Below are 72089 nucleotides of genomic sequence, written 5' to 3'. Positions count from 1 at the left end.
AACCCCTATTACCAGCCTGTTCAACCTCTCTTTCATATCGTCTGAGATCCCAAGGACTGGAAAGCTGCCGCAGTCATCCCCCTCTTTAAAGGGGGTGACACCCTGGACCCAAAACTGTTACAGACCTATATCCATCCTGCCCTGCCTATCTAAGGTCTTCGAAAGCCAAGTCAACAAACAGGTGACTGACCATCTCGAATCCCACCGTACCTTCTCCGCTATGCAATCCGGTTTCCGAGCCGGTCACGGGTGCACCTCAGCCACACTCAAGGTACTAAACGACATCATAACCGCCATCGATAAAAGACAGTACTGTGCAGCCGTCTTCATCGACCTTGCCAAGGCTTTCGACTCTGTCAATCACCATATTCTTATCGGCAGACTCAGTAGCCTCGGTTTTTCGGATGACTGCCTTGTCTGGTTCACCAATTACTTTGCAGACAGAGTTCAGTGTGTCAAATCGGAGGGCATGTTGTCCGGTCCTCTGGCAGTCTCTATGGCGGTGCCACAGGGTTCAATTCTCGGGCCGACTCTTTTCTCTGTATATATCAATGATGTTGCTCTTGCTGCGGGCGATTCCCTGATCCACCTCTACGCAGACGACACCATTGTATACACTTTCTGTTATGCAGGTGAATGAGGACCCAAAAGCGACTTGGCGAAAACAGAGTCTTTAATCCAGTTTAAGGAAATAGCAATACTCCTAGACAAATCGGAGCGGTAAATAAAGCATAAAAACAATTTCACTCGTAATCACGAGAACTGACTGGAGACTCGATAATAAACTGCAGGTTGCCTCGGGAAGGCACTTGACCGTAGCAGACTCAGACACCTGCTCACCACGCAGCATCTGAGGGAAACACGACACGACAGGGCGATACAAAGACACAGCACGGTGAACAATATACAAGGATCCGACAGGGCAGAAACGGAAAACAAGGGGAGAAATAGGGACTCTAATCAGGGGAAAAGATAGGGAACAGGTGTGGGAAGACTAAATGATTGATTAGGGGAATAGGAAAAGCTGGGAGCAGGAACGGAACGACAGAGAGAAGAGAGAGAGGGAGGGAGAGAGAAAAAGGGGAACGAACCTAAAAAGACCAGCAGGGGGAAAACGAACAGAAGGAAAAGCAAAATGACAAGACAATATAAGACAAAACATGACACTTTCGGCCCGTCATTGGACACTGTGCTATCTAACCTCCAATCGAGCTTCAATTCCATACAACACTCCTTCCGTGGCCTCCAACTGCTCTTAAACGCTAGTAAAACCAAATGCATGCTTTTCAACCGATCGCTGCCTGCACCCGTATGCCCGACTAGCATCACCACACTGGATGGCTCCGACCTTGAATATGTGGACACCTATAAGTACGTAGGTGTCTGGCTAGACTGCAAACTCTCCTTCCAGACCCATATCAAACATCTCCAATCGAAAATCAAATAAAGAATCGGCTTTCTATTCCGCAACAAAGCCTCCTTCAGTCACGCTGCCAAGCTTACCCTAGTAAAACTGACTATCCTACCGATCCTCGACTTCGATGACGTCATCTACAAAATTGCTTCCAACACTCTACTCAGCAAACTGGATGCAGTTTATCACAGTGCCATCCGTTTTGTCACTAAAGCACCTTATACTACCCACCACTGCGACTTGTATGCTCTAGTCGGCTGGCCCTCGCTACATATTCGTCGCCAGACCCACTGGCTTCAGGTCATCTACAAGGCCATGCTAGGCAAAGCTCCGCCTTATCTCAGCTCACTGGTCACGATGGCAACACCCATCCGTAGCACGCACTCCAGCAGGTGTATCTCATTGATCATCCCTAAAGCCAACACCTCATTCGGCCGCCTTTCGTTCCAGTACTCTGCTGCCTGTGACTGGAACGATTTGCAAAAATCGCTGAAGTTGGAGACTTTTATCTCCCTCACCAACTTCAAACATCAGCTAGCTGAGCAGCTAACCGATCGCTGCAGCTGTACATAATCTATTGGTAAATAGCACACCCATTTTCACCTACCTCATCCCCACAGTTTTTATTTATTTACTTTTCTGCTCTTTTGCACACCAATATCTCTACCTGTACATGATCATTTATCACTCCAGTGTTAATCTGCAATATTGTAATTATTCGCCTACCTCCTCATGCCTTTTGCACACATTGTATATAGACTCCCCTTTTTTTCTCTGTGTTATTGACTTGTTAATTGTTTACTCCATGTGTAACTCTGTGTTGTCTGTTCACACTGCTATGCTTTATCTTGGCCAGGTCGCAGTTGCAAATGAGAACCTGTTCTCAACTAGCCTACCTGGTTAAATAAAGGTGAAATAAATAAAAAATAATAATAATAATAATGGTACAATAGTACACATATTTTTCACTTATTAGCAAATGATTAGTGTATTGGTGTACAACATTTATAAAATGTAATGAGTCTTTTGAAAATATGAACATGTACATTTTGTACAATGTATTTTTTGTTGATACTCTTACTAAGCGTTTGCTCAGAGCGTGATGAGAAGAGGCAAATATACTTGTATGGAGTCCAGACTGCAGCAGTAACTTTTGCCTTGTATTTGTATCCATTCCATGCAGTCATTAACCTCTCTGGGATCGTTCGGGATGCTAGCTCAAAACAACAGAAATCTCATAATTACAATTCCTCAACTATACAAGTATTTTACACCATTTTAAAGATACACTTCTCGTTAATCCAACCGCGTGTCCGATTTAAAAAAGATTTACGGCGAAAGCAGAACATATCATTTTGTTAGGTCAGCAACTAGTTACAGAAAGCATTCAGCCATTTTCCAACCAAAGAGAGGTGTCACAAAAAGCAGAAATATACATAGAATGAATCACTAACCTTTGACGATCTTCATCAGATGACACTCCCGGGACTCAATGTTACACAATACATGTATGTTTTGTTCAATCAAGTTCATATTTATATACAAAAACCTCAGTTTACATTGGCGCCATGTTCAGAAATGCCTCCAAAACATCCGGAGAAATTGCAGAGAGCCACATCAAATAACATAAAAATTAATCATAAACTTTGATGAAAGATACATGTTTTTACATAGAATTAAAGATAAACTTGTTCTTAATGCAACTGCTGTGTCAGATTTTTAAAAAGCTTTACGGCAAAAGCACAATATTCAATCATCTGAGAACAGCGTTCAGCCACAAAAGCAAGCCATACAGTTACCCACCAAATTGTGGAGTCAACAAAAGTCATAAATAGCATTATAAATCTTCACTTACCTTTGCTGATCTTCGTCCGAATGCACTCCCAGGACTCCCACTTCCAAACGAAATGTTTGTTTTGTTTGATTACGTCCATAATCATGTCCAAATACCTCCGTTTTGTTCGCTCTTTTAGTTCACTATTCCAAAGGCACAATGCGCGAGCTCAAAATCCAGACGAAAAGTTCCATTACAGTTTGTAGAAAAAGAAGGCACCGCGTGAACGTGCAGTAAACAACTGATTGGCCACAGCCTAGTCCACTTGTTGAAACAGCTCTTATTCGACCACCTTCCACAATAGAAGCCTCAAACAACTTTCTAAAGACTGTTGACATCTGCTGGAAGCCTTGGGAAGTGCAATCCGGCCCCATAGACACAGCATATTGGATAGGCAATCACTTAAATGAAACTACAAACCTCAGATTTCCCACTTCCTGGTTGGATTTGTCTCAGGGTTTCACCTGCCATATGAGTTATGTTATACTCACAGACATCATTCCGTTTTAGAAACTTCAAATACTACTAATAATATTAATATATTAGCATCTGTGACAGAGTAGTAGGCAGTTTACTCTGGGAACCTTATTCATCCAAGCTACTCAATACTGCCCCCCTGTCACTAAGAAGTTAAAAGAGAGACAACTGGCTGAATTGTGTCCCCAGCCTTATCTTCCAGCTAGTGAATTTTTGCCATATTAGCATTGACATGACATCAGTCAAAACACCTCCAAACAAGACATGCTATTAGGAACAAAATAAAACTTGTTGAAATGAGCCACCTATAATTCCCCACATGGCAACCTCTTGTCATTGTTGCTAGCTATCTGACCATTCAGAATCATTACAAAGCATGGCTTAAATTAGCTTTAAAACATCCACATGTTGTCACTGCGGCCAACAGGAGGGCCTCTAAAATGTTCAGTCAGCGACCACTCTATTGGCCACGCCCATGGCCACGCTCTTGTCACACCCACCACCTTAGCCCCCATTTAGATCCAGATAAAAACCTGAATCTACTGTAAGCATTTAGTTATGGCTGGCTTTGATTTAGACCAGCGAAACGTCATAATGGAATGATATCAAACTACAGGCCAAATCTGAGAACATTCTGTACACATTAACAACCAAGCTCTGTGGGGGGTGACATCGTAATTGAGATCTGGGGTGACATCCTAATTCATACAAAGGTGAACCTGATGAAAACACTACTGCACTTTTGCATCATGAGTTGATTATAGTACCATAAAATCTGCGTTACTGGGTGCATGTGTAAAATGTGTGTGTGTGTATGTGTGTGTGCATGAGCAACATCTGTTCAACACCATATTGCCCACGAACCTCATCATTAAGCTAACGACTCCGAGACTCAACACCTCACTCTGCAACTGGATCTTGGACTTCCTGACGGGCCGCCCCCAGGTGGTAAGAGTAGGCAACAACACGTCTGCCACGCTGATCCTTAACACTGGAGCCCCTCAGGGGTGTGTACTTTGTCCCCTCCTGTATTCCCTGTTCACCCACGACTGCGTGGCCAAACACGACTCCTGTATTCCATGTTCACCCACGACCACATGGCCAAACACGACTCCGACACCATCATTAGGTTTGCTGATGACACAACAGTGGTAGGCCTGATCACCGACAACGATGAGACGGCCTCTATAGGGAGGTGGTCAGAGAACTGGCAGTGTGGTGCCAGGACAACAATCTCTCCCTCAATGTGAGCAAGAGGAGCTGATCGTGAACAACAGGAAAAGGCTGGCCGAACAGGTGGCTTCTACCTCGGGTTCAGATCCTTGGAGCTCCCAGCCTCACCAGAACGTGAGGCTGCCTGAGAGACTGGCCCATTCAACATCACCAGCTGTCATCATAGGCAGCTCTATGGTGAGAAACATCTCGGGTCCCCAAGGCAAAAACCCTGTGCTACCCAGGAGTCCAAGTACAGGACATAACAAGGCTGCTTCTGACTGTTCTATCACAGATACCGAGAGCTGACACTGTCCCAGTCGATGTGGGGTCAAATGACATTAGGAGGGCTAGCTCGGAACATTTGAAAATTGATTTTAAAGAACTGATTTTAGCATTAAAAGAATCAAAAAAACTGCCAATAATTTCAGGTTCGGTACCATTGTTGGGCCGCGGGTATGAAAGATTTAGCAGACTGCTGGCATACACATCTGGCTAAAAGACTACTGTAGCTCTGCTGGAGTCAGTTTTATTGATGACTTTGTTATGTCCTGGAAACAGAAGATACTCTACAGGAATGACAAATCCATCTAAATCATCTTGGCTCCTGGACTCTGTCCATGATTTTCAAGGCTGCGTTGAAACAATGACTGGTAAATGATCCAAGACCAGCTCAGTTAATCCCTACCATTGTGACAATGACTTGTCATAATGCTGCATCAAAGGTACATGATCTTGGGGTCATTGGCAAACACAATGTAAGTCATTTAATTTATGTACCCCTAATTGCACCGAATACATCTGTTTATCCTACAGCTATTGTAAGCAGTAATCATGAGCCTATAAACCAGAGTTACACTGTTAGCACTGAGGCGGTGTGCAACAGTAGGAAGACCACTTTATGCAGCTCACCCTGCACTATCAGCTCCAATGTAAAAAATATGACTAAGTCTACCTCTGATAATCTTCCCAGTAAAGCATGAAAAACAATCAAGCAACCCGGAAAAGTGCTAAAAATAGCCCATATTAACATATGTAGCCTAAGAAACAAGGTCCAGGAAGTCAATAACTTGCTTGTAACCGATGACATTCATATTCTGACTGTCTCTGAAACTCACTTAGATAATACCTTTGATGATACAGTGGTAGCAATACATGGTTAAAAAAATGTACTGAAAAGAAAGAACTGCCAACGGAGGTGATGTTCAGAACCACATTCCTGTAAAGCTTAGAGATGATCTAATGTTAAATACTGTTGAAGTAATATGGCTACAGGTTCATCTACATAACCTAAAGCCCATTGTTATGGGAAGCTGCTATAGACCACCAAGTGCTAACAGTCACTATTTGGATAATATGTCTGAAATTCTTGATAATCTATGTGATATCAACAGAGAAGTATATTTTCTGGGTGATTTAAATATTGACTGGCTATCATCAAGCTGCCTACTCAGGAGAAAACGTCAAACTGTAACCAGTGCCTGTTACCTGGTTCAGGTTGTCAGTCAATCTACCAGGGTAGATACAAACAGCACAGGAATTAAATCATCAACATGTATAGATCACATCTTTACTAACACTGCTGATATTTGCTTTAAAGCAGTATTCAAATCCATAGGATGTAGTGATCACAATATAATAGCCATACTGTATCTAGGAAAACCAAAGTTCCACAGGCTAGGCCTAATATAGTGCATAAGAGGTCATACAATAAGTTTTGTAGTGATGTCACGGTCTTCCTCTTCTTCATCTGAAGAGGAGAGGCGAGAAGGATCAGAGGACCAAAATGCGGTGTGGTATGTGTTCATCATGAATTTTAATAAAGAGAACATGACCACTGCAACACTATACAAAAACAATAAACGACCATGACGCTACAAATGAGACCTGTGCTGACACAAGCCACTAACATAGACAATCACCCACAAACAGTGCAACCCAGGCTACCTAAGTATGATTATCAATCAGAGACAACTAATGACACCTGCCTCTGATTGAGAACCATACTAGGCCGAAACATAGAAATACCCAAATCATAGAAAAACAAACATAGACTGCCCACCCCAACTCACGCCCTGACCATACTAAATAATGACAAAACAAAGGAAATAAAGGTCAGAACGTGACAAGTGATTCATATGTTGATGATGTAAAGAATATTTGCTGGTCTGGTGTGTAATGAGGAACAACCAGACGCTGTACTTGACGCATTTATGAAAGTACTTATTCCAGTTACTAATAAGCACGCCCCCATTAATAAGAAAATGACTGTAAAAACTGTTGAATCCCCTTGGATTGATGAGTAATTGTATGGTTGAGAGGGATGAGGCAAAAAGTATGGCAAAAAATCTGTCAGCCCAACTGACTGGCAAACATACTGCAAATTAAGAAATCAGGTGACTAAACTAAATAAAAAATAAACTACACTATGAAACAAAGATAAATTATATAAAGAATGATAGTAAAAAGCTTTGGGGCACCTTAAATTACATTTTGGGGAAAAAGCCAACTCAGCTCCTTTACTCATTGAATCAGATGGCTCATTCATCACAAAGCCCACTGATAATGCAACCTACTTTAATGACTTTTTCATTGGCAAGATAAGCAAACTTAGGGATGACATGCCAGCATCAAACACTGACACTACACATCCAACTATATTGGACCAAATTATGAAAGACAAGAAGAATAATTTTGAATTCCGTAAAGTCCGTGTGGAAGAGGTTAAAAAATGATTGTTGTCTCAACAGTGACAAGCCACTGGGGTCTGACAATCTGGATGGAAAATTACTGAGGATAATAGCAGACGATATTGCCACTCCTATCTGCCACATCTTCAATTTAAGAATACTAGAGAGCACGTGCCCTCAGGCCTGGAAGGAAGCTAAAGTCATTCCGCTTCCCAAGAATAGTAAAGCCCCCTTTACTGGCTCAAATAGCCGACCAATCAGCCTGTTACCAACCCATAGTAACCCTCCGGAAAAAAATATGTTTGACCAGATACAATTCTATTTCACAGTAAACAAATTGACAGAATTTCAGCATGGTTATAGGGGAGGACACTCAACAAGCACAGCACTTACACAAACGACTGATGATTGGCTGAGAGAAATTGCTGATTTCGGGGGCTGTCTTGTTAGACTTCAGTGCAGCTTTTGACATTATCGATCATAGTCTGCTGCTGGAGAAAGGTATGTGTTGTGGCTTTACACCCCCTGCTATAATGTGGATAAAGAGTTACTTGTCTAACAGAACACATAGGGTGTTTTTTAATGGAAGCCTCTGAAATATATTCCAGTTAGAATCAGGAGTTCCCCAGGGTAGCTGTTTAGGCCCCTTGCTTTTTTCAATTTCTACTCTTGACATGCCATTGACTTTGAGTAAAGCCAATGTCTATACACATCAGCTACTACAGCGACTGAAATGACTTCAACACTCAACAAAGAGCTGCAGTTAGTTTCAGAGTGGGTGGCAAGGAATAAGTTAGCCCTAAATATTTCTAAAACTTAAAGCATTGTATTTGGAACAAAACAATCACTAAACCTCAACTAAATCTTGTAATAAATCATGTGGAAATTGAGCAAGTTGAGATGACTATACTGCTTGGAGTAACCCTAGATTGTAAACTGTCATGGTCAAAACATATTGATGCAGTAGTAGCTAAGATGGGGAGAAGTCTGTTTATAATAAAGCGATGCTCTGCCTTCTTAACAACACTATCAACAAGGCAGGTCCTACAGGCCCTAGTTTTTTCAGTCGCGTGGTCAGGTGCCACAAAAATATACAATTGGCTCAGAACAGGACAGCATGGCTGGCCCTTGGATGTACACAGAGAGCTAATAATAATATGCATGTCAATCTCTCCTGGCTAAAAGTGGGGGAGAGATTGACTTCAAAACTACTTTTATTTGTGAGAGGTATTGACATGTTGAATGCACCGAGCTGTCTCTCTAACTACTATCACACAGCTCGGACACCCATGCATACCCCACAAGACATTCTACAAGAGGTCTATTCACAGTCCCCAAGTCCAGAGCAGACTATGGGAGGCACACAGTACTACATATAGCCATGACTACATGGAACTCCATTCCACATTAAGTAACTGACGTAAGCAGTAAAATAAGATTAAAAAAAAATAGACAAAATATCTCCTTATGGAACAGCGGGGACTGTGAAGCATACACACACACACACGATAACATACGCACTATACATACACATGGATTTAGTACTGTAGATACAGTTGAAGTTGGAAGTTTACATACACCTTAGCCAAATACATTTAAACTCAGTTTTTCAGAATTCCTGACATTTAATCCTAGTAAAAAGTCCCTGTTTTATGTCAGTTAGGATCACCACTTTATTTTAAGAATGTGAAATGCCAGAATAATAGTACAGAGAATGATTTATTTAATATTTTATTTCTTTCATCACATTCCCAGTGAGTCAGAAGTTTACATACAGTCAATTAGAATCTGGTAGCATTGCCTTCAAATTGTTTAACTTTGGTCAAATGTTTCAGGTAGCCTTCCAGAAGTTTCCCACAATAAGCTGGGTGAATTTTGGCCCATTCCTCCTGACAGAGCTGGTGTAACTGAGTCAGGATTTTAAGGCCTCCATGCTCGCACACACTTTTTTTTCAGTTCTGCGAAAACAGAGTCTTTAATCCAGTAAAGTAAAATACAATTTTCTATAGGATTGAGTTCAGGGCTTTGTAATGGTCACTCCAATGAGAGAGGGAGGGGGAGAGAGAGGGATAGAAAGAGGGAACGAACCTAATAAGACCAGCAGGGGAAACCTGACAAGACAATATATGACAAAACATGACACTTTTTCAGTTCTGCCCACACATTTTCTATAGGATTGAGTTCAGGGCTTTGTAATGGTCACTCCAATACCTTGACTTGTCCGCCTTAAGCCATTTTGCCACAACTTTGGATGTATGCTTGGGGTCATTGTCCATTTGGAAGACCCATTTGTGACCAAGCTTTAACTTCCTGACTGATGTCTTGAGATGTTGCTTCAATATATCCACATAATTTTCCCGCCTCATGATGCCATCTATTTTGCTAAGTGCACCTGTCCCTCCTGCAGCAAAGCTCCCCCACAACATCATGCTGCCACCCCCGTGCTTCACGGTTGGCATAGTATACTTCGGCTTGCAAGCCTCCCCCTTTTTCCTCCAAACATAACGATGGTCATTATGGCCAAACAGTTCTATTTTTTCTTTCATCAGACTGTTCTGGGATTGATTTGCACTTTTCGACACCAAAGTATGCCTTGAAATACATACACATGTACACTTCCAATTGACTCAAATTATTTCAATTAGCCTATCAGAAGCTTCTAAAGTCATGACATCATTTTCTGGAATTTCCCAAGCTGTTTGAAGACAGGGTCAACTTTCTGAACCACTGGAATTGTTATACAGTGAATTATAAGTGAAATAATGTGCCAGGAGAGGAGCTGGGGGAGAATGGGGAGTAGCCGTTTGTTGTGTTGCTTTCCCTTTTTGGCCATGGCCTTTTGGTCAACAGCTTAGTTTATGCTTATTTTTGTTATGCTTGTGTTTCAGTTTTACCTCTACTGGAGCTATTTTGTCGGGTGAAAGAAGACCTGTTTAGTAAAAGATATTAAAAGAAGAGGAAACACAACCAATGCATCTGGCCCTTTAATTGTATGCCTCCCGCCTGTGTTAGGGTGCTTTTGACAAGATGATCCATTCACAATTCATATCTTATATTGTGAGAACATGGCAACCATGTCCTGTGCATGTTTGGTGGGACGGTGGTGGAACATTCAGAAAAATGGACGCGTGAATGTTCTTGCAATGTCCCATAATAAGCTTTTAGACCATTGTTGTATAGTCTGAGAACATTGTAACCACGTTCTGCATAAGCTATGTTTGACATTAAGGTAATGGTCTCCTAACTTTAACACCTAAACACGCTAAAAATGTTACCAGAAAGTTTTTGCTAACATAGATAGTTAGGGGAACATTCTAACGAAAAACTAGACACAAACATTAGGAGAACATTAGGGTTACAAAAAACATGACTTGACTCACTGACTGACTTCGTGACTGATTGAGTTCATTTGAATCAAAGTTTGTTCTTTTCTCTCAGAGGTTGTAAATTACTGTAACTGGTTTGTGTAGTTAAGGACCTGCTGACTGTTAGGATTAAATGGGTTTTGAAGCCATGTGTGTTCCTTTGTGTTGTTGGACAGGGTTGAAGAGCCTAAAGGGCACACTGGACATTCCACACCGCTCTCCTTTCTGAGGCTCTTTGTGGTTCTCATGGTAACATTAATTTGAGCTCTCTCCTCTCTCTCTCCATCTCTTCTGGTCCTTGTAAATATGTGTAATAGGTTCGTTCCATGAAATGAGTGCCTTTTGAGTCCCTTTGATATTTTAAGTAGAAATTGTGCACCAATACTGCATTTTAAAAACCTGTTATATTAAATGAAGTGCCCTTTAATATAGACCACATGGAGAATTCAATCAATCTGATTTTTAATATGAATACAAACTTGCTAAAGTGCCAAAATTCAGCATTCTAGGATGTCCCTCTGTGCACCCTCTGTGCACCCTCTGTGACTTATAGAAGGATTTTAACCCACTTAACCCCACTATTTCTCCAAATTGTCACCATCATTGTAAATCCCTAGTTATTGTGTTGCAATGACAGTCATTTCTGAAGATTATAATTAATTTAATGTGATTAGTCAGTCTGTCACGAGTCCGACCGAGGGTGTTTCCCCTTCCCGGGCAGGTGGAGCTCGGCGGGCGTCGTCACCGGCCTATTAGCTGCCACTGATTGTTTTTCCTCCGCCTCCTTGTATGTTTAGTGGTAGCACCTGTTCATGTTAATTAGTTTGTCTTTATTAGACAGCCGGCCCGCCTGGTTGTTGTGCGGGATTATTTCAATGTAACCTTAGGCTCTGTTGTAGAGGTACGTGTTAGTGCCTGGTCGTGATTTTTTTCCATTGTATTTTTTGATTCCCTGTGTTTGGGAACGTAACTTTTGTGAGCACCCTGTGGTGCGTTGGTGCTATTAAAAGACGCACAGCATTGAACTCTGTCTCCTGCATTTGACTCCACACCCACGACACCCGGAGCATTACAGAATCCCGCACCACCAAATTGAATGGAGTCAGCAGGAGCAGCAGCTAACCCTCTCCCATCGATGGAGGAACGGGTTCTCCACCACACCACCGTCCTCCATCGGATCCACGATGGATCAAGTGATGGAGAGAATGGACAGATGGGAGAGGAGTGGTCTCCTCTCTCCACCTTCGGCACCCACGGTTCCGGACTCCCCATCTCCCGATTCCAGCACCCTCTGTCTGACGCTACCGAGGGCTTATGATGGAGCGGCGGCGGGTTGCCAGGGGTTTCTGCTTCAGCTGGAGCTATACCTGGCCACCATCAGACCCACTCCCTCAGGAGCAGAGAGGGTGAGTGGCCTCATCTCCTGCCTCACGGGTCATGCTCTGGAGTGGGCGAACGCAGTCTGGAATGGCCCAGACTCAGCGTGGGAGCACTATACAGAGTTTTCCTGCCGCTTCCGTGCCGTGTTTGATCACCCTCTAGACGGCCGAGCGGTGGGAGAACGACTATTTCATCTCAGGCAGGAGAGGTGGAGCGTCCAGGATTACGCGCTGGAGTTCCGGACCTTGGCAGCCGGATCTGGGTGGAACGACAGAGCCCTTATGGACCACTACAGGTGTAGTCTCCGAGAGGACGTCCGCCAGGACTTAGCATGTCGGGACACCACTCTGTCACTGGATCAGCTGATTGACATGTCCATTCGACTGGATAATCTGCTGGCTGCACGCGGGCGTTCAGAGGGTTTTGTGCGTTCCACCACCCAGCCCCTCCGCTCCCATTCCAATGGAGTTGGGAGGGGCTGCGCCGAGGGGTACCGGAGGAGGAGGCCTTCCCTGCACCAACTGTGGTCGGAGAGGACACACGTCTGATCGGTGGTGGGGGGGTCCGTCTGGGAGTAGAGATGGCAGGCGGAACGCTTCTCGGTCACCCCAGGTGAGTCAGCATCAAACTCACCCAGAACCCCTTGTTGGCCACATGTTTGTCTTAACCTTTTTCCTTCATTTTTTCTCCTCTTCCCAGCATAGGGCGCTAGTCGATTCAGGCGCAGCTGGGAACTTTATGGATCGCGGACTCGCCCTTAAGTTAGGGGTTCCGCTGGTGCCGATTGATTCTCCTTTCCCCGTGTACTCCCTAGATAGCCGGCCATTAGGGTCAGGGATGGTCAGGGAGACCACGGTCCCACTGGACATGGTTACGCAGGGGAATCATAGGGAGCGTATCAGTTTCTTTATTATTGATTCGCCTGCATTTCCAGTGGTGCTGGGGACTCCCTGGCTGGCCCGGCACAATCCTAAAATTTCGTGGAGACAGGGGGTTCTCCAGGGGTGGTCAGAGGAGTGTTCTGGAAGGTGTTTGGGAGTTTCCATCGGTGCCACGTCGGTGGAGAGTCCAGACCAGGGTTCCACGGTGTGCATTCCCCCCGAGTATGCCGATTTGGCAATTGCTTTCAGTAAAGTGAAAGCGACTAAATTACCACCTTATCGACCGGGAAGGGATTGTAAGATAGATCTCCAGGTAGACGCTGCGCTTCCCAAGAGTCACGTGTACCCGCTGTCCCAGGAGGAGACGTTGGCAATGGAGACATATGTCACGGAGTCGCTGGGACAGGGCTACATTCGGCCCTCCAATTCACCCGTCTCCTCAAGTATCTTTTTTGTGAGGAAAAAGGAGGGAGGTTTGCGTCCGTGTATCGATTATAGAGGTCTAAACGCCATCACAGTGGGGTATAGTTACCCTCTACCTCTCATCGCTACGGTGGTGGAATCGTTCCACGGAGCGCAGTTCTTCACAAAACTGGATCTCAGGAGCATGTATAGTCTGGTGCATTCGGAAGGGAGATGAGTGGAAAACTGCATTTAGTACTACATCCGGCCACTATGCGTACCTCGTCATGCCATATGGGTTAAAAAAATGCTCCAGCCGTTTTTCAATCTTTTGTAGACAAGATTCTCAGGGACCTGTGCGGGCAGGGAGTGGTTGTTTATATCAATGACATTCTGATCTACTTGCCCACTCACACCGCGCATGTGTCTCTGGTGCTCAAGGTGCTTGGTAGACTGCTGGAGCATGACCTATACGTCAAGGCTTATTTCAATGTAACCTTCGGCTCTGTTGTAGAGGTACGTGTTAGTGCCTGGTCGTGATTTTTTCCATTGTATTTTTTGATTCCCTGTGTTTGGGAACGTAACTTTTGTGAGCACCCTGTGGTGCGTTGGTGCTATTAAAAGACGCACAGCATTGAACTCTGTCTCCTGCATTTGACTCCACACCCCCGACACCCGGAGCATTACACAGTCATTTACATCTGTCCCTCATTTTAAGGACAAACCTGTTACGTGAAACTTTTCCTTTAAAACTTTTTTTTTCTCAGAAGAATGCTTTGAACATATAATAGTCAAATCAAAGTGGAAAAGCTGGTTGAACTGGCTCCACTCCATTTAGCCATTTGCCCGTGTTTTGTGGTGGAAAACTGAGCGGGTCGAGCATAACACGTCAACCCTGTTACGCACAGATAGGCAGGCTAGAAATAATTTAACAATTTATTTAAAATTGACATGCAAGGACAGTTTCCAAGAGACCATTCCCTTCATGTCAAATAGAACTTACCCAGAACGTGATTACCATGTTCTGAGAATATTCAATATTAATGTTCTCGACATGTTTCATGGGAACGTTGCAAGAAAATTAATGTGTCCAGTTTTCTAAGGGTTATGAGAGAATTCCATCAATGTTCCACCAAAATACACAAAACATGGGTGCCATGTTCTCAGAATATAATATATAAATGTTCTAGACACGTTTTATGGGAACATTGCATGAACATTCCTGTGTTGCCTGATGGTTCCAAAGAAACTTTCTTGTTTCATCATTACACATGTTGCTGTGGCCGAGCCCATCAATTGTCTGATTGGTGAACCACTGATCCATTCACTGCCCTATGTTTACACAAATAATGCATTTAATGTAAAGTGTTTCTAAATGTCCATATTTGACACACTTTGACATACTGTCACACCCTGGTCTTAGTATTTTGTGTTTTCTTTATTATTTAGGTTAGGCCAGGGTGTGACATGGGTTTATTATGTGGTGTGTTTTGTCTTGGGGTTTTTGTAGGCATTGGGATTGTGGCTGAGTGGGGTTATCTAGTATAGTCTATGGCTGTCTGGAGTGCTTCTCAATCAGAGGCTGGTGTTTATCGTTGTCTCTGATTGGGAACCATATTTAGGCAGCCATATTGTTTGAGTGTTTCGTGGGTGATTGTTCCTGTCTTTGTGACACCAGATAGGACTGTTTTTTTATTTTTTTTAACAGTTCTTGTTTTGTAGATTGTTTGTACATCTTTATTAAAGATGTACAAAACTAACCACGCTGCATTTTGGTCCGCCTCTCTTTCCCCAGAAGAAAACCATTACAGAATCACCCACCAACCAAGGACCAAGCGGCGTGGTAAACATAGGCAGCAGGAGGAACAACAGGTGCAGCAGGAGCAAAGGCAGCAGGAGAAGCAACAGGTGCAGCAGGAGCAAATGCAGCAGCAAAAGCAGCAGCAGGAGGAGCTAGCACGGCAGAGCGGCTAGAAGCCCGAGAGGCAGCCCCAAAAATTTATTGGGGAGGAGGCACAGGGAGAGTGTGGCAGAGTCAGGAGTCAGACCTGAGCCAAGTCCCCCTGTTTACCGTAAGGAGCCATGGATGGAATTGGAGCTGTCGGCAAAGCTGAGTCTGACAGTGTTGAGGATGTATTGGACAGAATAGAGAGAAGGCTGTTGGTTTGGCATATTATGCAAGGCATTTGCCCTGAGGTGCGTGTCCCCAGCCCGGTACAACCAGTGCCGGCACCCCGCACCAGGCTGTCTCTCCGTCCCATCAACACAGGTGCTCCCGCCTGTCAGGCGCAACCAGAGTTTCTGCCCCTCAGTCCAGAGGCGCCAGAGCCCCTCAGTCCAGAGGCGCCAGAGCCCCTCAGTCCAGAGGCACCAGAGCCGGAGCTTCCCGTCTGCCCAGCGCCGTCAGTGCCGCCAGTCTGCAAGGAGCCACCAATCTGCCCAGCGCCGCCAGTGCTGCCAGTCTGCAAGGAGCCACCAGTCTGCCAGGAGACGCCAGTGCCGCCAGTCTGGCAGGAGCCGCCAGTCTGCCAGGAGCGGCCAGTGCCGCCAGTCAGCCAGGAGCCGCCAGTCAGCCAGGAGCCGTCAGATCCGTCAGTCAGCCAGGATCCACCAGAGCCGCCAGTCTGCCAGGATCCGTTAGATCCGCCAGTCAGCCAGGAGACGCCAGTCAGCCAGGATCTGCCAGTGCCGCCAGTCAGCCAGGTGCCGCCAGTCTGCCAGGATCCGCCAGTCAGCCAGGATCCGCCAGAGCCGCCAGTCAGCCAGGATCTTCCAGTCAGCCAGGATCTGCCAGAACTGCCAGTCAGCCAGGATCTGCCAGAACTGCCAGTCAGCCAGGATCTGCCAGAACTGCCAGTCAGCCAGTATCTGCCAGTCAGCCAGGATCTGTCGGAACCGCCAGTCAGCCAGGATCTGCCAGAACTGCCAGTCAGACAGGATCTGCCAGTCAGCCAGGATCTGTCGGAACCGCCAGTCAGCCAGGATCTGCCAGAACTGCCAGTCAGACAGGATCTGCCAGTCAGCCAGGATCTGTCGGAACCGCCAGTCAGCCAGGATCTGCCAGTCAGCCAGGATCTGTCGGAACCGCCAGTCAGCCAGGATCTGCCAGTCAGCCAGGATCTGTCGGAACCGCCAGTCAGCCAGGATCTGCCAGGATCTGCCAGAAAAACCAGCCAGCCAGGATCTGCCAGATCCATCAACCTGCCCGAGCTACCCCTCAGTCCCGAGCTACCCCTCAGTCCCGAGCTACCCCTCAGTCCCGAGCTACCCCTCAGACCCGAGCTACCCCTCAATCCAGTGGGGCTCTTGGTGAGGGTTACTAGGCCAAGGTCGGTGGCGACGGTCGCCAATCAAAGGACGCGATGCATGCGGACCAAGACTTTGTTAGAGTGGGGTCCACGTCCCGCCACCACCGTGGACAGACGCCCACCCGGACCCTCCCCTATGGGTTTTGGTGTGTGGCTGGGAGTCCACACCTTGGGTGGGGGTTCTGTCATGCCCTGGTCTTAGTATTTTGTGTTTTGTCTTGAGGTTTTTGTAGGTATCGGGATTGTGGCTTAGTGGGGTTATCTAGTATAGTCTATGGCTGTCTAGAGTGGTTCTCAATCAGAGGCAGTTGTTTATCGTTGTCTCTGATTGGGAAACATATTTTAGGCATCCATATTCTTTGAGTGTTTCGTGGGTGATTGTTCCTGTTTTTGTGGCACCAGATATGACTGTTTTGTTTTTTTCTTGTTTTGTAGATGTTGTATTTTCATCTTTATTAAAGATGTACAAAACTAACCATGCTGCATTTTGGTCCACCTCTCTTTCCCCAGAAGAAAACCATTACACATACAGTGCCTTCAGAAAGTATTAATATCCCTTGACTTATTCCACATTTTGTTGTGTTACAGCCTGAATTCAAAATGGATTAAATAGATATTTTTCTCACCCATCTACACACAATACCTTATAATGACAAAGTGAAAACATGTTTTTAAACAGTTTTGCAAATGTATTAAATAAAATGCAGAAATATCTCTTACATAAGTATTCACACCCCTGAGTCAATATAGCTGTGAGTCTTTCTGGGTGAGTCTCTAAGAGCTTTCCACACCTGGATTGTCCAACATTTACCCATTATTATTTTCAAAATTCAGGAAGCTCTCTCAAATTGGTTGTTGATTATTGCTAGACAGCCATTTTCAGGTCTTTCCATAGATTTTCACTCTGCCACTAGTCTTTTTGGAGAGCAACTCCAGTGTAGATTTGGCCTTGAGTTTTAGGTTATTGTCCTGCTGAAAGGGGATTTCATCTCCCAGTGTTTGGTGGAAAGCAGACTGAACCAGGTTTTCCTCTATGATTTTGTCTGTACTTAGCTCCATTCCGTTTCTCTTTTATCCTGAAAAACTCCCCAGACCTTAATGATTACAAACATACCCATAACATGATGCAGCCACCACTATGCTTGAAAATATGGAGTGCTACTCAGTAATGTGTTGTATTGGATTTGCCTCAAACATAACACTTTGTTCAGGACAAAAAGTTATTTGGCACATTTTTTGCAGTATTCATTTAGTGCCTTGTTGCAAACAGGATGCATGTTTTGGAATATTTGGGGTATTGTGTAAGCCAGTGACACAATCTACATTTAATCCATTTTAAATTCAGGCTGAAACAACAAAATGTGGAAGGGGTGTGAATACTTTCTGAAGAGACTGTATGCAGAATGTTCCCATAATTAACGAAAAACTGGACACTCATCTGGGGAATATTACTAAAACTTTCTCTATCCCTAGAATTGTTAGCTTGGATTCCCCCTTTCACAAGGAGTTTTATGGCTGATTTAAGATGTTACGGTCAATCCGCAGTGTTTTCTTTATTTACCTCGTGAAATGGGAAAAACATTTATTGAAGTTGATCATGTGCTCTTTATAACAGAGTGATAAAATTAGGGGAAATCAAAAATATGGTTTGGGACCATGTCACACTTTTTAAAAGTCACCGAATTGGTGGAACGACCCAATAAACTGTTTAATCTGCCTCTTAGTGATGATAGCTGTGTTTAAGTGTACCTCAATTACTGTATATAGTTCCAGAAATGGTGTATTAACCCCCTAAATGCACCTGGATTCAGTATGTATTGATTTAGCATACAATGTGTGAGAAGTGTGAGTAAGAGTATAAGGTCAAAGACATTTGTTTCAAAACTTTATTTCTCTCTCTTTGAGCATATATTTACAATATAACTTGGCAAAAACAAAGCAAAGTACAGTGGTTGTATTTTGAACTTTAGTTTCACACACCAAATAAATCTGTACAAGGCTCCATTAGACCAAATAAAATGACTGTTGTTGATTCTATCATTTGTGCAGTGGTTGCATATGCAATCTTAGCTGTACATCTGGACTGTATCCTTGATGACTGATGCTGATATGCACAAAGTGCATATAATTTTCACCCATTATTTACAGAGCCAGAAAATTAACAAAGATAGTACGTGAATGGTTTCAGATTTAGTTGCAATCTCAGAATGGGTAGGCCTTAACACCAGCAGCATGCTTTTGGGGTATTTTTCATATCAAAACTTGTCTCAAAAGTGTTTTCACCAGTTGGTGGTTCTTTGTGTCCTGTCTAAGCTGTTTCGTTCTGCTCTATGTTGTCCACCAGGCCCTTGGTGTCCACAGCGGCTGTTGGGCGGATGGGGTTGTTGAAGTACAAGGTGTTGTCGAAAGTACACTCTCCCAGGACGGGGGTAGGTATCCGCTTGCGGAGTAGGAAGGCTCCGAGTCCTACCACTGTTATTATCACCAAGACGACTGCCACAACGATGCCGGCATAACCATGGGGAGCTTCCTCCACTAGGGGAGCTAGAAGAAAGGAAGTCACAGTGTTATTGGCAAAATTATTGGTGGGATTGGTTTTAGTCCCTGTATAATGTTCAGACATGTGGAGTAGAGTGAAGTTGCCCCTAGAAGCTGATCTTGGATCAGTTTTGCATTTTCTCCACTAATGGTTACGGATTGGGTGAGGGGAAACTGATCCCAGGACTATGCCCTGGAGCAAGAAAAGCATTGATTTGACTGTCAAAACTGATCAAAGGTATCATTCTTTACGCTAACCAATTATATCTGCTGTGAGACACTCACCAGCAACTGGTTGCTTCTCTGTTGGTGTGATGACTGCAAAAGAAAGAGATAAAGTTGTTCACAAAACATAATTGCAAGACAATTCTAAGCTGATTACAACAAACACAGGATTTCTTGAATAATGACTCTGATATCATCCCATCTTAAATACTTGAATCTATCAGCTGAGTCCAACTCACCTTTGGCTGTTTTGCAGATGTACGACTTGTACCGGTTGCAGCTGTTAGTGCTCCACAGACCACTATCAGACTGGATCTCCACACATTGTTCTCCACTCTTTGGCATCCCTTGTTTCCAGTTGGTATAGTCCACCACACTGTTGTCAATCCACATCCAGTCACCTGGAACAAGAACAATGGGTCAAACCTATATCCTTTGACATGGGTGATTCATTGCCATTGAACAACTATATATCGATAAACATGGTTGTGAAGAAACGCAAGACGTGGGTTTCCTTCAGGGGTTACTGCTATGCCTTCCTCAACTCTGTGGTGGACAACTGGGCCCACGCCACCTTGGAGATCACCAGGTCAGACAAGGCATTTACTCCAATGGTTGTGAAATTGGGACATAATCTTAGAATTGCAAGGTACTGTACTTGCCAAATTACGGTAATTACGGTAATTTTCCGGTAATTTTTCCTGAATTCCTTGGTTTTCCAGAAATCCTGTTTGGGAATTTGGGTAAATGTCGTTGAATTTTGTAACTATAGGGACTGACCTTCGTGGCTCTTGTGCATGCCAATCCAGAATGACTTTGATCCGTCCTGCAGTAGCTCAAGGTTCTTCTGGATGAAGCTGGCCTCCAAGGGATCCTCGACACTCACCAGGGATGCTCCTGTTGTCAGAGAAACTTACTACCCGTATTCATCATCACCATCAATCACTTTGAATTTCTTGCATTCATTTAATGAATATGTTCATATGCTCTACATTCAATTAAGACATTGGGTATGTCTCAAATAGCACCCCATTTCCTATGTAGTGTACTACATGCCGTTTGGGACGCTATTCCATTGTGGTCTGAATGACAGTTGGTGTAAAGGAGGTGAAGTGTGTACCCATTCGAAGACATTCCACAGTGGCGTGGGCCCAGTTGTCCACCACAGAGTTGAGGAAGGCGTAGCAGTAACCCCTGAAGGGAACCCACGTCTTGCGTTTCTTGGGCTCGGGGCAGTTGCCAGGGAGCTGAGGGGGCTGGCTGGGGGCTATGTCTTTAAAAGAGGCCAGAGAAGTTCACATACTGAAGTTTTACATTTTACATTTAAGTCATTTAGCAGACGCTCTTATCCAGAGCGACTTGATGTACATGAGATGTATATGGTCAATGTCGGCACAACTGATACATTACTGCATACAACACTTTTAAAAGACACACTTTTGGATTGATCAAGCATTAAACACAGGCATTGTGGGTAAATGGAGTAAAGGCCTTGTCTGACCTGGTGATCTCTTGCACAGTGAGGAGTAGGTGTTACTACAGTCGCCTGTCTTCCACTTGGCGTCCGTATCCATGTAAACACAGGCCATATTGTTCTTTGGCTCATCTTCGCCCCATTTGGTGTAAGATAGAGGCCAGTTATCCACCCACTTAAAATGCCCTTCAGTCTGAGAGACAGAGACAAAGACAACAAAACACAATGGGGGCAAGGTCCAGCTGAAAGCTTATAGGTTTAAAAATACAAAACCGCTTTGGTTTCTTAAATGAACACGTCAGAGTAGGAGATCCAATGGATAACAGTGGGAGATCATATCAATGCTAAGTCCTCTTTGGAGCTGCACTAGCTCTTAAACCAAAGCCAGAGTCCTAAAAATTAGGTCATTTTTTACATGCTGTGCCTTGTAGAAATGAATTTTAAGATTTTACATTTATTTAATTATGCAAGTCAGTTAAGAACAAATTCTTATCTTCATTGATGTTCTAGGAATAGTGAGTTAACTGCCTTGTTCAGGGGCAGATAACAGATTTATACCTTGTCATCTCAGGGAGTTGATCTTGCAACCTTTCGGTTATGAGTCCAACGCTCTAACCACTAGGCTACACTGCCACCCCAAGATCACAAAGCTCCATAATTATAATTAGTCTGATCAACATATTGTTTAGAATATTTAGTCTCTGTACCATTGCAGGTTAGCGGTTAGAGCGTTGGACCAGTAACCGGAAGGTTACTGACAAGGTACAAATCTGTTGCTCTGTGCCCGAGCAAGGCAGTTAACTCCCAGGTTCCGTGGATGTCGATTAAGGCACCTCTCTGATTCAGAGGGGTTGGTTTAAATGCGGAAGACACATTTCAGTTGAATACATTCAGCTGGACAACTGACTAGGTGTCCCACTTTCCTCCTCTTTTACCAAATTGTTGTTGAGGCCAATCCACACGGGCCCATTGTATTTTTGGATCTGCATTGTGATGAAGGCCTGGGTGATGGGGTTCAGGATGCTAGCCATCTCTGCATCGTCTGCTTTACATTGCCTCCGGGCCTCGTCCCAGTTCATCTTCTGGACCACCAGTTTGAAGGAGTCATTTCCCAGCTTGTAGAACGTCTTCGTTGACTCTGTGGTGGCAGGGACCACAATCTGAGCATCTGAAACCCAAGGAGACTTGTTGGAGGGGAACCTAAAGAGGGATACTCTATTGGACCACATACCAAAGAATTGGATTTGAACAGCCTCACTAGGGTTGTCGATAACTTGCCAAAAACTGTGAGGTTCTCCAGAAATGCTGCTTGGAGGATTCACGGATTTCTGAAAAACCTGGGGATTTTGAGAAAGTTACTGGAATTTTGCAAACCTAGAGCAGCCTCACTGAACTATGGCTTCTTCTCACCAATATTCCTTTTGCAGATGAAACCACGGGATACTAAGCAGTCCTCCACCTTCCACATTCCTGCCTGTTTTTGAGAGCTGCCCACCAGAACCACACAGTCAAACACCTGGAAGAGAGATTGGGAAGGAGATGAAAAGGTTAGATCCCCTCTTCATAATTCTCATTTGACTGATTAAGGCTGTTTTGCATTTGGATTTATTGACAATAAGTCCATCAAAATCCCAAAGCCTAACATGTAAAGGTTCCCAAACCCAGATTGAAGGCGCAGTTCTGGATTAAAAATAATTCTCAATAAAGAATCTTCCTTGAAAGTAGATTTTAGTCTACCTACTTTCAAGGGGGATTCACTATTCAGAACAATTTTTTATCTGTTTCCAGGAAGTCACTTAATCTGTGTTCAGCAAACAGTTATTTTTACTGTAAGTCTTGTACCTCTTCCATAAATGAATATCGTCCGTCTGGCACTGACGTTGGATGCCCTTTTGCCCAGTTGGTATAGGAAACCCCTCTCCCCTCCGTCCATAGGAAGCGCATCTCCCAGTTGATGTCGTTCAGACCTATCCAAATGTCCTGAGGATTCCCAAGCATCTGGGTGGTAAGGAATGCTGGGAGGAAGACCAGTCAGAACAATGAAGAGTCAACAGGTGAATCCATATCTACTGTTTACATAAAAATATTTATCAACCCCTGTTCCATTGGTTAGCATTTCAATTATTTTGCACTCGTTAACCAATGTCTATAAGATTTCTTGTTGCATGCTTATAATTGCACAAATCCTCAATATAATTGAACACGCAAAATTTGACAGAATTTTAATAGCATGGTTATATGCTAAATTACTTTTAGAGAATTTCTATGTTCATTCTATTTCATTCTACCTTGGGCAATGGCAATGTCTCAGGTAGCTTTAGCAGTGAGGTGTAAAGGGATAGACTTCTCACCCACCTTGCTCTTTCTCGCTGAGGACAGAGGCCAGGTTCCCTCCCTGGTCAATGCAGTAGGTCCTGGCCTCCTGCCACGGCTTCTTATCACTGTCTCCAATGAATTTGTAGCACTGTGGAAACATGATGCATCATAGTAGTGCACTATGAGGGGAATAAGGTGCCATTTGGGATGCAGGCAATGACAACTCTCCACACACAGGTCAGCATCACATTGGGTCATCACTTGGGACTTGATTTTTTTCCTTGACACATGATAAGGAAAGTAGTTTGTGTGAGGTTCTCTCCTGGTGTACCATACAGTTATACAGTATGTAGCCTACGGTATGATTTTATAGTATGTGGTGGTGGTACTGTAGTAGTGTAGCAGTTACCTTCCCCTGGAAAGCAATCCATTCTGGGACACAACCTCCCTTGGGTACAGTGGTGGGGGCCATGGTCGTGTTAGTGAAACTGGTGGTTCTTTTACAAATGGAGGCCAGCTCTACTCCACAGTTGATGTCATTCCAGTACCCTAGAGATGCAGAGAAACAAAGAGACACAACCCGATATAGACCCAGCTTACAAAATGACATCCTGGGAGCGTCCCCTGAATGTTAGAGAAAGTCCCATGGACGTTGCAGTATAACAACACTGTAACGAGAGCATAACTGCTAAATCCCTCTGGAATTAGACGTACCCATACTCTTGTATATCGTCACACAGTTCTCATCATTGTTGGCGAAGTTGGGTTCGTTTTGATCCCACGCGGTAAACACAACAGGAGACCCATCCAACCAGCTGAAACATACAGTACACAAACCCAGTCTGAACTGTGAGCATCTATTCAATCAACTACACACCTTGAAAGCACACGTTTCTCCACTCGGCAGAGAAGCACAGATTTCAGTCATGTTCACTGGACTGTGACAAACAAAACATGCTCATGCACAAATATCTCTGAAAAGAGGTGGTAGGACTTCAGGTTGTTTTAAATGTCCAGGGAACAGTCAACAGTCATTTTACATACCTAAAAGACTTATCCAAACCAACGGTCATTCCAATGTAATATTGTCCCTCGGATCCTCTAGATATCTGGAAAAAAGTTGCAACTCTTTGAGGAAACAACCATTTCTAGATTGAACATTGAACATTTCAGTGACACTTGTTGTCATCCTGTAAAAAAAATCCTCTCTTTATCAGATCCCAAGAACCAAAGCTTTTCGGACGTCACAGGACTGCATATACACAAATATAAACACAACATGTAAAGTTTTGGTCTCATGTTTCATGAGCTGAAATAAAAGATCCCAGAAATGTTCAGCAACGCACAAAAAAAGCGTATTTCTCTCAATTTTAGTGCACACGTTGGTTAAGACAATCCGTCCACCAGGTAGGTGTGGCATATCAAGAAGCTGATTAAACAGTGTGATCATTATACAGGTGCACCTTGTGGTGGGGACAAGGAAAGGCCACTCTAAAATGTGCAGTTTTGTCATACAAACCAATGCCACAGATGTCTCAAGTTTTGAGGGAATGTGCAATTAGCATGCTGACTCCAGGAATGTTTACCAGAGCTGTTGCCAGATCATTGAATATTCAGTTCTCTACAATATGCCGCCTCCAATGTCATTTTAGAGAATAACGTCCAAACGGCCTCACAACTGCAGACTACGTGTATGGCGTGTTGTGGGTGAGACAACAATGTGAAGAGAGTGCACCATGGTGGCGGCGGGGTTATTATGGTATGGTCAGGCATAAGCTACAGACAATGAACACAATTGCATTTTATAGACCATGACGATATCCTGAGTTCCATTGTCGTGACATTCATTCACCACCATCACCTCATGTTTCAGCATGATAATGCAAGGCCCAATGTTGCAAGGATCTGTACACAATTCCTGGAAGCTGAAAATGTCCCAGTTCTTCCATGGCCTGCATACTCACCAGTTATGTCAACATTTGAGCCAGTTTGGGATGCTCTGGATCAACTTGTTCAACAGCCAGTTCCAGTTCTTGCCAATATCCAGCAACTTCGCACAGCCATTGAAGAGGAATGGAACAACATTCCACAGGCCACAATCATCAGCCTGATCACCTCTATGCGAAGGAAATGCGTCATGCTGCATGAGGCAAATGGTGGGCACACCAGATACCGACTGGTTTTCTGGTCCACGCCCCTACATTCTTTCAAGGTATCTGTGACCAATAGATTCAAATCAGTATTCCCAGTGATGTGAAATCCATAGATTAGGGCCTAATTTATGTATTTAATTGACAGATTTAATTACAGTACCAGTCAAGTTTGGACACATACTCATTCAAGGGTTATTCTTTATTTTTACTGTTTTCTACTTTTTGAATAATAGTGAAGACATCAACACATATGAAATAACACATATGGAATCATGTAGTAACCAAAAAAGTGTTAAACAAATCCAAATATATTTTATATTTGAGATTCTTCAAAGTAGCCACCCTTTGCCTTGATGACAGCTTTGCACACTGTTGTCATTCTCTCAACCAGCTTCATGAGGTAGTCACCTGGGATGCATTTCAATTAACAGGTGTGCCTTAATTAATACATTTGTGCTAATCAGTTGTGTTGTGACAAGGTAGGTGTGGTATACAGAAGATAGCCTTATTTGGTTAAAAAAATGATGGCAAGAACAGCTCAAATAACCAAAGAGAAATGACAGTCCATCATTACTTTAAGACATGATAGTCAGTCAATTCGGAAAATAAATTTCAGGCCAAATAAATGCTTCACAGAGTTCAAGTAACAGACACATCTCAACATCAACTGTTCAGAGGAGACTGCGTGAATCAGGCCTTCATGGTATAATTACTACAAAGAAACCACTACTAAAGGACAATAATAATAATAAGAGATTCTCTTGGGCCAAGAAACACGAGCAATGGTCATTAGACCGGTGGAAATCTGTCCTTTGGTCTGATGAGACCAACCGCCGTATCTTTGTGAGACGCAGAGTATGTGAACGGATGATCCTCATATGTGTGGTTCAACCAGCATGTCTACCACAGCATTCTGCAGCGATACGTCATCTAATCTGGTTTGCGCTTAGTGGGACTCTCATTTGTTTTTCAACAGAACAATGACCCAAAATACACCTCCAGGTTGTGTAAGGGCTATTTGAACAAGAAGGAGAGGGATGGAGTGCTGCATCAGATGACCTGGCCTCCACAATCACCCGACCTCAACCCAATTGAAATGGTTTGGGATGAGTTGGACCACAGAGTGAAGGAAACACAGCCAATAAGTTCTCAGCATATCTGGGACCTCCTTCAAGACTTGGAAAAGCGTTCCAGGTGAAGCTGGTTGAGAGAATTCCAAGAGTGTGCAAAGCTGTCATCAAGGCAAAAGGTGGCTACTTTAAAGAATCTCAAATATAAAATATATTTGGATTTGTTTAACACTTTTTTGGTTACTACATGATTCCATATGTGTTATTTCATAGTAGTGATGTGTATACTATTATTCTGTTATGTAGAAAATAGTAAAAATAAAGAAAAAGTGTCCAAACATTTGACTGGTACTGTATATGAACTGACATTTTTTCATGTTGCATTTATATTTTTGTTCAGTATAGAAGTGTCTACCTGTTTCCATATAAACTTCCTCTCGCTCTCTGCAGTAATGACCACCAGGTCACCAAAGTTCTTTTTACAGAATTCTCTCGCCACGTCCATGGGGAGATTCTCAGTGTTGAAGAAATACTGAGTGTCGTTGTACTCAATCCAGCCGTCCTTTGTAGTGTTGTACACTGAAAAGGCATGTAAAAAAGGAGTACATTTCCTGTTAGACATTTTTAATAGTACATTTTCACAGAGTACATTTTCTCTTAGTGTTTGTGTTGAACTATGCTTCGCAAACTAAATGATAGAAGGTGTGCAGTGATTCATTTAACTTAAGGGAAAGGCCAAGAGCTTGAAGGAGAGCAGGGATAGTGAGAAGGAGGAAGTGGAGACAGGAAGTGGAGGAATGAGAAACAGGAAACTGGACATATTCCCAAGATCCTATGCATTACCTGGCTCAACTTGAGTGGGATGGGGCTTTGGGGTAACCCCTGTGGATACCAAAAAAAGTTTGGGTGAGCACATCTGCAAGGTTGAAGGTCAAAATTCTATGTTCATCAATAGTTTCATGACTGACATGAACTGCATGCCCATTGGGCACACACACTGGTTGAATCAATGTTGTTTAAACCAACGTGGAATAGATGTTGAATTGACGGCTGTGCCCAGTGGCCGGTGAAGTCGGTGCTCCAGCAGATATGGTCTACTGTACCTTTGCGAATCTCGCAAATCCAGTCATTGTAGGCATCACAATGTCGATCATTCCAGTGGCGTCCGTAGTAAAACTGGACCTCTGCGCATTTTTCGTTATCGTTGTAGTTGTTTGGTTCTCCAAATCCCCAATTCTCATAACTGAACTGGAGAACAAAATCGGAATAATGTTACACAGTAGCATTGTATGGTGTCCATATTAGCCTCAGGCTGAGGCTCTCCTTATATGGACACCATAGTACTGTATGAACTTTCATTCCCTTTAAAGACAATGACTGCAAATGAATGACTGAAACAAGAGTAGTGTGTAATAAACTACTTGTAAGGAGAAGGAATATCACAGTAAAGATGAGGTGGCAGGCTACTCACTGCTGATCCGTCAGCCCAGACGAACCCTGCAGAGGGATCCAGATTGCTGAGGCCGATCCAGGCTGCATCAGAGGAATGATACCTGAACAGAGAGAATGGAAACCACAGACAGTGGTTTTTATGACTGTATGGTTTTCAACCACAGACAGTGGTTATTATGACCGTGTTGATTTTGATTTCAACCATAGACAGTGGTTTTTATGACTGTGTGGTTTTCAACCACAGACAGTGGTTATTATGACCGTGTTGATTTTGATTTCAACCACAAACAGTGGTTATTATGACCGTGTTGATTTTGATTTCAACCACAGACAGTGGTTATTATGACCGTGTTGATTTTGATTTCAACCACAGACAGTGGTTATTATGACTTTGTGGTTTTCAACCATAGACAGTGGTTATTATGACCGTGTGGATTTCAACCATAAATAGTGGTTATTACGACCGTGCTGATTTTGACTTCAACCACAGACAGTGGTTAATAGGACCACACTGGTTTTGACTGATACTCATGGCAACAGAGACAGTTATGAGGATAACTTACGGAGAGCCGTTCAGGTCTGTGGCACTGTGAATGCTCATCAGATCACCACCAATGGCCTTGCAGAATTCCCGCGCCTCTGACCATGACTTCTTCTTTTCAGTCTCTTTTCTGTAAAGCTTATTGAGGGGAGAGAAAATTATTATTGATGAATTATTAATTAATTATTATAATTAAGGATTATCAATGATTTTATGCTCATTGATTAAATTATTGATAAAAACAATAACTATTCACTTAAATTCACTGATCAAAGTGTTTGTTTCACATACAGAACATGTACAGCATGTTCCCCAACTGTACCTTGTAACAGACATTCCTTTTAGCAGCAGGTGACCACCCAGAAGGACAGCTCAGTGCCGGGGTGGTGGGAGGGGCCATTGTTGATGTGACGCCCTCCGCCATTTTCTTACAGATGTACTTCTCCTTGTTGCTGCAGCTGACCACATCCCACAGTCCCGCAAACATTCCAGTTATCATAGCTATGCAGCCTTGTTTTCTGTCTTTTTTCAAACACACAGAAAGATGAGAATAATTGAGTAGTTTAATTTGGTTCCAACATTTGCCATGCAGTTAAGGTGTGGGAGAAAGTAGTCCTCTAATACCGCCGTCGTCATACCAATGACAGTTCCTGCTACAATCTGTCACGCCCTGGCCGTAGAGAGGCTTTTATTCTCTATTTTGGTTAGGCCAGGGTGTGACTAGGTTGGGCATTCTAGTTTCTTTATTTCTGGGCAAAGGCTGGAGAGTATCGGCGTCCAAGGGAGGAGATAGAGGCGGCGAAAGCAGAGCAGCGACAATACGAGGAGTTGGCACAGCGGAGCAGGCACGAGAGGCAGCCCCCCCCAAAATGGGGGGAGCACACGAGGAGATTGGCTGAGTCAGGTTGGAGACCTGAGCCAACTCCCCGTGCTTACCGTGGGGAGAGTGTGACTGGTCAGGCACCGTGTTATGCAGTGATGCGTACGGTGTCTCCAGTGCGCACTCATAGCCCGGTGTGCTATATTCCAGCTCCCCGCATCGGCCAGGCTAGAGTGGGAATACAGCCAGGACGGATGGTGCCGGCTCTGCGCACTGTGTCTCCGGTGCGTCTGCACAGCCCAGTGTGTACTGTGCTAGCACCCCGCAGTTGGCGAGCGAAAGTAACCATCCAGCCAGGACGGGTTGTGTCGGCTCTACGCTCGAGACCTCCAGTGCGCCTCCACGGCCCAGTGTATCCTGTGCCTGCTCCCAGAACCAGGCCTCCTGTACATTCCCCAGCCTGGTGAGTCCAGCCTGCTGAGCTCCACACACCAGGCTGCCTGTACGTCTCCTCACTCCGGTGATGATCCATGGCACAAAGCCTCCAGTGATGATCCGTGGCACGAAGCCTCCAGTGGTGATCCATGGTATGAAGCTTCCAGTGATGATCCATGGCACGAAGCCTCCAGTGACGATTCATGTAACGAAGCCTCCAGCGACTGTCTCCAGTCCGGAGCCTCTAGTGACGGCCTCCAGTCCGGGGCCTGCAGCGAGGGTCCCCAGTCCAGAGGCGCCACCAAAGTGGGGGAAGACAGAGGTGGAGCGGGGTCTGCACCAAAGTAGATGCCCACCCGGACCCTCTCCTATAGAGTCAGGTTTTGCGGCCGGAGTCCGCACCTTTGGGGGTACTGTCACGCCCTGGCCATAGAGAGGCTTCTATTCTCTAATTTGGTTAGGCCAGGGTGTGACTAGGGTGGGCATTCTAGTTTCTTTATTTCTATGTTTTCTGTTCTATGTTTTGGCTGGGTTTGGTTCTCAATCAGGGACAGCTGTCTATCGTTGTCTCTGATTGGAAATTATACTTAGGCAGCCTGTTTTGCCACCTTAGTTGTGGGTAGTTGACTTTGGTAGTGGCCTGTATAGCCCTAGTAAGTTTCACGTTCGTATTGTTGTTTCTTGTTTTGTTGGTGACATTCATAATAAAAAGAAATGTACGCTCACCACGCTGCACCTTGGTCCGGTCATTTCCCTGGCGACGTTTGTGACACAATCGATCATCAGTTGCTACAATCAATCACCATTGTGGGAAAAGAACACTGTACCTGGCATGCCCACGTTGAAGTGGGTGAACTTGACCTCCGAACTGGTCGTCCACTTGAACGTGTCTATATCCGCCATGTTGGAAAGTCCAGTCCAGAAGTACTTCTCCGGCCTCAAACCCACCAAACTGACCAGGAAGGCATTTTCATACCTACAACCCAACCAACAAACACACACACGTTCAATCTGTTATCTGACAACTTATCTTGTCGAGGATATGACTCAAATAAGTGAGTCAAATATATCTTATCCTTATAAAATGGTCATGATGTGATACCGTACCTGTCAGCCACTTCCACCAGGATTGAGTCACTCCGCTGGCAGGTCTGCTTGGCCTCATCAAATGTTTTGGTTTCTGATCCAACGTTGTAGCAGTAAGAACCATACCGGATCCAGCCCTTGATGACAAAAATACAGAAACAATTATCCTCCTACTGGTGGATCTTTGTCAGTCAAGATGACATCATTCTAGTCCTTATCTAGAATCATTTTCAAGCTTCCATTTCACGTGATATAATTTTGTATTCATTAGTTACTGTACTCTCCCTTTCAACAAACAGGAAATGACCTCACTCACCAGCTTACATCCTGGACTATCTTCCTCTGGGGCACCTGCCACCGGTTTGGTGGAGGCCTTTTTCTTACACATGTATCCGTAGGTCTTCTCACACAAATTATCAGCCCACTTCCCATCCTGTGAGAGAATATGGAGTCCACATTGTCACAATACCACATTTATTACTGCGTTGACACCAATGTTAAACGTTGTCATCATTGCCATTGTTAGCCGTAGCATTCAGCTAGTGTTCGCATTTATCTAGTGTCAGCATTTACCTAGCACTAGCATATAGCGAGTGTTAGGGTTAGTTATATAAAATCTGTGGTGTAAGCATTTTGTTAGCATTAGTGTTAGCATGAACCTCAAATCAAATCAAATTTTATTTGTCACATACACATGGTTAGCAGATGTTAATGCGAGTGTAGCAAAATGCTTGTGCTTCTAGTTCCGACAATGCAGTAATAACCAACAAGTAATCTAACTAACAATTCCAAATCTACTGTCTTATACACAGTGTAAGGGGATAAAGAATATGTAAATAAGGATATATGAATGAGTGATGGTACAGGGCAGCATAGGCAAGATACAGTAGATGGTATTGAGTACAGTATATACATATGAGATGAGTATGTTAACAAAGTGGCATAGTTAAAGTGGCTAGTGATACATGTATTACATAAGGATATGTACATAAGGATGGTATAGAGTACAGTATATATATACGTATGCATATGAGATGAATAATGTAGGGTAAGTAACATTATATAAGGTAGCATTGTTTAAAGTGGCTAGTGATATATTTACATCATTTCCCGTCAATTCCCATTATTAAAGTGGCTGGAGTTGAATCAGTGTCAATATAAAAGTGTGTTGGCAGCAGCCACTCAATGTTAGTGGTGGCTGTTTAACAGCCTGATGGCCTTGAGAAGCTGTTTTTCAGTCTCTCGGTCCCAGCTTTGATGCACCTGTACTGACCTCGCCTTCTGGATGATAGCGGGGTGAACAGGCAGTGGCTCGGGTGGTTGATGTCCTTGATGATCTTTATGGCCTTCCTGTAACGTCGGGTGGTGTAGGTGTCCTGGAGGGCAGGTAGTTTGCCCCCGGTGATGCGTTGTGCAGACCTCACTACCCTCTGGAGAGCCTTACGGTTGAGGGCGGAGCAGTTGCCGTACCAGGCGGTGATACAGCCCGCCAGAATGCTCTCGATTGTGCATCTGTAGAAGTTTGTGAGTGCTTTTGGTGACAAGCCGAATTTCTTCAGCCTCCTGAGGTTGAAGAGGCGCTGCTGCGCCTTCTTCACGATGCTGTCTGTGTGAGTGGACCAATTCAGTTTGTCTGTGATGTGTATGCCGAGGAACTTAAAACTTGCTACCCTCTCAACTACTGTTCCATCGATGTGGATAGGGGGGTGTTCCCTCTGCTGTTTCCTGAAGTCCACAATCATCTCCTTAGTTTTGTTGACGTTGAGTGTGAGGTTATTTTCCTGACACCACACTCCGAGGGCCCTCACCTCCTCCCTGTAGGCAGTCTCGTCGTTGTTGGTAATCAAGCCTACCACTGTTGTGTCGTCCGCAAACCTGATGATTGAGTTGGGGGCGTGCGTGGCCATGCAGTCGTGGGTGAACAGGGAGTACAGCAGAGGGCTCAGAACGCACCCTTATGGGGCCCCCGTGTTGAGGATCAGCGGGGAGGAGATGTTGTTGCCTAATCTCACCACCTGGGGGAGGCCCATCAGGAAGTCCAGTACCCAGTTGCAAAGGGCGGGGTCGAGACCCGGGTCTCGAGCTTGATGACGAGCTTGGAGGGTACTATGGTGTTGAATGCCGAGCTGTAGTTGATGAACAGCATTCTCACATAGGTATTCCTCTTGTCCAGATGGGTTAGGGCAGTGTGCAGTGTGGTTGAGATTGCATCGTCTGTGGACCTATTTGGGCAGTAAGCAAATTGGAGTGGGTCTAGGGTGTCAGGTAGGGTGGAGGTGATATGGTCCTTGACTAGTCTCTCAAAGCACTTCATGATGACGGAAGTGAGTGCTACGGGGCGGTAGTCGTTTAGCTCAGTTACCTTAGCTTTCTTGGGAACAGGAACAATGGTTGCCCTCTTGAAGCATGTGGGAGCAGCAGACTGGTATAGGGATTGATTGAATATGTCCGTAAACACATCGGCCAGCTGGTCTGCGCATGCTCTGAGGGCGCGGCTGGGGATGCCGTCTGGGCCTGCAGCCTTGCGAGGGTTAACACGTTTAAATGTCTTACTCACCTCGGCTGCAGTGAAGGAGAGACTGCATGTTTTCGTTGCAGGCCGTGTCAGTGGCACTGTATTGTCCTCAAAGCGGGCAAAAAAAGTTATTTAGTCTGCCTGGGAGCAAGACATCCTGGTCCGTGACTGGGCTGGATTTCTTCTTGTAGTCCGTGATTGACTGTAGACCCTGCCACATGCCTCTTGTGTCTGAGCCGTTGAATTGAGATTCTACTTTGTCTCTGTACTGACGCTTAGCTTGTTTGATAGCCTTGCGGAGGGAATAGCTGCACTGTTTGTATTCGGTCATGTTACCAGACACCTTGTCCTGATTAAAAGCAGTGGTTTCGCTTTCAGTTTCACGCGAATGCTGCCATCAATCCAAGGTTTCTGGTTAGGGAATGTTTTAATCGTTGCTATGGGAACGACATCTTCAACGCACGTTCTAATGAACTCGCACACCGAATCAGCGTATTCGTCAATATTGTTATCTGACGCAATACGAAACATATCCCAGTCCACGTGATGGAAGCAGTCTTGGAGTGTGGAGTCAGCTTGGTCGGACCAGCGTTGGACAGACCTCAGCGTGGGAGCCTCTGGTTTTAGTTTCTGTCTGTAGGCAGGGATCAACAAAATGGAGTCGTGGTCAGCTTTTCCGAAAGGGGGGCGGGGCAGGGCCTTATATGCGTCACGGAAGTTAGAGTAACAATGATCCAAGGTTTTACCACCCCTGGTTGCGCAATCAATATGCTGATAAAATTTAGGGAGTCTTGTTTTCAGATTAGCCTTGTTAAAATCCCCAGCTACAATGAATGCAGCCTCCGGATAAATCGTTTCCAGTTTGCAAAGAGTTAAATAAAGTTCGTTCAGAGCCATCGATGTGTCTGCTTCGGGGGGAATATATACGGCTGTGATTATAATCGAAGAGAATTCTCTTGGTAGATAATGCGGTCTACATTTGATTGTGAGGAATTCTAAATCAGGTGAACAGAAGGATTTGAGTTCCTGTATGTTTCTTTCATCACACCATGTCTCGTTAGTCATGAGGCATACGCCCCCGCCACTCTTCTGTCCATTGAGGGACCAATGTGAATGTTACCTTTCCTCTGATCAGGACACAGTCCTCCTGGAGGTTGGCACCATGGGAGGGCTCCCCTGTCTGCCAGTGGCTGAATGTCACATGGGATCGGTCGGTCCACTCAAAGAGCAGCGCGTTCCTTTGGTCGTTCAGGCCGATCCACAGCTCATCTGTGGCCGCTGAAGTCAAGCAGAAGGACATTAAGAGTCAAAGCCAGGAAGACAGTGATAAACACCTGATATACTTATCGTTGCCTTTGGTTGATCAAAGTGACTGAGGTGACATTATTATTATTTATTCATGGAAGCCCAATTTAGACCAGGGTCTCATTCACAATCATGCCCTGAGTACAAACATTTTCACAATGAAGAAAATGAACATTCCAAAGAAAACAAGACGAATAAAATAACGACAAGGTACAGTTACAATACTACCATTTCAACAAATGAACCATTACATCAATAAAAACAACTGCAATTCACAATGAATGAATTTAACACCAGCATCCTAAACTGCTTTAACGGCACCAGGAAATCAAGATGCAAGGAATTTTGCAGGTTATTCCAACAATGGGGGGCACTAAAGCTAAAGGATGATTTACCAAAACAGGTAGAGATCTTAGGGGCCTCAAGATTTCAACAAAACTGTGATGGGTTTGGTCGCCTATTCTTTTATACCTTAGCGACAAAGTTAGGTAAATTAGAAGCTTGTGTAGAGGAACGTTGTAAATAAAAAGGGAGTAATAAAGTGATCTACAGGACTTCAATGAGGACCAGCCAACGTTTTGATACTGGATGCAGTGGTGAGTATTAAAATTGTCACCTGTGATGAAGTGAAGGAAATTATGGTAGACGGCATCCAAACGTTTAAGACTAGTGGCTTCTGGAATCTGGTAAATGGTGTCACCATAGTCAAGAGCGGGCAGGAATATTGACGGTACAATCTGCTGCCTGCTATTTAGGGAGAAGCCAGAAATATTTAAAAAAAATACCTTTTTAACGCGCTTTCTCATGCTTTTTAAACATCAACTCTTTGTCAATCCAAATACCCAGACTTTTATTGGGACACATCTCAGAATGGTTTTCTAAACTGATAGAAATGACAACCCATGAGAAAGATCATTGAAGTGCATAACAGATCTATCAGATATAGAGGTAACTGTAGCTACAACAAGGATAGTGTACTCACTATATCCTGACTGAGAGATGATGAAGCTTTGTTCTTCTATGTTGTGGATGCTGGCCAGGTCCCCTCCATCTTTGTGGCAGGCGGCCAGGGCATCCCTCCACATCTTCTTGGTACGTTGTAGGTAGTAGCAGTGGCCTGCATAGGGAATCCAGTGACTGGTGCAGAAGGTGGGCTGATCTTTTCCTACTGAGGGGGGTCAAAGTTCAATAGTCAGAGAGAAGGTAGAATGTCCAGAAAGTGGTAGACTGTAATGTTTTATCTGTTTGACCCAAACAACCTATTCATAATCTATCTCGGGGTGAGAGTGCTGATCTAGTATCAGCCCGCCCTGTCCATGTAACCTTATTCATTATAATCTAAAAAGCTAAACTGACATTAGTTCAGCACTCCTACTCTGAGACACTTAGTGAAATTTGGCACTAATATATAAATGTTCAGTTTACCCTACCCTACACAACCTGATCTGGTGTTGTTAACCTTGTGTTGCATGGCATTTGAACTAAGTCAAAAATTGTGTGTAGGTCATGACTGTTATGTACTGTATGATTCAACTCTTACCTATAGGGGCAGAGGCCAGAGTAGTGGAGTTTCCTTTGCGACAGATATATCCCAGCTTCTTGGAACATTCATTGGTCTCCCATTTCGAGGCCTTGCCAGCATTCAGGGTTGCACAGCTGAGCCCGGGTTCAGTTGATGGATGTCCTTTTGGAAATATTGACCCATGTGTTTATTAATTGTCTTCCTGCAACATTGGAAGTCATAACATACTTGGACAACCTCAGTTGTTCCCTAGGCTGTAAAGTATAGTATGATGTGTTGCATGCAGTTGCACTCACCTGGGGCCCAGTTTAAATATCTGAATGGGTTTCCATTGCTCCACTGCCATCCAGCCTCAAAGTCTAGGCTATTCAGTCCAATCCACAGAGATGTGCCCAGGATATTGGTCAACCCTGCATTAATAAAAAGCATCACAATACGTCCACGAGAGTAGTGTAATATTCTTAATAAGGAATTGATTGTATCAGATTGATTTATCTCTAAATCAAGGTGAGGATGTAGGTTAGACTGCATTGTAGGACTACATAGGTCTACATTGTTGGTTGTAGGTTAGACTACCATTCTGTATACATCTGGCCCTTCTTTGGACACTGTGCTAACAAACCTCCAAATGAGCTTCAACGCCATACAACACGCCTTCCGTGGCCTCTAACTGCTTTTAAATGCTACTAAAACTAAGTGCATGTTCTTCAACCGATTGCTGCCTGCACCCTCCCGCCCAACCAGCATCACTACTCTGGACGGTTCTGACCTAGAACATGTGGACAACTACAAATACCTAGGTGTCTGGTTAGACTGTAAACCCTCTTTCCAGACTCACATTAAGCATCTCCGATCCAAAATTAAATCTAGAATCGGCTTCCTTTTTCGCAACAAAGCCTGTTTCACTCATGCTGCCAAACATACCCTCGTAAAACGGGCTATCCTAACGATCCTTGACTTCGGCAATTTCATTTACAAAATAGCCCCCAACACTCTACTCAGCAAATTGGATGTAGTCTATCACAGTGCCATCCGTTTTATCGGCAAAGCCCCATATACTACCCACCACTGCGACCTGTATGCTCTCATTGGCAGGCCCTCACCACATATCCGTCGCCAAACCCACTGGCTCCAGGTCATCTATAAGTCTTTGCTAGGTAAAGCCCCGCCTTATCTCAGCTCACTGGTCACCATAGCAGCACCCACCCGTAGCATGAACTCCAGCAGGTATAAAAGCACTGGTCATCCCCAAAACCGACACTTCCTTTGGCCGCCTTTCCTTCCAGTTCCCTGCTGCCAATGACTGGACGAATTGCAGAAATCTTTGAAGCTGGAGTCTTATATCTCCTTCTCTAACTTTAAGCATCAGCTGTCTGAGCAGCTTACCAATCACTGTACCTGTACACAGCCAATCTGTAAATAGCAGTATCTCTACTTTTGCACATCATCATGTGCACATCGTTCACTCCAGTGTTAATGAGAAAATTGTATTATTTTTTGCCTCTCAGACTATTTACTGCTTACCTCACTAATCTTCTACATTTGCACTCACTGTGCATAGATTTTTCTATTTTATTTTGTGTTATTGACTGTATGTTTTTTTATGTGTAACTCTATGTTGTTGTTTCTGTCTCACTGCTTTGCTTTATCTTGGCAAGGTCACAGTTGTAAATGAGAACTTGTTCTCAACTGGCCTACCTGGTTAAATAAAGGTCCATCTTCGGGCCGGTGTGTCAGAAATGCTTGAGCTGGTTCCTGGTCCCAGTCCTCCCTTGGACAACAGGTTAGACTATACCTCAGATGTAGGTCTGGCCAGGTCTGACTGTACATACCTCAGATGTAGGTCTGGCCAGGTCTGACTGTACATACCTCAGATGTAGGTCTGGCCAGGTCTGACTGTACATACCTCAGATGTAGGTCTGGCCAGGTCTGACTGTACATACCGCAGATGTAGGTCTGACCAGGTCTGACTGTACATACCGCAGATGTAGGTCTGACCAGGTCTGACTGTACATACCTCAGATGTAGGTCTGACCAGGTCTGACTGTACATACCAGAGATGTAGGTCTGACCAGGTCTGACTGTACATACCTCAGATGTAGGGTTGACTAGGTCTGACTGTACATACCTGAGATGTAGGTCAGGCCAGGTCTGACTGTACATACCTCAGATGTAGGTCTGACCAGGTCTGACTGTACATACCTCAGATGTAGGTCTGACCAGGTCTGACTGTATATACCTGAGATGTAGGTCTGCTCGTGGAGCTCTACTATACTAAGCAGGTCGGCTCCTTGCTGCTGGCAACTCTTCCTCGCCTGGTGCCAGGTCAACACAGACTGGGTGTTCCTCTGGTACAGGACACCTGTCACTGGGTCACTGTCCCATCCTGAGGACGCTGAGAGGGACACGGAAACATTAGGACACACTTAAGGTGGGAAAAAGAAAGCATCTCAATAACTGAACCAAATCATGTTCTGTTCATCTCTATCACTTTCTGTCATGACAGAACTGCCCCTCATATCTGTGACTATGGTGGCAGTTCACCAGGAACTATAGTGAAAGGGGGCTTCCTTCCTTTTCCTGTCCCAGTTTTGGAGCTGTGTCAGGGGTAACACAGAAATGAGCTCCAGTCAGGATGGAAGGGTAAAGAGACACAGAGCTGCGTCCACAGCTAGGGGAACTAGAGGATGTGTTTGTGTTTTTCTGTCAGGAGGTCAGAGACCAGACCTTTCAGCACTGACCTGGCCAGTCCTGACCTCCAGAAAGGTCACAGAAAAACAAGAAAATCGAAGAATTCCATGTGTAGCCTCTGTTTTAATGAGGAATCTGTCCTTATCACAGGCTTGGCAGGGTGTTTTACGACATTCTTTGAATTGGATACCGTCCCCACATTTTAAACCCTGGTCGTTTGCCTTGTTTTTACAGACTCATCAGTCTAGTATAGAGTAGGCCACTCATATTAGAGGGTTGTGTACTCCCATGAGTCAAATTGATTTGACCTTTATTCATAAAGCATCCCCAACTAGGAGCGCTGATACAGGAACAGGTCCCCTCTTGTCCTTCTAATGTTGATCTGAAAGGCCAAACTGATCCTAAATCAGCACTCCTATTCTGAGATGCTTGATACATACGGCTCATGATTTTTTACTGGTGTCACCTGCTGACCCTTTTCCTGATCACTGGAAAATGGCAGTAAATGACAAAAAACATAGCATGAATTGCAAGGCTTGACTCACATTTTGAGGGACAGAAGCCCCACTTCTTGGCTTTATTGTAATCTGTCTCTGTGGCGCACCAGAGCTGTCCATCTGAGCGCCCCTGCGGAGTGCACTCAGCATACCACTTCTCCCCAAACTGAAAGGGGAACTGGCAGGGACTTCCAAAGGCATTCCCCCCCTAGTGTGAACACCTCTGATGAAGGGGACAAAACACTTTGTTACATTTAACATTTCTGTAATGTAGCAGATGCTCTTATCCAGAGCGACTTACAGATAGTGACTTCATCGTAGGATAGCTAGGCGGGACAACCACATACTGTATCTCAATCATAGTGCATTCTTCCTTAATAAAGTAGCTATCAGCTATCAGTCAGTGCTAGTAGGAAAAAAAATACATTGTTCACCGTATGAATCATCCCAGGTCAGACATTCATTCCCTGGCTTTAAGAAAGTTTATGACAACAGCATCTTACACTGATTCCTACCTCCAATCTCCAACCTCCAGTAACAGTGAGTGTGTCTTGTAGCTTACTTACCTTGGTAGCCCTTGGAGCAGAGGTCTTTCTGAGTACCATACATCTTCCACCAGCTCCAAGACCCAGATCCCTGGTAGATCATCATATTCTTCTCGTTGCGGTTGCCATAGTTTAAGTGCAGCGCCTTGTCTTTGAGGCCGAACAGGGTCTCGTTCTTACACTGCCAGTACTGGAGCTCGCTCTTCTCATCACAGGGGAAGAGCAGCACCTTGACCCAGTCCTTCAGGTCCTGAGCCCCCAGGCAGAGCTTCAGGGAGATGCTGAGGAGACGAGACTGTGAGGCCCAGCGGAATTGCTGGTTCTGGGACGTGTGGTCACAGGGAGCCACTGTGACTTGACTGGCGCTCACCGCCACCACACACTTGTTGTGATCCTGGTTGTAGATCAGGAAGGAGCTGCTGTCTGCAGCACGGGGGATAAGGTTCTTCTTATTTCTTATTTTTTGTATCTGTTTTTGTTCTACAGTACCTTGTTATTTTAAGTATTACATTGTTATTGATTACTGCATTGTTGGGGTTAGAGCTTTCAAGCAAGGCATTTCACTGTTCTTGCACATGTGACATTGATACTTGAAACTAAGGACAATGAAGTGATCTATCCAAGGTCTCATCCTTCTTTCAGGCTCTACAGCTGCTCTCATAAACAGCACTGCAACGCTATTGAACTGTGACATTGTGTCTAATTGTCCAGGAATTGTAATTTTAAAATATATACAAATCTAGGTCCAACTACAGTAAGTTGCATAAGAAAGCCTGTGTATATAAATATTTGTTGTACTTTCTTATTTTCTGTACTTACAGCTGTTATACCTGTTTACAGCATTCAAATGATTTTCAATCATTTTTAAGAACTCACAGTGTATGTAACTACAATTGAAATACATGTGTTTTTAAGACACTCAAAAAAATAGGCCACTTTAATGTTTATATCTGAAAGCATCTAAAACACCTTAAAATATTCTAAACGTTATCTCGCTCGTCAAATGGTTCACTCGTGACTCCTGGAATAGATTCCATCACAATATATCTTGCTGTGTCTGCCAATGAAGCAAAACTTACTGAAGGACCTAGAAATCTTACCAGTCTACAAAAATATTGTTACTTTCTAACAGCCTCAACCTTGTCTTCCGTTTATTGGTAAAGCATATCAACAAATATAATTTGTAACACTTTCATTATACAGAATGCTTAACCATTGCATGAAACCAATTAAAGTGGAATAAAACCCTACATACCTATCTCAGCAGTGCAGCAGAGAGCATGCATAAGGCACAGGAACACAGCGAGGGATGGACTGGATGCCATCGTAGCTAGTGCATAGTTTGCTATCCCAGGGCGAAAAGGTGGTTTAAAGTAGCTGTACAGTCCAGAGAGGAGAGAGGGATCTGGCTGTGGTGTATTCAGGTGTCTCTCATGGAAGAACAGTGACACAGAGACATGGATGCTGCCCCCTTAATGCAGCCAATGTGTATCCTGTCACATGAGTTGGCGGGGGGGGGGGGGGGTGTCGGCCAAAACCACTGACATCAGGAGAGGAGAGGGGAAGGAGGAAATGTGCAGCCACTATTCATTCCCTTATCAGGAGCACACAGGGGACGAGAAGAGCCACAGGTCTGAGATCAGCCCGAGCATCAATGAGCCAAGCCTCACTCACTTTGATTGGATAAAGTCAAACAAGGACCAGCTCTCAGGGCAACTCTCTATGGACGATCTGTAAAATCTAAATACATCAGAGGTTCGTCTTTTAAAGAATATGGTAGAAGTCCTTTTGATGACTGAGGAACATCCTTAATTTCATAATATTCCATGCAAGAGACCTTTTGCGCCCCTATTTTAAGTAGAAATTGTGCAACAATATTGCATTTTAAAAGGCTGTTATATTAAATGAAGTGCCCTTTAATATAGACCACATGGATAATACAATAAATCAGATTTTTTATATTAATAAAGGCTTGCTAAAGTGCAAAAAATCTGCATTTTAACCTGTTTTAACCCACTTAATACCAAAATGTTTCACCATCATTTTAAAGCCATAGTTATTTTGTTGCTATGACAAAATCATTTCTGAAGATTTATTTAATGTGATTAGTGATTCATTTATGTATGTCAATCTTTTTAAGGTCAACTCTAACATGAACTGAACTCTCATTTTAATATGGTGAAACTATTCCTTTATAAAAAATGTTTTTTAAACATTGAACATCTAATCGTCCAATCAGAGCATAGAATTCTCTGTGGCCCCGGAGTCCACAAAGGCTTGAATCTGGTGCTGACAGTTGCTGACAGTCCCAGTGGAGGGTTACGGGTAGAGACTGATGGTGAATGGGTAGCCGGGGAGTAACTGCACAGCTCGTCAGGGTCTCCCCCTGTCCTGGTGCCCTGGCGTTTCCCGTCAGCTCTGGGCAAGTAGCGAGGAGATGGCCGAGACCTCCGCAGTAGAGGCAGCAGCCTTCGCGCATGCGAAGTTTGCGGCCCTGGGGAAGTCCTTCATCCAAAGCTTGTTGAATGCATGTATTGAAACAATCAGAAAACACAAAACAAAAACATAATTAGGATATTGAAAACAATTGAATCCTACAGACGAAGAACCATATATGTGACATTTAAAATAAAAAAAAGAGATATATTAAAAAAACATTATTGGACACCCTTTTTCTATAGTGAACCGGTTTCACAAGCTTTCCACGCGCTAATTAACAATCGTTTTAAATTTAAAGATAAGCTCAGGTGGAATAACCGTTTATGTGTACCACTCAGAATGGATGGATAACCTTTCTGTTGCTGATGAAGATCGCAGAAATATGGAAAAGAAACTTAAAACAAAACTGAACGAACGGAAAGACATGTAAAGGAAGATCTTACGGGATGCAGGAAAACCCTATACAAATCGTAAGGGTCAAGAAAAAAAACTGGGAAAAGCTGTCCAAAAGAGGTATGTGGAAGAACCGTATATCAAACAATCAAGCTAGCTAGCTATAGAGTACAGTAACTAACATGTATGTTCTGGGTTGTCTCATTTGTAACTATAGAGAAAACATATTAGCTAAAGTTCGTTGGCTACTAATTTATACATTATCGTTACAAATGTTATTGCTAGATTATAGAAGAAATATAGCTAGCTACTTTTTCTCCATCCACCGGATGATTCAACATGGCAACAGTAGCTAGCTAGTTATATGTAACGTTACACTGTATCCTGCAGGGATTGCACACCAAGGGCCCATTGAGGTGGCAAGCTGCATGTTGAAGTGGGTGAAGACAAAATTCACGCCACTTACCAAACCAGAGGTGCGCAAGTTAATCATCTTCAGTGACAGATGCTCTGGGCAGAATAACAACTGGCGGATGCTCAATCTGATGTCGATGCTCATCTCTATGGGTTACTTTACCCAAGTTGAGCAGAAGTTCATTGTCTCTGGTCATTCTTTTCTTCCTTGTGATCGATCTTTTGCCACCATCGAGAAGAGGCGCAAGGTGTCAGTCCTTCATACACCTGATGATGTTTCAAAGTTGATACTTGAAGTACAACCAGCAAAACCATTCAAGGTGATGAGCATGCAATGTGAACACTTCAGGCACCTCCCGGACTCTGTCCTCAAGTGACCAGCTCGACTACAGATCACCTCAGTGAGAGGGTTAAAAGTACCAGGTATTGCACAGAGAATAGTTTACTAACATCCCATCAACATGCAACATGTTGTTCTGTCACGATCGTCGTACTGAGGAGACCAAGGCACAGCGTGATATGAATACATATTCTATTTATTAATGAAGACCAACACTAAACAAACTATACAAAATAACAAGACGACCGCTATAGATACTGAGTGCTAACCTTCCATATCACATAGACAATAACCCACGAACCACAATACAAAACAGGGTACTTAAATATGGTTCCCAATCAGAGACAACGACAAACACCTGCCTCTGATTGAGACCCATATCAGGCCAAAACACATAGAAACAGACTAACTGGACATGCAACATAGAATGCCCACTTATATCACACCCTGACCAAACAAAACATAGAAACAAACAACTCTAATAATGGTCAGAGTGTGACATGTTCTAACAATAAAATATCCTCATGCTTGACTGTGGAAGTTGTTTATTGATGTCAGGAACTTAATGTTTCTGTTCTAATTTCAGTTGAGGATCCTTGGAATCTGTATGCCAGACAGAGCCACAGTCTATTTGAGGGATGGAAATCGTGACTGATCTCCAAACCAAAACAAGGAGCTACACCTCAACCTCCCTATTTTGCAAGCCACTACCCTAGAGCATATGAGAGTCCTCTGCCCATCAAAAAAACAAGTACCAAGATCTGATGACCTGCTCAACTACTTGCCAGCTGCTGCACGCTCTTTTTATAAATCACTGCAGAGTGAATCATTTGTTGTTAAACCAAGCTACATAATTAACCGTTTTTCTGTGAGTTTATGATCCCCTGAACCTGTATAGTATGTTGAATCTGAATACATTTCAGAAGACATGTCACCCCTATTGTAGGAAATTAAATGTATAGTAGGTGTTTGATGTGAATCAATTTGTGTATGATTTGAACCAGCACAATATATTGAATTAATTTAATTTTAAGATGTTGTTCCTCGTGTAGAAAATGTTATGTACAATGTGTTCTGTTGAGAATTATTCTGTGTGTGATCATTTGAACCTTTTTTAATCTGAATGAATTAAAAACAAATAAGTCATCACATACAGTATGTGAGTGTTCATTTGATCTTAATTCCCTTTTTTTATTCATTACAATATGCAGTATGTCTCTGTCACCACATTTAGCATTAACTCTAAGCACTTAATACTTATTTACTGCTGTCACCTCAGTACAGAAGGACATGTCTTGCCTTTAGCATGGGTTTAACGCAATTCGAAACTGAATTGCTGATCATAGTGTTAAACACAAAGAGAATGGTTTTCTGAACGTTTTGTAATATTGACCTTAGGGACCTGTATAATGGACATGCATATTGGCACATCACATTGATCCATATTTGATATTTACAAGTTGTGCTTGTTTTGATTGAATTAATTGAATTGTATTCTATTTTTGCAGTTATGTTCACATTGAGGGCTTCATTTTAAATGAGACTACGATTTCATGACTCAACTTTTGAGAAAAGTCATCAGTGCTAAAGTTGATCGACCACCTTTAAATGAACCTCCATACAAATGAATTAACTACATATTGCATTTAAGTTATTTACATGAAGGGCATCTGTACTTGAAAGTACTTAAAACATCATATCAGGTGTTAAAAAAGAGTCATGCAAAATGTCACATATCCTGTTCTTCCACAAACTGAAATCATCACTGGAGATATACTGTCCTTCCACATTCTAACAATTAAAACGGCAATAAAAAAAAATGTTTTTTTAAATAACAAAAAAATATAAATTGTTGTTGGAAGATATGGGTATGGTGAATTATTTGTCAACCATGAGACACCTAATGTGGTACACACAATTAATAATATAAAAATAACTGATTTTCTTAAAATGGAAAAATTGTCACATATATGGTTGGATTCAATTACTGAAAACATTTTCTATTTTGACGTCTTGAAAGGTAGACTCAGGGTTGGTTTGGCTTTGGAAAAACAAGGTCTGCTGTTACAAAGTTGCCTTGATGTTGCTCTGCTTCTCACTTAAACAGGCATTCTATATATTTTTAGCATATAAAAACAATGCTGCTAGCATAAACTTGGTCTTAGACCTACTAAATCCACCTTTAAATGTGTGGGCAACTGTTCCTAGAGAGCCACAGTATACAATATTTTTCTCCAGCCAAGCCTCAACACAATTGATTCAAAGCAATCAACAAACAAAAACACCAAACACCTGGAGACCGTGTCAGCGTGCATTGCGCCCTTCCCGCCACAGGAGTCGCTTGTGCACGATTGGACAAAAACATTCCTGTCGGCCAAACCCTCCCCTAACCCGGACGACGCTGGGCCAATTGTATCCGACCCATGGGTCTCCCGAGTCACGGCTGGCTGCAACGGAGCCTGGACTCGAATCAGGATCTCTAGTGACACAGCTAGCACGGCAATGCAGTGTCTTTAGACCACTGCACCACTCTGGAGGCCTGAAACAAAGAATTAGTAACAAAGATGTTTTTTCTACTAACAATAGAAAATGAACAGCTGTACAGAAAGACTCGTGTGATGGCCAAATTACAGAGAAACGTATTGATTCATTTAAAGCCTTTAAGTCTGGGAAAACTCCAGGACTGGATGGTATCCCAGTTGAGGTATACCAAACCTTTTTTGATGTACTTAGAAGACCGTTATTAGCATGTTTTAACCACTCCAAACCTGTTATCTATCAGATTAGTAAGAATGTCTCACCCCATGGTCAAAATATTTTATGGTTAGACTCAAATATACTAATTGATAAAAATAAAAATAAATTATATATAAAAAAACATTTTAAAAAAAAAGAATTAAAAAAAGTATCAGTATAATCTTTGTAAATTATATCATAAATAAGACTGGTGCAGTTATGTCACACTTGCAGCTAACCCAAACTAATTGCAGCATTACCGCAGAAATTGAAGAAGAAAGTGGAAGGGGGAGAAAGTAAAGGAACTTGTCTGTCGGCCCTGCATTAAAGACCATAATTGGTTGAAGAAAGTTGTGATAAATAAAAAAGTATACCATTTTAATTTAAGGACCAAAAATGTGTCAGCTGTGCCATATAGACTACAAAATAGTTGGGAAGAAATGTTTGATGTTCCGATCGATTCCATGGCACATGGTTAATGAACTGATGCACAAAACTACGCTGGATTAAAAACATCACAGCACTAAAATATATGGCATCTAGAAATCAAAACTGGATGGTGTTCAGAGATCGATGGCAGGGGTTGAGTGGAGCTGAAGGGAGGGACAAAAACAAACAAGATAACTAATGTAAAATATACTGTGTCGGTAAAATATATATAGTATGTATAAGCTGGAAGTAGAAGGCTAAGTGTTGTTGTCCATTAGTTTACTCCAATTAGAGGAGGGGTGGTAGGGTTAGGGGACAATAATAAATATATATAAATATATATAAATATATATATATATATTTACAAAACAAATATATGGGGGATTGGAAATGATGCAGACAATTACAGGACATTGATGGAAGCCACAATCTATATGCAATATTAAAGTTAATCTACCCTCTGTATCATAAACACTGTGTATCATAAAGCTGAATTAATCTACCCTCTGTATCATAAACACTGTGTATCATAAAGCTGAATTAATCTACCCTCTGTATCATAAACACTGTGTATCATAAAGCTGAATTCATCTACCCTCTGTATCATAAACACTGTGTATCATAAAGCTGAATTCATCTACCCTCTGTATCATAAACACTGTGTATCATAAAGCTGTATTAATCTACCCTCTGTATCATAAACACTGTGTATCATAAAGCTGAATTAATCTACCCTCTGTATCATAAACACTGTGTATCATAAAGCTGAATTCATCTACCCTCTGTATCATAAACACTATGTATCATAAAGCTTACTTTTTGTTTCACACATGAAGTGTTCCAAAAACAAATATGATATTTGCTCAAAAAACACATTTTCAAAATTTGCAATATTATATGTGAAGTATCATGTGATTATCTACATGTGAAACTATGTAGCCTGTCTATTAGAGCCCATTTGTACAGCATTTGCACTCACGGGTGCAACAATTGTTGCTGCTTACAAATCACGCCTCAAAATATGTTCATGAGCCAGAAACAACAATAGTATGAGACTAGTGGTCAAAAGGATTTTGGCACTCCAAAGATACGCTACGGTACTGTATTCTGTGGGGTGGAATTCGAAATACTGCAATTCTTTCCCCGCCCACAATATTTTCCCACAATGTACTATAATTGACAGCATGCTGCCCTAAAACAGGATCTGTACAAGCATTTCGCTACACTCGCATTTATCATCTGCTAACCATGTGTATGTGACAAATAACATTTGATTTGATTTGATTCAAGTATTTTATTGTTGATAATACCCCCAAAATTACTTTTTAAATGACAGTTTCCATTTAAGTGTACATCTCAAAACCATGTATGCAAGAAACCTTGACCTGGTGCCAACATATTTCTCTTTCCTCAGTCTGATTGAAGGCCTCAATCTGTCTTTTTGCCTTGTGACTGATTCCTTCTAGAAAGAAAGAAAGAAAGAAAGAAAGAAAGAAAGAAAGAAAGAAAGAAAGAAAGAAAGAAAGAAAGAAAGAAAGAAAGAAGCCACGACACAGCTTACTACTAGTTTAAAGCAATGAAAGATCTAATTATTACAAAGGTTGAATGTATAGGCTACATTTCTGAGAGTAATACATACAGCTTATCAAGCTCGAAGACGATACACTCATTTATCACTCAATAAATTGTTATTGCACCACAAGTATCTTTCCAGGGTGTTGATGCACCCTCTTCCCAACGCAGCCTCTTCCCAACGCAGCCTCTTCCAACACCACGGTCAGAGATGGGCAGTATTTCTGTTACATGTATTTGTATTACACTGGGCTGAACTACACTCAATGTTTTTTGTAACAAGGTATTTTTGAGAGCTGTAATTTGCATTTTCACCATTTTGTGGCCCCCTTTCACCCTGCATTTGTATCAGACGTCTGATGGCACTCTGGTGTGATAGAGAGTCTGCTTAATGAACTAAATATAAATGTACATGTAAAAATTTGGCAATTGCCAATTGCAAAGCATGCTGAGTCTAGAAGGGTAACAGGTTTTTCTAAATTAGCAGGTTTAGGGAATATGGTGTAATTGCAGACTGCAATTTGGGGCATTTCTTGATGTGGGTTTTCCCTGATATTTGGAAATGCCCATTGATACCTGCCATTGGTCAGTTCCGGTGTGACGAGACTGATGGTTTCTCGAGACAGAATATTTGTTTTCCTAGCAGGTTAGGTAAATTCAAGTCAAATCAAATTGTATGTGTCACATGCACCGAACACAACACCTTACAGTGAAATGCTTCCTTACAAGCCCTTAACCTACAATGCAGTTTTAAGAAAAGAAGTGTTAAGTAAAAAATGGATAAATGAAAAATTAAAGAAACACTAAAATAACAGTAGCGAGGCTATATACAGGGGGAACCGGTACAGAGTCAATATGGAGGCTATATACAGGGGGAACCGCTACAGAGTCAATGTGGAGGCTATATACAGGGGGAACCGGTACAGAGTCAATGTGCGGGAGCACAGGTTAGGCAAGGTAATTGAGATAATATGTAGATGTAGGTAGAGTTAAAGTGACTATGCATAGATAATAAACAGAGTGGCAGCAGCGTAAAAGACAGGGGGGACAAAGCAAATAGTCTGTGTAGCCATTTGATTAGCTGTTCCAAGAGTCTTATGGCTTGGGGGTAGAAACTGTTAAGAAGCCTGTTGGACCTAGACTTGGGGCTCCGGTAACACTCGCCGTGTGGTAGCAGAGAGAACAGTCTATGACTAGTGTGCCTGGAGTCTGACACCGCCTGGTATAGAGGTCATGGATAGCAGGAAGCTTGGCCCCGGTGATGTACTGGGCCATACTCGCTACCCTCTGTAGTGCCTGGCGGTCGGAGGCCAGGCAGTTTCCATACCAGGCAGTGATGGTGCATCTGTAAAACATTTTGAGGATCTGAGGACCCATGCCAAAGATTTTGAGGCGGAATAGGTTTGAGGCGGAATAGGTTTTGTCTTGCCCACTTCACTACTGTCTTGGTGTGCTTGGACCATGTTATTTTGTTGGTGATGTGGACACCAAGGAACTTGAAACTCTCAACCTGCTCCACTACAGCCCTGTCAATGAGAATGGGGGAGTGCTCAGTCCTCCTGTCCCTGTAGTCCACAATCATGTCTTTTGTCTTGATCACATTGAGGGAGAGGTTGTTGTCCTTGCACCGTCAGGTCTCTGACCTCCTCCCTATAGGCTGTCTCATCGTTCTCGATGATCAGGCCTACCACTGTTGTGTCATCGGCAAATGTAATGATGGTGTTGGAGTCGTGCCTGGCCATGCAGTCATGAGTGAACAGGGAGTACAGGAGGGGACTGTGCCTAATAACCTTAGTGTTCTTGGGCACAGGGACTATGGTGACTCCTTGAAACGTGTTGGTATTCCAGACTCAGTCTGGGACAGGTTGAAAATGTCAGTGAAGACACTTTCCAGTTGTCAGTGAAGACACTTTCCAGTTTTCATGTCCTGGTAATACGTCTGGCCCTGTGACCTTGTGAATGTTGACCTGGTCTTACTCACATCAGCTACAGAGAGTGGGATCACACAGTCGTCCAGAACAGCTGATGCTCTCATACATTCTTCAGTGTTGCTTGCCTTGAAGCGAGCATAGAAGTAATTTAGTTTGTCTGGTAGGCTTGTGTCACTGGGCAGCTCGCAGCTGTGCTTCCCTTTGTAGTCTGTAATAGTTTGCAAGCCCTGCCACATCCGACGAGCGTCGGAGCCGGTGTAGTATGATTCAATCTTAGCCCTGTATTGACGCTTTGCCTGTTTGATGGTTCGTCGGAGGGCATAGCGGGATTTCTTATAAGATTCCGGGTTAGAGTCCTTGAAAGCGGCAGCTCTACACTTTAGCTCTACCATCACATATCACAGTCATAGCAAGTAAAAGGTTTTTGTAACCGTTACTGAGAATGTTGTTGCTGTTCAGGCCGGCTACTTGCAAATGTATTTTAGTATTTTAAAATACAAGCATTGTGTAGTTTACATTGATAGAATGATATTTATTGTATTTTGTAATTCAATTTTGGAATTGTGTTTGGTCATTTTTGCCCATCCCATCCCTGTAAGGGAAGGGTAAAAGTGATGTTTTACTTTGATGTCAAGTCAGTTCATATTGTTGCTACCTTAGCTGTTCAAATCAAATCAAATCAAATTTATTTATATAGCCCTTCGTACATCAGCTGATATCTCAAAGTGCTGTACAGAAACCCAGCCTAAAACCCCAAACAGCAAACAATGCAGGTGTAAAAGCACGGTGGCTAGGAAAAACTCCCTAGAAAGGCCAAAACCTAGGAAGAAACCTAGAGAGGAACCGGGCTATGTGGGGTGGCCAGTCCTCTTCTGGCTGTGCCGGGTAGAGATTATAACAGAACATGACCAAGATGTTCAAATGTTCATAAATGACCAGCATGGTCAAATAATAATAAGGCAGAACAGTTGAAACTGGAGCAGCAGCACAGTCAGGTGGACTGGGGACAGCAAGGAGTCATCATGTCAGGTAGTCCTGGGGCACGGTCCTAGGGCTCAGGTCCTCCGAGAGAGAGAAAGAAAGAGAGAAGGAGAGAATTAAAGAACGCACACTTAGATTCACACAGGACACCTGAATAGGACAGGAGAAGTACTCCAGATAAACAAACTGACCCTAGCCCCCCGACACATAAACTACTGCAGCATAAATACTGGAGGCTGAGACAGGAGGGGTCAGGAGACACTGTGGCCCCATCCGAGGACACCCCGGACAGGGCCAAACAGGAAGGATATAACCCCACCCACTTTGCCAAAGCACAGCCCCCACACCACTAGAGGGAAATCTTCAACCACCAACTTACCATCCTGAGACAAGGCCGAGTATAGCCCACAAAGATCTCCGACACGGTACAACCCAAGGGGGGGGGGGACCCAGACAGGCCGACCACAACAGTGAATCAAATCACCCAGGTGACGCCCCCCCCAGGGACGGCACGAGAGAGCCCCAGCAAGCCAGTGACTCAGCCCCGTAACAGGGTTAGAGGCAGAGAATCCCAGTGGAAAGAGGGGAACCGGCCAGGCAGAGACAGCAAGGGCGGTTCGTTGCTCCAGAGCCTTTCCGTTCACCTTCCCACTCCTGGGCCAGACTACACTCAATCATATGACCCACTGAAGAGATGAGTCTTCAGTAAAGACTTAAAGGTTGAGACCGAGTTTGCGTCTCTGACATAGGTAGGCAGACCGTTCCATAAAAATGGAGCTCTATAGGAGAAAGCCCTGCCTCCAGCTGTTTGCTTAGAAATTCTAGGGACAATTAGGAGGCCTGCGTCTTGTGACCGTAGCGTACGTGTAGGTATGTACGGCAGGACCAAATCAGAGAGGTAGGTAGGAGCAAGCCCATGTAATGCTTTGTAGGTTAGCAGTAAAACCTTGAAATCAGCCCTTGCTTTGACAGGAAGCCAGTGTAGAGAGGCTAGCACTGGAGTAATATGATCAAATTTTTTGGTTCTAGTCAGGATTCTAGCAGCCGTATTTAGCACTAACTGAAGTTTATTTAGTGCTTTATCCGGGTAGCCGGAAAATAGAGCATTGCAGTAGTCTAACCTAGAAGTGACAAAAGCATGGATTAATTTTTCTGCATCATTTTTGGACAGAAAGTTTCTGATTTTTGCAATGTTACGTAGATGGAAAAAAGCTGTCCTCGAAATGGTCTTGATATGTTCTTCAAAAGAGAGATCAGGGTCCAGAGTAACGCCGAGGTCCTTCACAGTTTTATTTGAGACGACTGTACAACCATTAAGATTAATTGTCAGATTCAACAGAAGATCTCTTTGTTTCTTGGGACCTAGAACAAGCATCTCTGTTTTGTCCGAGTTTAATAGTAGAAAGTTTGCAGCCATCCACTTCCTTATGTCTGAAACACATGCTTCTAGCGAGGGCAATTTTGGGGCTTCACCATGTTTCATTGAAATGTACAGCTGTGTGTCATCCGCATAGCAGTGAAAGTTTACATTATGTTTTCGAATAACATCCCCAAGAGGTAAAATATATAGTGAAAACAATAGTGGTCCTAAAACAGAACCTTGAGGAACACCGAAATGTACAGTTGATTTGTCAGAGGACAAACCATTCACAGAGACAAACTGATATCTTTCCGACAGATAAGACCTAAACCAGGCCAGAACATGTCCGTGTAGACCAATTTGGGTTTCCAATCTCTCCAAAAGAATGTGGTGATCGATGGTATCAAAAGCAGCACTAAGGTCTAGGAGCACGAGGACAGATGCAGAGCCTCGGTCCGATGCCATCAAAATGTCATTTACCACCTTCACAAGTGCCGTCTCAGTGCTATGATGGGGTCTAAAACCAGACTGAAGCATTTCGTATACATTGTTTGTCTTCAGGAAGGCAGTGAGTTGCTGCGCAACAGCCTTCTCTAAAATCTTTGAGAGGAATGGAAGATTCGATATAGGCCGATAGTTTTTTATATTTTCTGGGTCAAGGTTTGGCTTTTTCAAGAGAGGCTTTATTACTGCCACTTTTAGTGAGTTTGGTACACATCCAGTGGATAGAGAGCCGTTTATTATGTTCAACATAGGAGGGCCAAGCACAGGAAGCAGCTCTTTCAGTAGTTTAGTTGGAATAGGGTCCAGTATACAGCTTGAAGGTTTAGAGGCCATGATTATTTTCATCATTGTGTCAAGAGATATAGTACTAAAACACTTGAGCGTCTCTCTTGATCCTAGGTCCTGGCAGAGTTGTGCAGACTCAGGACAACTGAGGTTTGGAGGAATACGCAGGTTTAAAGAGGAGTCCGTAATTTGCTTTCTAATAATCATAATCTTTTCCTCAAAGAAGTTCATGAATTTATCACTGCTAAAGTGCAAGTCATCCTCTCTTGGGGAATGCTGCTTTTTAGTTAGCTTTGCCACAGTATCAAAAAGGAATTTCGGATTGTTCTTATTTTCCTCAATTAAGTTAGAAAAATAGGACGATCGAGCAGCAGTAAGGGCTCTTCGGTACTGCACGGTACCGTCCTTCCAAGCTAGTCGGAAGACTTCCAGTTTGGTGTGGCGCCATTTCCGTTCCAAATTTCTGGAAGCTTGCTTCAGAGCTCGGGTATTTTCTGTGTACCAGGGAGCTAGTACAAGCTGTTGTGCTAGCTAACATGCTACTGAACAGTGACACTAGCATAATGACATGCATATTATTGATATTAGCTAAAATACAAATGTATTCACCAAAAAATATGTGCTTGGGCAAATCATTATCAATTGTGCAAAATATGATATCTAATGTTAGCTAGCTAAGTGCTAGCCACTAACTAACTGGCTCGCTAGCCAGTCAGTGCTGCTGACAGATTGAAACTAATCTAGCAACAAAATGTTTTTCACTCTATTCCATAACACATGATATTGCTAAGCAGGCATTAATTATTTAACAAAATGTTTATTAGGATGTTAGACACTCACCGAACAACTTCAGTAGGTAGCTACATTGGTTGGTTTACAGTTTCTAACCGATTTTTCTTCATCCCCTGACTAGTCGTCACTGGTCTTGGAACTCATGTGTTCACCAGAAACGGTAAACTGGTCAACTGTTTGCCACTAGTGGCAATACATGTTGTCGCCACAGATTCAAATAGAATCTTGAGAGAATTGTTTGCCAGAAAAAGTTAACTAGTGGCAATAAATATTATTGTTGTAGATTCACCACTAGAGGCAAACATTTGCAAACTTCTGGCAACATTTTGTGGCACACTATTTAGTTTGCAGCAAATTTGCCATAGATTTGCGGGAAGTTTATGGCACAGGAGGTGACAGTTGGTCATGAAGATGTGTGTGTTTTCAGAGGACAATAATGCGCTGTGTGTCATATAAGGGGACATTTGAAAGATACAGTAGGAGGCAGTTTGCACCAAAAGTGTTTGGTGTGTGTTTTATCACACTGCCCACATCATACTCACTGTATGACGAAAAAAGGCCCTTGAGGTAGATGATACGTGACAAGAGCAGACAAGAGAAATGTGTAAACAATGCCAAGAAGCTTGTATTTTTGGAATTTAAGTGATTTAGTGGCCAACTGTTTTGGGAAATTACACTGTAGAGATGTCAGATCAGCCAAGTGAATAAGGCCACGGTAGCCCCAAATGAAATAACTTTTGCTGATTTAGTGGCAGGGAAGGGAGAAGGATGGGAGAGGGATGGGGGAGAGGGATGGGGGAGGGATGGGGGGGAGAAATGGGCAGGCTCTTCTCCTCTACCACACAGACTGCTGATGTTGTGGATTGGTGGGACAATAACCACTCAGGAGGAATTGTGAGGGCACCGCGGGGATGGATGGTTCTCCAGAAAAGAGGGGACAGAAGAAGGGAGGATATCCTGCTTCCTGCCAGGGGAAGTGAGGGGAGGCCAGAGCGTGCAGACCCATTGTGGAAAGCCCAACATGGAGCCCTGTCACCCTGCACCATCATAGGCTGAACGAGGCTGGGGAGGGCCTGAAAAGAAAAACACAATCATGCACCATCATGTACTAACATACAGAGAAATACATGAACAGAATGTAAACACACATGTAAATGCAGTCATACACAGTCCATGCTCATGTGAAATCATGTCCTGAAACAGATTTCTTTCTCTTTTTCTTTATCTTTATTTTTTTTCATTTGTACAAACTCACGCTTTGTTTTTGTGGATAATATCATAACCTAGCAAAGAAAATACATCTGGGATGTATAACAACGTTGATGTATATTCTTACACATTCACTGCACTTAGTAATAGAATAGAAAAATCATATATTCTCTGTTATAAAATCTGTAAGAAGTGACATGACAGGTTTTTTACATTCTCAAAGTGCCATAGTTCAGGTTGGGGGCAAGGGGAATTGAAAGGTAAAAAAATCCCACTTGGAACAAGGAGGAAATAAGATAACACTGAGACGTCACATAGTCCTCTGACAGTTAATGTCCTCCCTCCCCTTTACGGGAACACATTACCGAAGAGTTCCCTTTTAACTTGAAAAAAGCACCACAATGTCGTCCTGTCCCTCCTTTCATCAGAATCATCATTATGAAATGGATCCATCTGTCTTGGCTGTGGTGCACACAGTAATGCTCTCCAATTCTTTTCATGTTCTCCATAACATCCTATTGTCATCGCTGTGTGAGCCTGTTCTTGTTTTTGTCTTCCTTTGGTTTGGTGACTCCTTTGTCTCTGTCATAAAGTCTATCACAGTCCATAGTTTTTTCTCATACGTGGCCGGCAGCTCACATCAGAACATCCTCTCGGTGTTGAAGACCCTCAGCTTGGTCATGAAGTTGAAGTAGATGAAGGCCAGACAAACAAGCAAGTTCTTCATCAGGTAGAGGAGTGGCGTTACAAAGCCGAAGAAGGCAATGAGGCCGATACGCACAAACAGGAAAGGCAGATCCTGCAGGGCCACGCCTAGCAACGACAGCAGGGGACTGTGGGGCATGACTACCAGCCGCAGGCACGACAGGTAGCTGAAGATGTAGATAGGGAACACCCAGCCCGAGTAGTAGACCGCCGGGTGCCCTGCCACCCTCACCATCTCCACCGTGTCCATCCAGAACAGAAAGCTGTCCACAAACACTTCAGCTCGGGCATCGCTGGCACACAAGATGCGCAACGCGCCTGTGTAGGCATATGGTGAGATGCCGTGGTCTGCGGACATGCTGGCCGAGCGTGCAGAGCATGCCGAGCGCGAGCTCAGGCCTGACATGCTGAACTGTCTTCCTTGTATCTGGTTACCTGGCATCCCCTGGAGTGTCCAATTGGCCTCTGGTTGAGACCCCGCCACGTTCTGGTCCTGCCCACTTGGACTACCAGGTTGCCCTGGTTGTGTAGGGTTCGTGGGCACACTTGGCATTACGGGTGCCGCAGGGTTTTCTGGGTTTACCGGTGTCACTGGGGTTACGTTCGTGAGGAGAGTGGAAGGGATCTCAGCATCTCGGGCCAATTCGTTAGCTGGATGGAAAGACAACAGCACATGGGTATGTCAACCATGTCATAACAACCCAGAACAGAACATCTCATTACGGCACAGAACCATGGAGCACACCACGTCATTTCAACGTGGACAATTGGGTAATATTTGGTTGAGACGTTGATAGATAAGATTACAACCTACATTCACTCCCTCAAGAAAACAGCCAAAAGTTTGTTGAATGCCAAATGTGTTATCACTATTGCTTTCAACCGTCTAAAAGCACAGGCAAATTTTTATGGAAAAACCGTGCCTGATTTTTGGTTTAGTTGTCACTGTAATGTTTTATCACTGCACTTTCAACCATTTTTTTCAACAATGTTCAATTGGGAATACGTCAGATATTTTGTTTATTTATAAAAAATAAAAAAACGTTAATGTGTTACCACTGCGCTATATCTTATCGCACAACCAAATGACCTGGAGAATATTTTAAAAGTACGTACACTAGGCATAGTGCAAGTGATCAATGCTCTTTGACATTCTTTATTGTAGCAATTGTGAAGATCTCCACAGAACTGTGACCTGTGCATGCTGTCTTGATTACGCACCCTTTCTATGATTACATAGGAGGACATTATAGTTACAGTAACTTCAAAATGTGGCCGTGGATGTGTTACCCTTTAAGCCAATTACTGTATGAGAAAAGTAATATTGAATTGTGTTTGGTTGACAATGCAACCAAATATCAACATTTTAAAAGGAGATGGATCTACTTCTTGGATAGTTTCATCTGAGCCACTGGCTTAATCCTCTTCTTTAACTTTCATTTTTTTGGTAGAGTTTCAGATGTGAATCCAACATATCATTTGTTAACACGTAAACAGGCTATCGACTCTATTGCAAAAGGGATATTGAATTGTGTTTTGTTGGTCAACACAACCAAATGTCAACATTTGAAGGAGATGTGTCTTCTGCTTGGGTAGTCCTTTGCCACTGACTTAATCAATTATATGTTGGATTCGGTCTCCATCTCAACCAAAAATCCAATCACAACTTTGCTGGGAGAGATGGGTTTATTTGCAGAGCGATTTAGTTGAGAGATTCCTGTTGACATATCAGTGCAACGTAATGTAAAGTGTGACCTAGGTTATTCTGACTTTTTTTTTCATGAAGCCCACATATTCTCAACCATTTCAGAGCTTTTCACACAGCCTCATCATTATTAGACTCACAATCTAACACTTGATTTTCTACAGTAGCCAACTATGGGGGGTTTGTTTGAATTTGGTAATGTTTATATATATATATATTTCTTTTAAACTAATCTCACTTCTGATGAAGTCTCAGTCTCACTGTGATTAGTAGATTCCCAAATGACCTCACGATTGGCCACTTCCTTATTTCTTTCCTCTGAATTGGCATGATTGTGAAACAGGGACATCCTTTTTTCTAGTAATTATCTGTTGAGCCAGCAAAATTAGTCAGAAATGTTGTTGTAGCTTAGCTATGAATGTGTGCTTTGAGAGAAATGCCTCCCTTCAGAGTGTTGTTCTGATACACTCACTCTGAACGTTTTTTATATATTTATACACTTTATATTAATAGTGCAAATATGAAAATATATATTGACTCATAAACTTGTTTATACATAGAAAATTGTCTGCTATTTACTCTATTGCAAAAGTGATATAGTATTGTGTTTGATTGTCAATGCAACAACAGCTCAACATTAGAAGGTTATGTACACTACATTACCAAAAGTATGTGGACACCTGCTCGTCGAACATCTCATTCTGAAATCATGAGCATTAATATGGAGTTGTCCCCCCTTTTGCTGCCTAACAGCCTCCACTATTCTGGGAAGTCTTTCCACTAGATGTTGCAACACTGCTGGGACTTGCTTCCATTCAGCCACGAAAGCATTAGTGAGGTCGGGCACTGATGTTGGGCAATCAAGTCTGGCTTGCAGTCGGTGTTCCAATTATTCTCAAAGGTGTTTGATGGGGTTGAGGTCAGGGCTCTGTGCAGGTCAGTCAAGTTCTTCCACATTGATCTCAACAAACCATTTCTGTATGGACCTCACTTTTTGCAGACATTTGTCATTGTATGTTGTACTGTTAAGATTTCCCTTTACTAGAACTAAGGGACCTAAACCAAACCATAAAACATTGAATTGGCACTATGCATTGGGGCATCCGCCAAACCCATCCGCCTGGGAGATTCATCACTCCAGAGAACGCATTTCCACCAAGGACAGGTGATTTTTACGTGCTACGCGCTACAGCACTCGGTGGTCTCCGAGCCATTGTTGCGCCTGAACATTTCCACTTTACACCTTTCAGCAATGGGTGTGGGTGAAATAGCCAAATCCACTCATTTGAAGGGGTGTTCACATACTTTTGTATATACTGTATAGTGTATGTTCTGTTTGGATAGATCCATCTGTGCCACTGACTGGCTTTTATTCCAATTTGCCTATAAATTTATCAGTTATATGTTGGATCTCAACCAAAAATCTGAAAGAATGTCACGTCCTGATCTGTTTCACCTGTCCTTGTGATTGTCTCAACGCCCTCCAGGTGTCGCTTATTTTCCCCAGTGTATTTATCCCTGTGTTTCCTGTCTCGCTGTGTCAGTTTGCCTTGTCTGTTTTGAGTCAACCAGCGTGTTTTTCCCCGTGCTTTTGCTATTCCCTCTTTTGCTAGTCCTCCCGGTTTTGACCCTTGCCTGTTTTCTGGACTCTGTAACCCGCCTGCCTGACCAGTCTGCCTGCCGTGACCTCGAGCCTGCCTGCCACTCTGTACCTCCTGGACTCTGATCTGGTTTTGACCTTTTGCCTGTCCATGACTATTCTCTTGCCTAAGCCTTTTGGAACTAATAAATATCAATCACTCAAACCATCTGGGTCTGTCCCTGAGCCCTTATAAAGACAGAATACGACTAAACAGCACTAAATCAAATCAAACTTTAAATGCACTTTAAATCATTTTGATTTGATTTAGTCCTATTCTTCACTTGAATTTGTTTGAGATGGAGATGTGAATCCAACATATTAATAATTCACGTGTAGATTACATTTGAAATCAACCAAAGCATGAAACTCTATATTTAGTTGAATCCTGGGTTGAATTGAAACGATACCTGTCCTATATAGGCCTAAACAGTATAATTCATGATATACAATATGATTAATAAAGTATGGTTTCATTTAATTTCATGTCATTAAACTTACTCTTTGAAATTACTTCAATAGCAACATTGATTCTATAAACATTTTAAGTGGAGAATTCTCAACAATCATTCTCACGATAGCACATTTGTAGTAGTCAGTGTCAAATAGCTACGCTGGGCTTGGTTGAAACCCTGGATCGGAGACCAAAGGGTCGCTATAGATCAATTCTCCAGTTGGAGATGCTGCCAAGCCTATTGCTTTTTATTCTGATAGTGGATATAAATAACATTGAAGATCTGACGTTGTTTCAAAAGGTACAAATTCAACGTTATTTTATTATACAAGATGTGTCTATGTTGAAAATTGGTTAGCATTACATAATCCTGGGGTTGAAATTTCAACTTCAAAAAAGTTGGACTTTTTGCAAATCCAATGTACTTTAAAAACATAGATTCCACATCACAATACATTGACAAATGACATTAGAACAATGTTGATTTAACCAGAGTCCAACAAAATAGAACACAGCACAAACACAGGGACTTTCTCTCTGGGCCATATAGGCACTATATTTGACCAATAGCTTTTCTGATCAGTGGAAAAGGACAAACGTTTTGGATCTGGCCATTTCTTCAAATAAAGGGATTCCAAGAAAATGACAGCCACCCTTAGAACAACGTCATGGTTTTTGCCAATTCGGCACTGTTACGAATAATCAGTTGGTGGGTCATACATAGCATTTCCTGTTCATTTCCTGAGATAGAGGACATATCCCCTGATAGTGTGAGTATTGTTGTCGTCATGAAATTACACTACTGTTGGTCCCGCTGCATGTGACAAGAGGTTGTGCTCAGTGGATCATGTATTGTTTGGTTGATTAGATGCAACAGCTGCTCAGCCTGGCCTCAGATCCATACAAAGCATACTACACGTATTTTTGTACACCTACAAGACGTATGATATGTACTAATGGTCTAGTAACTTCAGACAGAAACGAAAGTAGGGAGGTTGGTCGGGAGGTTGGACGAGTGTCTAGCAATCCAAAGGTTGCGTGTTCCACTCACGTCAGGGACAACTGTAGCTTTGAGCTAATCCTTCACCTAACCCTTTTCCTAAACTTAACCTAGTTCATCCTAAACTTTTACATAGATTATCCTAAACTTTGTCATTAGTTTTCCTAACCACCAATGTAAATTCTCCCAGTAATTCTAATTTGTTGTTAGAACGCAACAAGCAACATGGTCTCAGCGAAAGACGCACAATACTATGTCATCCAATTCATATGCTACTGTACAACCGAGCAAGAAGTATTATACTATACATCCTCTACTTTGTATGATATTGTAAGTCTGCTATTCTATTCACAAAGTAAAGTAACATACACTATATATACAAAAGTATTCAAATGAGTGGATTGGGCTATTTCAGCCACACACGGTTCTGATAGGTGTATAAAATCGAGCAAACAGCCATGCAATCTCCATAGACAATCATTGACAGTAGAATGGCCTTACTGAAGAGCTCAGTGACTTTCAACATCGCACCGTCATGCGACAAGTCAGTTCGTCAAATTTCTGCCTTGCTAGAGATGCCTCGGTCAACTTCAAGTGCTGTTGTGGGGAAGTGAAAATGTCTAGGAGCAACAACAACTCAGCCGTGAAGTGGTAGGCCACACAAGCTCACAAAACGGGACCGCAGAGTGCTGAAGCACTTAACTCGTAAAAAAAAGCATCTTTCCTCAGTTGCAACACTCACTACCAAGTTTAAAACTGCCTTTGGGCCTCCCGGGTGGCTCAGCAGTCTAAAGCACTGGATCGCAGTGCTAGCTGTGCCATTAGAGATTCTGGGTTCGAGTCCAGGCTCTGTCCTAGCTTGCCGCGACTGGGAGACCAGGAGACGGCGCACAATTGGCCCAATGTCATCTGGGTTAGGGAAGGCTTTGGCCGGCAGGGATGGCCTTGTCCCATCGCGCACTAGGGATTCCCGTGACGGGCCAGGCACAGTGCACGCTGACACAATGTTTCCTCCGACACATTGGTGCAGCTGGCTTCCGGGTTAAGTGGGCATTGCGGCTGGGTTGGGTTGTGTTTTGGAGGACGCACGGCTCTCGACCTTCGCCTCTCCCGAGTCCATACGGGAGTTGCAGCGATGGGACAAGACTGTAACTACCGATTGGATACCACAAAATTGGGGTGAAAAGGGGGTAAAAAAAACTAAAAGGAGCACAAGTACTGGAAATGCGTTCTCTGGAGTGATGACTCACGCTTCACCATCTGGCAGTCCAACAGACAAATCTGGGTTTGGCAGATGCCAGGTGAACCCTACCTGCCCCAATGCATAGTGCCAACTGTAAAGTTTGGTGGAGGAGGAATAATCTTCTGCGGCTGTTTTTAGGCCCCTTAGTTCCGGTGAAGGGAAATCTCAATGCTATAGCATACAATTACATTCTAGACAATTATGTGCTTCAAACTTTGTGGCAACAGTTTGGGGAAAGCCCTTTCCTGTTTTAGCATGACAATGCCCCTGTGCACAAAGCGACGTCCATTAAGAAAAGGTTTCTCGAGATCGGTGTGGAAGAACTTGACTGGCCTGCACAGAGCCCTGATCTCAAACCCATCAAACATATTTGGAATGAATTGGAATGCAGAGACAGGCCTAATCGCCCAACATCAGTGCCGGATGTTCACTAATGCACTTGTGGCTGAATGGAAGCAAGTTCCCGCAGCAGTTTTCCAACATCTAGTGGAAAGCCTTCCCAGAAGAGTGGAGGCTGTTATAGCAGCAAAGGGAGGACTAACTCCATATTAATGCAGATGATTTTGGAATGAGATGTTCAAACGAGCAGGTGTCCATATACTTTTGGTCATGTAGTGTATCTTTCAAAATGGAGGGAATTCATTTACATACCAAATCCAATGAATTGCCCTTAGACCAGGTTGAGTAGCTAGCCAATGTTCAATTAAAGTGTGTGTTTAACACAGAGCTTTGTATTCTCACCGTGTCCAGTGAGTCGTCTGTGGCGGATCCTCTCCACAATATCGATGCAGATGAGAGAGAAGAGCACCAACGACACGGGGAGCTCTGCAAACGTATCCTGTCTTATACCGTTATTGATCTGCACCTGAGAGAAAACAATGATCAAAACCAATCAGTGATTCAAATCAGACTACAATGCTAGCCCCGATTGTGATCTTCCCCTCCAAACCTTCTCCAAACACTGCATACAACCCTATGAGGGCTGTACATTGAGTGTACAAAACATTAGGAACGCCTGCTCTTTCCAGGACATAGACTAACCAGGTGAAAACTATGATCCCTTATTGCTGTCACCTGTTAAATCTACTTCAGTCAGTGTAGATGAAGGGGCTGAGGTTAAAGAACGATTTTTGAGCCTTGAGACGATTGAGGCATGGATTGTGTACGTGTGCCATTCAGAGGGTGAATGGGCAAGACAAAATATTTAAGTGCCTTTGAAGGGGGTATGGTAGTAGGTGCCAGGTGCACTGGTTTGAATATGTCAAGAACTGCAATGCTGATTGGGTTTTTCACGCTCAACAGTTTCCCGTGTGTATCAACAACAGTCCATCACCCAAAGGACATCCAGCCAACATGACTCAATTGTGGGAAGCATTGGAGTCAACATGGGCCAGCATCCCTGTGGAACATGCCCTGATGAATTGAGGCTGTTCTGAGGGGGAAAAAAAAGAGTATGCAACTTAATATTAGGAAGGTGTTCCTAATGTTTTGTACACTCAGTGTATACCCTCTGTGACACTTTGTTAGTGAGCTAATCACTTAGCTCTGGTATGTACTCTACAGGACACGGAACAAAAGAGACTGGGCTGAATTTATGGCTCCTCTTATGTAAAAGAGAGCAGATAAACCAAGGACCTGAGTCACCCATGGACCTTTTGTAACCCTTAAAAAGTGCTTCATAGACAGCTAATAGGAGGTGGGCACATCACAGACAGGAAGTGGGAAAGTGCTTGACAGACAGCCAATGTGACCAGGGTGGCTGGAGCAGGATGAGGAACTCAGCTGCTTATCAGTTGCTACTTGGTCATAGGTCTGTAGATTGCTCCCCTGAGAACCCAACTGTTCCTCTGCTCTCATTACCTTTACCCCCTCCTCTCTCATAAGACCCCCGCTATGACTCTGCACTTCAAGGAACTTTCATAATGCTGTGGTGGTGCCATAATGGTAGAGTAGGTAGACTACAGTCGGCATTCTGCGTAGTAGGGTTTGATGTGCATAGAACCATCTAGACAAGGGTTAGGGTTAGGGTTAGGGTTAGAGCACATCATGAGGTGCCGCAGTGGCTCTTCGGTCTGCCCAGTGGCTAATGGGCCCCCCTGCGAGCAAAACATTTTAGCGGCACATCTTAAAAAGTTCATTTCCTGCAATTATGCACATTTTGTCATGGGGCAGAGAGAAAATGTTGCCGTTTTAAAGCAAGTTTGCTGCAATTCTAAACATTTTGCCATGGGGCGGAAAGAAGATTTAGCAATTTTATAACTAATTTCATGCAATTCTACACATTTTGCCAGAAGGTGGAAGCATATGTTTGCCAATTTTAATATGATAACTGATGATCAATGGGCCCCATCCCGGTAGATAATTCAACCATGCTTTCTAAAAGTTTAGATAGCTAGCCACTAGACTCATTTACCAATAAATAAATCAAAATAGCTGACATGGGCTAATTGAGTGACTGCTGATGCACAACCAAATTTTGAAATTGCACGTTGTGTATTCTATTGTTCTAACTGGTCCGTGGGCCTACAAAATGGGGTTGGGGGGGGCTGCCAGTTACCAATCCCTGATCTAGACATACAGTAGAATGACATAGAAGTGGAGTAGTACAATCCAGACATTGACGTCTACTTGTTTTCATCATTCCTCGACTCCAATCAGGGACGGATTTAGACTTGGCACATCAGGTGAGTGGACTCTCAGGCAGCTCAATGGCATTAATCTATTAAGCAGCTACTGGGGGGACGAGGAACTGAAAACTAGCAGTACTACAGACCTCAACACCTGGAAGTGAATACCTCTGACTTAGAAGGTAACCAACAGGTCGAGTGTCAATGGTCAAACATAGACACACTGAGATGAGAATTAACAAATGATGGATACTACTGGGGTCACATGGTTTACCTCTGAGCTGGCGATGAGAAAGGCAAAGCAGGGTAATGTGGAAAGGATCATATAGACCAGGGCCACCGGCCTCCTGAGAGAGAGAGAGAGAGAGAGAGAGAGAGAGAGAGAGAGAGAGAGAGAGAGAGAGAGAGAGAGAGAGAGAGAGAGAGAGAGAGAGAGAGAGAGAGAGAGAGAGAGAGAGAGAGAGAGAGAGAGAGAGAGAGAGAGAAAGGGAGATAGATAAAGGAGGGATAGTTTGAGTTATAGGCTAGAGGTTTTCAGAAATTAAAATATTGATGCATTTGGAAATGTACGTATACTGCAAAAACAATTGCAAGCCCGTCGAGAATCGGACACAGCACAGCTACCGGTCAGGTTCACGCCAGAAAGACCCGACAGCCATTACTACACCCCAAGGCTCTGTTCCAGAAAACACTGTGCTGTTATATCACAGCTACAGCTCCTAGCTCCTAGCTCCTAGCTTAGACAGTGGATTCCCAACTAGGCCACAGACCAGACAGGCCAGACAGACACTCACCACTTCTTCCTCCCGACAAGAAACTTCTTATTCGTGAACACCATGTACTTCATGGGCACCCAGACAAGCAGGGCAGCAGAGGTGACATAGGCGATGGAGGAGGCCACGGTGAGCCAGTAGGCGGTGCTTGCGTCGCCGGGTGGCTGCGCCACGCTTTTGACCCGCGCTACAATGAGGGCGAACCTCTGCATGACGATGAAGAGCGGCACGCACAGGCCTGCGAACTGCAGCACCTCGCACAGGGCGAACTTCAGCGTCCTCCCCGAGGCCATGCTGTGGCAGCCCCTGTGCTGGGGGCACTGAAAAAAAAGAGGGAGGGAGGGAGAGAGGGGGCTGTTGTCGCAGTGAAGCGACCCCTGTCCCTCTAAGGGCTGGTTAGGCCTTGGCCCGCTGCATTGTCTGTGTCCACTAGCATTTTCCACACGCTACAACCCCAGCTCACTGCTCTGCCGTTTGCTTACACTGCACTAGGCATTGTGTACCTATATCGGCGCCAGCGGGACGGTGTGATGCGGCTGCCCCTCTAACCTCTTTATGGAGGTTACAAAACAAATTGTCTCGCTCTCTCTGGCCCTTCAAGGATATTATTTTTCAGAAAGAGGCTGAAGCATTGGAAGAGATGTGAAACCAAAAGGAAAAGGTCTATGGAGCAGAATCATATGGAATAATATAATGATAACACCATACATGTCCAGTCCCATGTTAAATTAGCAGAGAGAAAGACAACTCTTCATGCTTTGGCTGTCCTGTGCTTTGCATGTTCATTCATGCCATGACTATACATTCCCATCGTGTGGTACTCTGCAACACTCTGCCAGCAGTGTGACACAACACAGTGTTGGGCTGCAACCAAAAGCCATAAAACATCAATCTCAAGAAGTGTGTTCTCTGATACTGTAAAAGAGATGTAGAGATGATGTATCCCCTTCCAGGCCAGGCCAAAGTGAGTGTAGGGGAGACAGGAAGAGAACAAGCACAAGGGAAGGAGGGAGTAATAGAGAGCGGGGAAGAAGAGAGAGGTGTAAGAGAGGAAAAGAGAGGGAGAGAGTCAACTTTGAGGACAAGCTCGATCAAGTGTTACTGAAGAGAAATGGAATTATGTTAGTCTTGAATTATTTGATCTTATTTGTACTGACATGTATGTGATCAGTTACACAGTACATACACACAAAAAGTAGGTCACACGGCGTTGTGCCGCGAGGTGTTGCTTTATATGTTTTTTTGAAACCAGGTTTTCTGTTCACTTACGCTATATAAGATGGAAGGGAGTTCCATGTACTCATTTGTTCTGGATCTGGGGACTGTGAATTCCGATTAGTAAATGACAAATAGAATCATAATAAAGAGTAACTCTATCTGACTGATATACAAGAAGCTATGAGAAAGATAATCCGACGGGCACTCTGTAGTCGTGAACCTAACCATGCAAGTTTACCTACAATAATGAGATGTATTTATGCGCACTGATTCCCTGCCTCCAGGGTCCTCCCCCACATATAGTCTGCTCTGGGCAGACGTTGAGACCGTCTAACACAAACATAGTGCTTGGATCAAATGGCAAATATGACTAGGCTCCCAATTGCATCTACAAGCATCAGGTTACTCTCCAGTGACACCTTTACTGGTGGTGAGGTATTCGCTTGTTGTGTGACGACACACTGCTCGAAGCATGCCACAACATACCGCCTGCCAATTCAGTACTGCTAAAATACAAATACACTGTATAAATCAATAGTTAATAACCTCTCTGGTTGTAATTCTGCTGAGCTTACATGCTGGCGATCAAGTTCTGATGTTAATGAGTCGTTCCACCAATTCGGTGCCTTTTGGTCCCTACAAAATGTGATTTCACCTCATTTTTACATTCTGTCATAAAGAACACATGTTCAAGTCCATAAAAAAAATATATTTTCCCACCTCAAGAGGGTAGCCCTTTCCTGCAATCAAATGATCTAGTGGCCTCATGGGTAGAATATTATAAATATTTTGGATAATTTCATAATTAATAAACATTATTTATTTAAAAAACAATATAAATCTTGTGTTTCTATGTCAAACAGTTTTGTTATATTTCAGTCTGTGATGTATATAAAGTGTAATATTGGGATGCAAACTCCAAATGTAAACTATACAGAGTATCTGACATGGTACAGGTGTCTTCTTTTATAAAGCCCATAACCGTGTGTGAGGTTTATACTTTTGTTTCAAAGTATATTTGTTTAAGACTACCAAGAAACACTCTGTGTGACCCTGATTTAGCCCGCAGTAAAATGTTGAATAAAAACATGCAGTTTGGATTAATATATATTTTAGATATAATGGAGGCTTTAAGTGAGAGGTTTAATGCCTTCATATTCCTTAGTTTTTACCCTCCAAACTCATGTTCGCTATATAAATAAGCCTGTTTAACATTATCTGGTTTGCTATTTCAAAATAAACAATATATTATTTTTTCACATTACTTTAAAAAAAGATTCTCATGGAACCGGTAGAGCCATTAACAGATAAGTAAACTGCGATATCACTAGGGAATAAATCAGAGTCATTTTTCCGTAGATGGACAGGTAGATTTCTGAAGATTTTCCGTCCCTGTCCACGGTTTCAAGATCTTATTTATTTTGCTAAGTTTACTATGAAAGTTAATAGTTTCAAGAGCGTTAGTCTTTTCCGGGATGTGTACGCCAAGCACATCAACTTCCCCATCCACCCATTTAATCAGGAGACCACATGGCAATTTAAAGTTTGTATCTTTTGCATACCCAATCTGTAATATATAGTACACTTATCATAGTTGGGTTTTAGTCCAAAGAAACTGGGAAAATTATCCAGGTCCTCAATAAGGCCCTTCAAGGTTGAATATTTAGGTATATTGATACTTTTGTCTCAACCACTCATTTTTATCCCCTCAATGTTATCATTGGATCTGATTTTTACCTGTAACAATGGCCATAGAAATAGGTATGGTGACAGAGGGCAACCTTGTTTTACACCTCTAAGTAACCGTTATTTATTATGTTACATAAAGTAACAGGGTTGACTGTAACAGGGTTGACGATTTCATCTGCAATCAGCTATAAATCCCCTTGTGACAGGGGGAAAAGAAGTTTGTTGTGTGCAACTGGGAGTGACAATTGAATGTAATTGTTAAAACATTTCTAGCCTGTCTATCTTTTGGTAACAGGGTTTACACGCAAGGTTTCCCACCAAAAAACACCGGTACATTTCTGAAACACTTTGACTATTAGTTCAATGTTTCTCTTGTAAAAAAAATGTTTTTGAAAGGAATAGTTTCACCAAAAAATTAGAGACCTTAAAATGAGGGACAGACATAAATGAGTCACTAATCAGATTAAACAAATAACAATCTTCAGAAATGACTTTGTTAAAGCAACAAAATAACTAGGGCTTTTCAATGATGGTGAAAAAACTTGGAGAAATGTTGGGGTTAAGTGGGTTAAAATCTTCCTCGAAATCACAGAGGGTGCACTGAGGGACCTGTCAAAATGTTACATTTTGGCACTTTAGCAAGTATTTATTCATACATAAAATATGATTTATTCAATTATCCATATGGTCTACATAAAATGGCATTTAATTTAAGGATCCACCCCTTTTTTTACATTTTTGCCTAAAATAACATACCCAAATCTAACTGTCTGTAACTCAGGACCTGAACCACGAATATGCATATTCTTGATACCATTTGAAATTAAACACTTTGAAATGTGTGGAAATGTGAAATGAATGTTGGAGAATATAACACATTAGATCATCTTTGAAACGCAAGAGAAAGGTGATTTATTATTATTTCAGCCCAGTTGCAATTTAGATTTTGGCCACTAGATGGCAGCAGTGTATGTGCAACAATTTTTAGACTGATCCAATGAACCATTGCATTTCGGTTCAAACTGAGGATCAAGACTCCCCAAATGTGCATAATTTGTTTATGAATAACTTTTCAAGTTCATAACTGTGCACTTTCCTCAAACAAGAGCATGGTATTATTTCACTGTAATAACTACTGTAAAGTGGGAAGTGCAGTTGGATTAACAAGAATTTAAGCTTTCTGCCATTATCAGATATGGCTTTGTCCTGGGAAATGTTCTTGTTACTTACAACATCATGCTAATCGCATTAGCCTACGTTAGCTCAACCACCCCGCAGGGGACCCACCGATCCTGTAGAAGTTTTAAGCTGCAATAGGTCCCTTTTTGGGACACTGGACCAAATACACATAGAAATGTCATACTCTAACTTCCACGATTCATGCAAGACCCTCCCCCGCCCTCCTTTCTGCAAATCTGACCACGATTCCATTTTGCTCCTATAGGCAGAAACTCAAACAGGATGTACCCAAGACAAGGATTATTCAACGCTGGTATGACCAATCGGAATCCACGCTTCAAGATTGTTTTGATCATGCGGACTGAGACATGTTCCGGTTAACCTCAGAGATGAATAGTGATTTATAGGCTGATTCGGTGAGTCCTTTTATAAGGAAGTGCATAGGAGATGTTGTACCCACTGTGAACTATTAAAACCTACCCTAACCAGAAACCGTGCATAGATGACGGCATTCACACGGAACTGAAAGCGCGAACCACCGCATTTAATGTGACTGGGAATATGGCCGAATAAAAACAGTGTAGTTATTCCCTCCACAAGGAAATCAAACAAGCGAAATGTCAGTATAGGGACAAAGTGGAGTTGCAATTCAATGGCTCAGACATGAGACGTGTGTGGCAGGGTCTACAGAAAATCACGGACTTCAAAAAGAAAACCAGTCACGTCAAGGACACTGACGTCTTGCTTCCAGACAAACTGAACACCTTCTTTGCCCGCTTTGAGGATAATACAGTGGCCAGCTACCAAGGACTGTGGGCTCTCCTTCTCCATGGCCGACGTGAGTAAGACATTTAAACGTGTTAACCCTCGCAAGGCTGCCGGCCCAGACGGCATGCCTAGCTGCATCCTCAGAGCATATGCAGACCAGCTGGTGGGTGTGTTTACGGTGTGTTTACGGACATGTATATCTCTCCCAAACTCAGTCTGTTGTCCGCACATGCTTCAAGATGGCCACCATTGTTCCTGTACCCAAGAAGGCAAAGATAACTAATCTAAATGACTATCGCCCTGTAGCACTCACTTCTGTCATCATGAAGTGCTTTTAGAGACTAGACAAGGATCATATCACCTCCACTTTACCTGTCACCCTAAACCCACTTCAATTTGCATACCGCCCCAATAGGTCCACAGACGATGCAATCACCATCCCATCTGGACAAGAGGAATACCTATGTAAGAATGCTGTTCATTGACTACAGCTCAGCATTCAACACCATAGTACCCTCCAAGCTTGAGGTCCTGGGTCTTACCCCGCCTGTGGATCCTGGACTTCCTGATGGGTCGCCTCCAGGTGGTGAAGGTAGGAAACAACATCTCCACTTCTCTGAACCTCAACACCTCAACCACAAGGGTGCGTGCCCAGCCCCCTCCTGTACTTCCTGTTCACCCATGACTGCGTGGCCATGCACGCCTCCAACTCAATCATCAAGTTGGCAGATGACACAACAGTAGTAGGATTGATCACCACCAACGACGAGACAGTCTATAGGAAGGAGGTGAGGGCCCTCAGAGTGTGGTGTCAGGAAAACAACCTCTCACTCAACATCAACAAAACAAAGGAGATGATCGTGGACTTCAGGAAACAGCAGAGGGAGCACCCCCCTATCTACATCGACGGGACAACAGTGGAGAAGGTGGAAAGCTTTAAGTTCCTAGGTGTACACATCACTGACAAACTGAAATGGTCCACCCACACAGACAGTGTGGTGAAGAAGGTGCAACAGTGCCTCTTCAACCTCAGGAGTCTGAAGAAATGTGGCTTGTCACCTAAAACCCTCACAAACTTTTACAGATGCACAATTGAGAGCATCCTGTCGGGCTGTATCACCGCCTGGTATGGCAACTGCACCACCCACAACCGCAGGGCTCTCCACAGGGTGGTGCAGTCTTCACAACGCATCACAAGGGAGCAAACTACCTGCCCTCCAGGACACCTACAGCACCCAATGTCACAGGAAGGCCAAAAAGATCATCAAGGGCAACAACCACCCAAGCCACTGCCTGTTTACCCAGCGACCATCCAGGAGGCGAGGTCAGTACAGGTGCATCAAAGCCGGTACCAAAAGACTGAAAAATAGCTTCTCAGACTGTTAAACAGCCATCACTAACACAGAGAGGGTGCTGCCTACATACAGACTTGAAATCATTGGCCACTTTCATAAATGGATCACTAGTCATAAATCAAATCAATTCAAATGTTATTAGTCACATGCGGCGAATACAACAGGTATTACCTTACAGTGAAATACTTACTTACGAGCCCC

The 72089-nt window shown here is 43.3% G+C and overlaps 2 protein-coding genes across 2 annotated transcripts; both read right to left on the bottom strand.

The window, feature by feature from the left end:
* Nucleotides 1-18835: 18835 nt before the first annotated feature.
* LOC124039793 (macrophage mannose receptor 1-like) lies at nt 18836-41588 on the bottom strand. Its single transcript, XM_046356176.1, is given in 31 exon segments — nt 18836-19507; nt 19787-19819; nt 19966-20127; nt 20507-20623; nt 20847-20999; nt 21228-21393; nt 22136-22368; nt 22611-22716; nt 23043-23215; nt 23556-23664; nt 23926-24065; nt 24231-24331; nt 24561-24625; nt 27155-27318; nt 27583-27621; nt 27843-27987; nt 28211-28292; nt 28755-28870; nt 29055-29254; nt 30815-30963; nt 31095-31210; nt 31390-31506; nt 34709-34866; nt 35876-36058; nt 36434-36577; nt 36712-36825; nt 38655-38810; nt 39652-39811; nt 39813-39826; nt 40170-40571; nt 41404-41588. Coding segments are annotated over 31 exon segments (4323 nt in total). The 5' UTR covers nt 41474-41588; the 3' UTR covers nt 18836-19271.
* Nucleotides 41589-55584: 13996 nt separating this feature from the next.
* Nucleotides 55585-66012, bottom strand: LOC124039182 (transmembrane protein 236-like). Its single transcript, XM_046355093.1, has 4 exons — nt 65701-66012; nt 65181-65253; nt 63021-63144; nt 55585-56889 (listed from the first exon to the last, which is right to left on the bottom strand). The coding sequence occupies exons 1-4, from the start codon at nt 65970-65972 to the stop codon at nt 56174-56176; spliced, it is 1185 nt and encodes a 394-aa protein (XP_046211049.1). The 5' UTR covers nt 65973-66012; the 3' UTR covers nt 55585-56173.
* Between the last annotated feature and the right edge of the window lie 6077 nt (nt 66013-72089).

The sequence above is a fragment of the Oncorhynchus gorbuscha genome, linkage group LG07 (assembly GCF_021184085.1).
Source record: "Oncorhynchus gorbuscha isolate QuinsamMale2020 ecotype Even-year linkage group LG07, OgorEven_v1.0, whole genome shotgun sequence".
Classification (NCBI taxonomy): domain Eukaryota; kingdom Metazoa; phylum Chordata; class Actinopteri; order Salmoniformes; family Salmonidae; genus Oncorhynchus; species Oncorhynchus gorbuscha.
This window is presented reverse-complemented; position numbering and strand designations above follow the sequence as displayed.

Coding starts and splice junctions, on each gene's coding strand:
- LOC124039182 (XM_046355093.1), bottom strand. CDS start 65,972: ATGGCCTCGGGGAGGACGCTGAAGTTCGCCCTGTGCGAGGTGCTGCAG. Junction 65,254..65,700: donor CTTGTCGGGAGGAAGAAGTG/GTGAGTGTCTGT, acceptor TCTCTCTCTCAG/GAGGCCGGTGGCCCTGGTCT. Junction 56,890..63,020: donor CAGACGACTCACTGGACACG/GTGAGAATACAA, acceptor CTTTCCATCCAG/CTAACGAATTGGCCCGAGAT.